At 35.0% G+C, this 72089-nt stretch overlaps 2 protein-coding genes, 1 long non-coding RNA gene and 2 pseudogenes across 3 annotated transcripts; all 5 read right to left on the reverse strand.

Annotated features, from left to right (window-relative positions):
• Nucleotides 1-5895: 5895 nt before the first annotated feature.
• On the reverse strand, nucleotides 5896-6427 carry LOC148568684 (uncharacterized; annotated as a pseudogene).
• Nucleotides 6428-9645: 3218 nt separating this feature from the next.
• LOC148568685 (uncharacterized) lies at nucleotides 9646-10917 on the reverse strand (annotated as a pseudogene).
• A 9464-nt stretch (nucleotides 10918-20381) lies between these two features.
• On the reverse strand, nucleotides 20382-27164 carry PHT4;2 (phosphate transporter 4;2). The gene is made up of 8 exons (XM_016343008.3): nucleotides 26457-27164; nucleotides 25598-25824; nucleotides 23002-23350; nucleotides 22850-22894; nucleotides 22266-22412; nucleotides 21654-21791; nucleotides 21154-21187; nucleotides 20382-21047 (listed from the first exon to the last, which is right to left on the reverse strand). The coding sequence occupies exons 1-8, from the start codon at nucleotides 26901-26903 to the stop codon at nucleotides 20878-20880; spliced, it is 1557 nt and encodes a 518-aa protein (XP_016198494.1). The 5' UTR covers nucleotides 26904-27164; the 3' UTR covers nucleotides 20382-20877.
• A 3457-nt stretch (nucleotides 27165-30621) lies between these two features.
• LOC107639498 (glutamyl-tRNA(Gln) amidotransferase subunit B, chloroplastic/mitochondrial-like) lies at nucleotides 30622-33068 on the reverse strand (the record flags this gene model as incomplete). The annotated part of the gene is made up of 7 exons (XM_088484745.1): nucleotides 30622-30856; nucleotides 31591-31681; nucleotides 31900-31968; nucleotides 32061-32104; nucleotides 32228-32322; nucleotides 32803-32861; nucleotides 32979-33068. Coding segments are annotated over 6 exons (366 nt in total), but the record flags the coding sequence as incomplete, so codon positions are not given.
• A 35-nt stretch (nucleotides 33069-33103) lies between these two features.
• LOC148568686 (uncharacterized) lies at nucleotides 33104-34402 on the reverse strand. Its single transcript, XR_015881193.1, has 4 exons — nucleotides 34211-34402; nucleotides 33626-33719; nucleotides 33423-33506; nucleotides 33104-33327 (listed from the first exon to the last, which is right to left on the reverse strand). It is a non-coding gene; the product is annotated as an uncharacterized LOC148568686 (long non-coding RNA).
• Nucleotides 34403-72089: the final 37687 nt, after the last annotated feature.

Consider the following 72089-nt stretch of genomic DNA (forward strand, 5'->3'; position numbering starts at 1 on the left):
TCTTTCTTCCCTTTCTTTCTCTTTTTTCTCTTTCTTTCTCAACCTTCTCTCATTCTATATCCCTCTTCTCTCTCCTCCATATTTTCTCCAAAATAAGAGAGAGAAGGAGGGAGAGAGAAAAGAGGGAAAAAGAGGGGAGAATGAGAGATAGAAAAAAGAGAGAGGAGGAGGAGAATGAGAGAGAGAAAGAGAGAGAAGAGAAGGGGAGAAAGAGCGCAAAAGAGAGAGAGGAAGAGAGAGAAGGAGAGAAAGTGAGAGAGACAGAGAGAAAGAGAGAGAGAGAGAGAGAGGAGGGGAAGTGGAGAGGAGATAGAGGGAGAGAGAGAGACAGAGAGGAAGAGGGATATGGGAGAGAGAATGAGAGAAAGGGATAGAGGGAGAAAAAGGAGAGAGAAAGAAAGGGGAGGGGGAGAAAGAGGGACAAGGGAGAGAGAGAGAAGGAGGGGAAGAGAGAGGAAGATAAGAAGAGAGAGGGGGGAGAGAGAGAAAAGGAAAAGGGGGGAGAGAGAGAGGAAGGCAAAGAGCAAGGAAGGGGAGAAAGATGGGAGAGAGAGAGAGAAGATGAAGAGTGAGAGGGAAAGAGAGAGATAAAAGGAGAGAAGGAGAGAGAGAGAGAGAAAGGAGGGAAAGAGAGGCAGAGAAGAGGAGAAAGAGAGGATGAGGGGAAGAAAAGAGAAAAAATGGGAGAGAAGGGAGAGAGAGAGGGAGAGAATGAGAGAGAAGGAGAGAATGAGAGAGAGGGAGGGAGAGAGAGAAGGGAATAAAGAGAATATAAAATCTAATTTTATAAATATTAAGAGAGAGAGAGAGCGAGAGAGAGAGAGAGAGGAGGGGGAGAGGTAAGGAGAAGAGGGAGAGAGAGAGAGGAAGAAGGATAGGGGAGAGAGAGAATGAGAGAAAGGGATAGAGAGGGAGAAAAGGGAGAGAGAGAGAGAGAGAGGGAGAGGGAGAGGGAGAGAGGAGGGTGGAGAGAGCGAAAGATAGAGAGGGGAGGGGAGAAAGAGGGGAAGGAGGAGAGAGAGTGAAAAGGAAAAGAGAGAGAGGAGGGAGAGAGAGAAAGGAGGGGAAGAGAGGGAGAGAAAAAAGAGAGAGGAAGAGGGGAAGGAGAGAGAGAGGAGTGGGAGAGAGAGAGAGAGAGAGAGAGAGAGGGAGAAGGGAAGGAGAGAGAGAGCATGGTGAGAGAGAAGGAGATGGAGAGAGAGAGAGAGAGATAAAGAGAGAGAGAGAGAGAAGGGGGAGAGAGAAAATATAAAAACTAATTTTATATATGTTAAAAGTTTAAACTAGTTTTAGCCTATAAACCAGTTTAAACTGGTTTTTTCAATTAAAACTGGTTTTATTTTTATGAACTGGTTTAAACTGGTGCACTGTATTGTAAACTGGTTTAAAACCAGTTTCTTATTTGACAAAGTAGTTTGGTTCAGTTTCTAAACCATTTAAAATGGTTTAGTGCAGTTTTAGTTCAGTTTATGAAAAAACTGAACCATGAACACCCCTAGCAGCAGTGAACCTTAAAATCAAAATCAAGAAAAAATTAAAATGAAGAAAAAATTAAAAAATAATAATAGAAATGAACCAAGAACATAGTTGAGCAAGCGCGAAACAAAACGAGAACTCTGGACAGCTCCTACGGCGGCGCAATAGCTCAGCGACGGTGTCAGCTACTCTAACAGCAACGTGTAGCTCGCCGACAAGCTCTTTCGACGAAGATGGTCGTGGCTCTGGCAACGAGCCCCAGTAGCGACGGCAGTAGCGCTACCCTTCTCTCTGCTTCTTCGTCTCTCTCTCCCTTCCTCTCTAGCTCGATGGCGGCGACGGCCTCCCCTTGCTCCGTCGGCGCTGTTGTCTTCTCCTTCTCTCTCTCTTGCGCGTCACTCTCCCCCCCCCCTTTTTGGCTCTCTTTTCTGCGACGGCGACGGCGAATGGCGGTCCTCCCTCTGCCGGCGCCGTCCTCCCCATTCCTCTTCTTATTCTCTTCTTCTTCTCCCCTCAATCCCTCGTCCCCTGCTCCCTCTCTTCTGTATTTCTTGTGTGAGAGTTAGTGGGTGGGAATATTTGAAATTAGGGTTAGGGTTAGAGTTAAGTTTGGAAAATTAGGATTAGGGATAGTGTAAAAATTTTAAAAAAATTAAAAAGTAGAGTAATAATTGAAATCAAATATAATTTATTTAAATTATTTTAAAAATATAATATTTATTTGTAAACTTACTAATTAGTTTTAAGTTTTGAATAATTTTTTTAATTTAAAATTAAAAGTATGTTATTTAATTTTTTTTATTTATAAAATGAGATCCAAAATTTTAATATTTAAATTAAATTATATAAAATTCTCATTAATTTTAATTATTAAAATTTTTAAATCTTAAATATATGAAATGCCTAAAATCATAAAAAATATATAAAAATCTTAATTAATTTAAACTCAAATGATCAAAACCTGATTTAGTTACAAAATAGTCCTTGAATTTTGTAACAAACAAATAATTTGTTACAAATAATTTGAATTTTGTGACAAATTTTTTATTATAAGACAATTGAAGTTTTTGAAACAAATGGATATTGACGGGGAAAAATGTTGATAACGACTTTCACAAAAATGAATGCGTTGTAAACATAGTTCTAAATCGACAATTAAACCTCAATCAAATTAAAATTGTTTGTCACTTAAGCAAACCCAATAAAATTAACCGAAGTATTTAAATCTCAAGTCGCCTCTCAAGGAATTGCAGGGAAGTGTAGTTATTATTGGTTAGGGAAAAGTATATTTTTTTGGGTTTTGAAATAAGGAACAAGAAATGTAAATAACAAGGAAATAAAATAACAACTAAGAAAAGTCCTAACAAGGATTGATAATTGGAATTCCTATCCCCATTATCATAGTCACTTGTGATGATAATTGCCTTTTTGCTCTCACTTAGTCAACCTCTAACAATTGAAGGTAAGTCAAGTGAGCAATTCAACTTGAGTTCACAAGTCCTAATCAAAGACTAGAGTTAGTGAAGCTCAAGCCAACTAACAACTTTCAATCACCAACCAACAAGAGAGTTTTGATAACTCAAGAGTCCCCAAATTATTCAATCCAAGATAAGAACATGAAAGGCTAATTTAAAATCCAACCAAGCATTTTATCAAACACTTGGTGGGCACGAGATAAAAGTATAGAAAAATAATAGAGAATGTAAAATCTAAAACCAACAATTGCAAGTATTAATGATAACAAATAAAGGAGGAAGCAATAAACATAAAATACCTCAAATTGCATTAAATAAGAAATTCAATCTAACATGAAGAGTTCATAAACTAAATTGGAGAATAAATAAATCAACAACAGAAGATAGATAAACTAAAGTACTAGAACAAATAAGAGTAGAAGAAAACTAAATTAGAGCAAGGTAGAATTCTGAAATTAAGAAGAATAAAAGTAAAAACCCTAAGACCTAGAGAGAGTCTCTCTAGAAAACTACATCTAAAACCTAAAGTTGTGTGAATGAGTGTGAATGAGTGATTCCCCTTCCAGCTCCACTCTGCAGCCTCTAATCTTCACTTTCGGGCTTGGACTTGGGCAAAAAATTAAACAGCCCAAAAATCGCCCCCAACGTCTTTTGTTTAATGCAGCACGTGACGCTCTGTCACGTGTACGCGTCGCTCGTCTCCTGCACCAGTCACGCGTACGCGTCGCTGCCAGCTTCTCAAAACTCCACTTTCTTGTGTTCCTTCTACTTTTGCATGCTTTCTTTCCGTCATCTAAGTCATTCCTGCCCTATAAAACCTGAAAATACTGAACACACATATCACGGCATCGAATGGTAATAAGAGAAGATTAAAATTAGCAAATTAAAGGCCAAAGAAGCATAGTTTCAATCAAAGCACAGAATTTGGAAGGAAAATGTTAAACATGCAATTTATATGCATAAGTGTGAGAATAATGGATAAAATAAGCTCAATTCAAGACAAAATAAACCGTAAAATAGCGGTTTATCAATCTCCCCACACTTAAATATTAGCATATCCTCATGCTAAGTTCAAGAGAAACTACAAGAGTGAAGAGGGATGGTAGGACTTATTTAAATGCAACCTATCTATATGAATGCAACTAAATGCAAAATGCTTTTACTACTATATATATGTGTGTGTGTGTGTGTGTGTGTGTGTGTGTGTGTGTGTGTGTGTGTGTGTGTGTGTGTGTGTGTGTGTGTGTGTGTGTGTGTGTGTGTGTGTGTGTGTGTGTGTGTGTGTGTGTGGTCATATATATGTATATATATAAGCATATATGTGGTCAAAGTGAGTCAAATTTCCAAGAAGTCATATATGCACAATCAAGGGTTAAATAAATCACATCAAACACATTCACAGTTGAATTGAGTTACTTAAAAGAATTCACAAACTTGCAAGACAAGCAATGATCAAATATGGATATATGGAAATGAGCAATTGAACACTTACTGGATGTGTATATGCACTCTAATCACTCAAGTGTTTGGAGTTAAACCACTCAAATCTCCTCTAATCATGCTTTCAAAAACTTTGTTCTTCATCTAACCAATCAATAATTATCTAGTTTACAAATGCAAATATCATAAGGGCTTTCCAAGGTTGTAATGGGGCTAAGGTAAGGGTGAGGATATATGTATGGCCAAGTGAGCTATCATATGAATCTTTGACTAACCTAAGTTCTCACCTAATGCATACACACACTCTATACAATTCTAAAGTCAAGCTTAGCCACCCAAAATCTCACTTTTGCATATTTTTTACACACTCATGTATCAATTCTAATTCCATCACATATGCATTGATTTTCTTATTGAACTTAACAATTTTCTGTTTTTCCTTTTCTTTATATATATATATATATATATATATATATATATATATATATATATATATATATATGAACATAATACATCAATGCATATGGTTTCTATACTTTCACATGAGTATACACCCAAATTCTCAATATTTGTCAATAAAAACAAAACACATTCTCATCAACCAAAGTTCTCACTTTTCCCACACTTATTTGACACACACTCACTATCTTAAGCTAACCAAAGATTCAAATAGGACAATTAATTGTTTTTTCGCTTTAAGGCTAGTGATGTGGTAATATAAAGAACAAAAGGGGGTTAAAATGCTCAAAGTGGCAAACAAAGGCAAATGAAATGGTAGGCTATTTGGGATAAGTGAGCTATAATCAAATAATGGCCTCAATCACATAAATGCATGAATATACACTAAATAATGGATATATAGAATGGAACAAACCAAAGATTGCAATCATAGAGAAGAAAGCACACAAGAATAAAAATTATGGTTAAATAATGTAACCATATAATTAGGCTCAAAATCTCACAGGTTGTGTGTTCTTAGCTCAAAAAATCATATTCTAAACTATATATATATATACATCATGCAAGTTTCAAAAAGTTTCAACTCAAATCAATGTGAATCTTAATGCCCTTTTTAAGAAAAAGATATATTCCTTGAAAATTTCATCAAATTGACCAACATTTATTATATATATACTAAATGAAATGTTGTGATTATGAAAAGTTAAAAATTTTTAGTTCACTCCCTATTTTTAATCAAACCAAATTCTCATATGCAAAAGGGTAAACTAAGCTCAATAATCCGCATTTTTCCAAATCACAACTACTAAACTAAAAGTGCAATTCAAACTAAAAGTCTAAGATATATACAAGCCAAAGTACAAAATACAACAAAGTAAAAATAAACAAAAGTACAATAAAGTAAAAATGTGCAAATACTAAAAAAAATAAAACAAAATAGAGCAAAATAGAACAAAATCCTGAAATGGTTCACCAAAATATAGACTCCGCCGATGATGGCAACTTCCCCACACTTAAATGCTAGCATCGTCCTCGATGCTCTCAATCAAGCTGGGTGAGAAGTATCGTCGTCCACTGGTCCACTATCAGCTGCAGGTGTCTGTGTCTCTGTCAGATGCTCAGGCTGAGTCGCCTCATGCTGTGCAACCTCATGCTGATCCTCTTGTTGCGCCTCCTCCTCCTGGTCCTCCTCCTCCTCCTCAGCGTGCTCCGAGGGTGTGTCAGGCTCAGAGGAAATATCAGTACGCCCAGTAGTCATAATCAGCTTCAGATGGGATGCGACGCTCCGACTGCGCATAGCGTCGCTGATTGTGGTGCTCCATCTGATCAATGAGCTCGAAAAGACGCTGCACGAGTTGGTAAACTGGCTGAGAAGTAGATGACGGTACGGCTGATGTAGGCAGTGCTGAAGGTACTGAAGGTGCTGCTGAGGATGTGGCCGCCTCAGTGGGAGTAGTAGTAGGTGGTCTGTGGCCTAGAGGTCCGAACTGCTTGCCGTGTGGGATGACCTTCTTGCGATCGGCAATTGGTGGTCTCTCATCCTGGGGCTCCCAGGGTACCTAAGCTCGAATAGCCATCTGAGTGATCAAGAACGAAAATGCCAAGGTGCCTCTGATATGGACTCTAGACATATACTTCCTGATGAGTCTTGGAAGGTATAGGTCCTTCCCTTTCATGACACACCAGATAAGAAGGATCATAGCTGCTGGCACCTCTAACTCGTGAGTACTAGGCATAACATCATTACTCAGTATCTGTTGCCACAACTTAGCCTCATCATTAAGATAATCGACCTTGATACCCAATAGAGTCTCCTTCGACGTTCCCATAGCCCACGGAACATAAGGATGAATGGCTATAGTATGCCGGACGGCATCCCAATCAAAGCTCATAAATCAAATAGCTTCCTCGGCCTTCTAAAAACCATCTGTATCATCTGTTTTAGGCCGGAAGTGGAGGATATCCTGTATTGCCTCTTCTGTGACTAAGATCTGCATGCCCCTAAGCTACACTGCATCAAGGGTTGTCCTATAATAGTTGGAATAGAATTCACGGACCCATGATGCATTCACATCCGCCAGATCTCTATCCAGAAATACCCAACCTCTCTGTTCAATCTGATGTTCAGTGTACTTCCTCAAATCGGTTGGTATTTTGAGCTTCCTTTCCAAGTAGAGGTTCCGTTTTTCCACAAATGCTGAAAACCGGAGTTCACAGTAACGGTTGACAAATTTAATTGATTCATTAGCAGGCACAAGTTGATCAACTTTTTCTTGATCAGAAAATTTCTTTTCACACCAAAATTCATCCCATAAAACAACGGATGACTGGCCTCTCTTCCTCTTACCGGAGCTGGCCTTAGCCTTGCCTTTCTCTTTCCTATCGGACATCCTGAAAAATAGAATTTTCAGGGTACAGATTATCGAATCAAAGCATAGAAATAGAAAGGCGAACAATATGTAAGCAAAACAACAGAAGATAGGCAACAGAAGAGTTAAAGCTCAAACATGAAATGAGTCAGAAAGAGATAAATCCTTGGAATGAAAAAAAGGTAGGATTCAAAGAAATCAATCAGAAATCACAATCCAAGAATCTTTACAATAAAATTCAGAATGCTTGTTTGTTAAGAAACAACAAGTATCATGCCTTGAAAGAAATTAAAAGAGTTAGTTTGAAAAGGGTGAAAACTAAAAAGAAAAGTGGGAAAGTCAATTTAGTTAAAAGTTAGAGAAGTGGGTTAAAATTAGTGGCATGGTAATGTAGTTCCTAACTAAAATAAGTTCAAAAGGTTTAAGAACAAGCAACCTCACATCCATGCATACAATGCAAGTCATTGATGATGAAACATGTAATGAAAAAAGTACAAAAGGAATTGGAATCATCAACAATGCATTTCAAATAAAAAGAGAACCAAAAGGAACGGAAATGCTAACCCATCACCTCTTGAATTGGCTTTGGTTTAAACCAAATAAATCACAAGTCAAAAGTACTAAAGTCAATTCATGAGTGGAAGTTAAGAGTAAAAAAGTTTTCAGAAAAAATTTGAACAGCATTCCGGCAGTAAAAAGGACGTTCCCGGGTTAAACAAGTAGTAAAAAGGACGTTTCTGGATAAACAAACAGCAGCAAAACAACTCATATGAATTCCAATATATGTCAATTAGCATGAAGAACAAGGAGATTCATATGACGCAGGCATCATTAAGCAAAATAAAACAGCTCAGATCAGCATAGCAGCAAATTGGCTATTTCCCAAACTCAATCAATCAATTTAGATTTCCTATGAATTCATTGACAATTAAAAACACCAAAACCATATATAAATTAATAGGGAGTAAGCAAATGAGCCAACAAGACATCAATAAGCAATTAATCCATAACCAATTAAGCACATGTAGCATGCTTTCTTGAACAATGAACAAAATAATGGCTTAAACCATGGCACCAAATCAGCAAAAATGCTCAAAAAGAATAAATTCAGTCAGCCTTCTTTCATTGGATTCAGCAATCAATCATAAGTAAGGAATATGAATTCAAACAATTAAGCATCACTGAATCAAAAAATGAAGACCAAATTGGAACAAAACAACAGCATCAACAAATCAATTAAGCACAGGGATAAATCATCAGCACAAACAAAGAAGAATTAACCATTCCCAAACAGCAGCAGTAAACAAAACAAGACCTAAATCCACTATCCAATCCAGATTATCTAACAACCTAAGCAACTAACATGCATTTCTAATCTAACTAAACTAAACAGAAATTAAACTAAGCTAACTAAAATACTTAAACATGATAGTAAAAATAAGAAAAGAAATGCAGAGAACGAAGGCAGGGGAACCTGGGAGAAGCAGAAGCAGAAGTGGTAGAGGAAGGGAAATGAGGGGTGGAGCAAAGTAATGCCGGCCCAGAGGTGGCGGCTACACAGCGGCGCAGTGGCTGGCCTTGGCGATTGAGGTAGAGCAGGGGAGTTGAGCAGATAGAGGTGAGAGAAGAAAGGAGAAGAAAGAGAGAAGGAGGAGAGAAAGGGTGGTCGGCAGCGGCTCAGGGTCACCGGAATGGTGGCTGGTGGTTGCTGGAAGTGGTGGTTATGGAAGGTACTGGGGGAGAAAGAAACGTTGGAGGGAATAAGAGAAAGGGCACACGAATGGGTTAGGGTTCTCGCGTCAAGGGTTAATGAATTCAAACCCACGCGTACGCGTGGGTCACCCTTGAGTGTGAAAGAGAAAAATAAGCATCGACGCATACGCATCGTAGACGTGAACGCGTGAATGGGGAGAAAGAAAGGTGATGCGTACGCGTGGCAATAAATTGTGCTAAACGCACAGTTTTGGCACACTTTTCGCACAACTCTCTGTTCAATTTGTACTGGGGCAACATTTACATACGACGCGTGCGCGTCGGGCACGCCCACGGATGGGAGGCCAGAAATGCAAATGACGCGTACGCGTCTGGGTTGAATTGTGCCTCTAGCACACCACCCGCACGATTCCATCACAACTCTCTGTTCGTTGGATGGGAGAGCAAAATTGGCATCGACGCTCACGCGTGGCCCACGCGCACGCGTGTGTTGCTTTTTTTTTTAATGAACTAACAAGCTACCAAAATAAATCCAAATATTATTAAACTAGTAAAACCACAACTTAAACTAAATAATTCTAACTAAAAATAAAAATTCAATTTATTACCAACATAAATAAAAGATAAAATTGGAAGAGTTTACCATGGTGGGGTGTCTCCCACCTAGCACTTTTGGTTAAAGTCCTTAAGTTTGACATTTGGTGAGCTCCTTGTCATGGTGGCTTGTGCTTGAACTCATCTTGAAACTCCCACCAACACTTAGACTTCCAATAAGCTTCAACATTCCCAAGTGAAGTCACTAAGCCTTGATGAAGTTCCTCACAAGCTTTGAGCTCCCAAAGTGGATCCTCATGTATGCCGAGATTTCAAATCTTGTTTCTACACCCGTCTTCAAGTTGATCATCATGATTCCATCCGGGTGACAAGCAATCCAAATTCTCTATGAGGTACCAAACTCTTCTCTTAGACCCAACCAAATTATTACTAGTCCAACCCTTGCATCTAGCTCTTGAAATCTCAAACTTGATGAGCCTTGATTTGCAATTCCAACCACTAAACATCCTTTTCTTACGCTTCATTCCACAAAGCCTCCTAAGTTGGCCATCTGTCTCAAGAATACTATACTCAAGTGGGATAGTAAAGCGAATAGAGATAAGTTTTACCCACTCAAATGAAGGAGTAGTCGGCAACCTAGGTAGAGAAGTCTCCAATGTTCTTGACAAAGCATATTCAACTCCCGTCCAACCTTGCCAAAGGACTTTCGCTTCCACATCATTCTCAGACTCAATCAGAGAAGGGCCTTCATATTCAAGGAGTTCATTTGCGGATGTAGATTCATCACTAGGAAGACTTGATTCATGATCATCATCACTAAGGGAACTTGCTTCTTGATCTATCTCATCCAATTCTTCATAGGGAATATGCCATGGAGGTTGTGCACTAGCCTCCTTGACATTAAGTTCAAGCTTCTTGGAGGAATACTCTACAACTCTAGATTCCCATGGAGGTTCGGCATCTCCTAAGTCTTCAACCACTTCTTCCTCTTCAACTATTACGGCTTCCTCCACTTGTTCCAATACAAAGTCACGTTCCTCATTGTCCACCGGAGTTTCTAGTGTCTCCTTCATGCTACACTCTTCTATTGATTCTCCACATGTAGCCATGGGAGTACTTTGAGTGTCCAAACATTGGGAAGCTAATTGACTTACTACCTCAGTCAAGGCAGCCGTGAATTCTAGTACCTCCCTTTGCATCTCTCTTTGCCCTTGAAGAAGAACACCAAGAGTGTCATCCATTGGAGATTAATGTAGATATGAGGGTTCATTGCTTGGGAGAAAAGGTTCATGATATGAGGGTGGTTCATCATAATAAGGATGTAGCGGTTCAACACTCTCCATCTTTTCCACTTGTTGCATAACACTCTTCAGTTCCTTGTTCTCACATGGGTCGAACTTTTGATGGATGGTTGCTTGAAGTCGATCCATTGCTTTCTTGAGACGATCCTTTGACTCTTGTTCCGCTTGGCTAACATAATTAGGATCATATGTCTCTTGGATTGATGGATATGGACATGGTGTATATGGAGGTGGTGGTTCTTGGGAGTAATTGGGTTGGAATTGGGGTGGCTCTATGTATGGTTCATATGGCTCATAAGCTGGTTGGTATGATGGATATGGGTTAGGGTCATATGGAAGTGTTTGGTAAGATGAGGCTTGTGAGTATGGTGGTTCAAAGCTATGTTGAGGAGGGGGTTCATAGGCATATGGTGGGGCTTGTTGGTAACTACAAGGGGGTCCACCATAGTTATTGGATTGACATGCATCCTGGAATGGCTCTTGCTTATAGTAAATTGGAGGTGGTTGTTGCCAATAGGGTTGATCAAATCCTTGTGGCTCCTCCCATCTTTGATTGTCCCATCCTTGATGCATGTTCTCATTGTAGCTTCCATTCCCTACAACATAATTGTAACCAAACTCATAGCCAAAGGGGTGAAAATTCATAATAACAAGTGAAAATAAAAGCAAAAACTAATAAGAAATAATGAAAATAAACTCCTAAAACTAGAAACAACTACAAAGAAACAAAAAAGTAAATTTATTCACAATATTCACAATAACCAATAATAAGGCACACATTTGCAATTTCCCCGCCAACAGTGCCAAAAATTTGATGGGGGAAAAATGTCGGTAACAAATTTCACAAAAATGAACGCGTTGTAAGCATAGTTCTAAACCGACAATTAAACCTCAATCAAATTAAAATTGTTTGTCACTTAAGCAAACCCAATAAAATTAACCGAAGTATTTAAACCACGGGTCTTCTCTCAAGGAATTGCAGGAAAGTGTAGTTATTATTGGTTAGGGGAAAGTATATTTTTTTGGACTTTGAAATAAGGAACAAGTAATGTAAATAATAAGGAAATAAAATAACAACTAAGAAAAGTCCTAACAAGGATTGATAATTGGAATTCCTATCCCCATTATCATAGTCACTTATGATGGTAATTGTCTTTTTGCTCTCACTTAGTCAACCTCTAACAATTGAAGATAACTCAAGTGAGAAATTCAACTTGAGTTCATAAATCCTAATCAAAGACTAGAAGTTAGTGAAGCACAAGCCAACTAGCAACTTTCAATCACCAACCAACAAGAGAGTTTTGATAACTCAAGAGTCCCCAAATTATTCAATCCAAGCTAAGAACATGAAAGGCTAATTTAAAATTCAACCAAGCATTTTATCAAACAATTGGTGGGCACGAGATAAAAGCATAGAAAAATAATAGAGAATGTAAAATCTAAAACCAACAATTGCAAGCATCAATGATAACAAATAAAGGAGGAAGCAATAAACATGAAATACCTCAAATTACATTAAATAAGAAATTCAATCTAACATGAAGAGTTCATAAACTAAATTGGAGAATAAATAAATCAACAAGAGAAGATAGATAAACTAAAGTACTAGAACAAATAAGAGTAGAAGAAAACTAAATTAGAGCAAGGTAGAATTCTGAAATTGAGAAGAATAAAAGTAAAAACCCTAAGACCTAGAGAGAGGAGAGAGCCTCTTTCTCTAGAAAACTACATCTAAAACCTAAAGTTATTTGAATGAGTGTGAATGAGTGATTCCCCTTCCAGCTCCACTCTGCAGCCTCTAATCTTCACTTTCGGGCTTGGACTTGGGCCAAAAATTAAACAGCCCAAAAATCGCCCCCAGCATCTTCTTTTTAATGCAGCATGTGACGCTCTGTCACGCGTACGCGTCATCCACGCGTACGCGTCACTGCCAGCTTCTCAAAACTCCACTTTCTTGTGTTCCTTCCACTTTTGCATGTTTCCTTTCTGTCCTCTAAGCCATTCCTGCCCTATAAAACCTAAAAACACTGAACACACATATCACGGTATCGAATGGTAATAAGAGAAGATTAAAATTAGCAAATTTAAGGCCAAAGAAGCATGGTTTCAATCAAAGCACAGAATTTGGAAGGAAAATGTAAAACATGCAATTTATATACATAAGTGTGAGAATAATGGATAAAATAAGCTCAATTCAAGACAAAATAAACCGTAAAATAGCAGTTTATCAGATATTTTGTTACAATATAATTGTATTTTTTTTGTAGTGACAAAACGTGCTGCTTCTGCCGCCAATGACGACAAGCGCAGAGAAGGCGCATGATTGAGTGCGAGACGGTGACAAGACAGAGCGACAACAACCTTGAGTGCGAGACCGGAGACAGTGAGAGACCGAAGACGAGAGAACTTGAGATTGAGAGAGTAAAGTGGGCATGGATTGGGGGCTTCAAGCACACAACACAGACAGAGGAGAAAGGCGAGACGCGACTTGTGAGTACACAATATGGTGGTTCCGATGAGAGGCGCGGTGACGGAGGCGAGAGTGTGGTGGCAGTGAATCGAGGAGACAGAGAAAGAGAGCTGTGGTGGCTATCATTTTGGAAGGTGAGGTGAGAGTGAGAGAGCTAGGAGTGGGTTCAGAAAGTGAGAAATGAGTAACTATATTTTTTTTAACGTCAAATGACGTCGTTTTGGGGTGGAGTTTTTTTAGTTCTAATTATGTACCATGACTAATTTTTAAAAAAAATATATAACAATCCTAATTCATTAAAATCGTGACCATAGACTCTTTTAATTTTAGGTCACTCTTTAAAATTGTAACCATAAATTCCTTTATGTCACTCCCAAAATCTTGACTATAGATCTCTTTAGGTCACTTTTTTGTAAAACTTTGACCATAGATCCTTTTAAGTCACTCTTTAAAATCGTGAGTCATCCTCCAAAACAGTGACTATAAACTCATTTTAGGTCATCCTTTTATAAAACTATGATCATAGACCCTTTTAGGTCACTCTCCAAAACCGTGACCGTAGATCCCTTTTAAGTCACCCTTTTGTAAAACTGTGACCATAGACCATTTTAGATCACTTTTCAAAACTGTGACCACAGACCCCTTTAGATCACCCACCAAAACTGTGACCATAGACCCTTTTAGGTCACTTTTCAAAACCGTGACCATAGATCCCTTTAGGCCACCCCAGAAACCACTACCATAGACTCTTCTAGCTAGGTCATTCTTTTGTAAAACTGTGACTATAAACCCTTTTAAGTCACTCTTCAAAATCGTGACCGTAGATCCCTTTTGGTCACCCTCCAAAATCGTGACCATAGACTCTTTTAAGTCACCCTTTTTTGAAAAAAACGTGACTATAGAATCTTTTAGGTCACTCTTCAAAATTATGACCATATATCTCCTTTGGTCACCCTCCAAAAACTGTGACCATAGATCTTTTTAGGTTACTCTTCAAAATCATGAACATAGACCCCTTTTAGGTCACCTTTCTTTGAAAAATCGTGACTAGAGACCCTTTTAGGTCACTCTTTAAAACCATGATTATAGATCCCTTTAGGTCATCCTCTAAAACCATGACCATAGGTACCTTTTGGCCAACCTGTTTTTAAAATTCGTGACCATAGGTACTTTTAGACCATAAATTTTAAAAAAGCCGTGACAAAAAAAAATTTTTTAGGTCACGACCAAAAACCATAACCATAGAGGGCCTAGAGTCACAATTTATTACCGTGACTAAAAAACCACAGTCATAGATCAAAAATGTTGTAGAGACATGAGACATGTTTAAAAAATTTGTTGGCTACTATGAAGAATGAGAGGTATGTTTATAATAAGCACAACAATTTTGTACATATTGAATGTGTCATATTTTTATAAATCATTGGATTTTATTAAATGTAAATAAAAAAACTACTATAAAAGAATAGTATTAATAGACTGTAATAAATATAGAATACACTAGACATTACTAGTACATAAATAAATAAGTATCTTTTAATATACAATATTTAAATGACAAACATAATTTTTTATCTTTAAATAATAAATATAAAACCATAAATCTTTTTTATTTATGAGATCAATTATCATGTAATAAAATTTTTAGAATATTAAAAAATTATATTAAAATAATATTCCAAACTACAACATACAAATATAAAATAATTAAATTTTATTTTATTATTTGAAAAATAATTAAATTGTTATATTAAAATTTATTAACTAATTATCTTGTTAAAATATTATTTTATAATATAAATTTTTATTAAAATATTTATAAAATATAATTTATTTAAAATATCATATATAATACATAGAGTTCTCAAGTTCAGAGGCCTCGCCGCTTTCAAGCCCCACCGTCAACAACCATCTCGAGTTTAGAAGTTGTTGGAAGTATCAATTGTTGCCTTCGACGTCGTCCCTAGCACCTAATATTAGGGGTGTGCAAAAAAACTGGTTTCACTGAACTGAATTGAAACTGAACTGAAACCATAGTTTTTATGAAAACAGTTTATTAAAAACCAGTTTTTATGGCTCAGTTTAGTTTTAAACCAAATTAAAATTGGTTTTATTTAAACTCTAAAATTAGTTTTTACATACTCTTTCTCTCTCTCCCCCCTTCCTCTCTCTCTCCTCTTTCTCCCCTCCTCTCTCCCTTCTCTTTCTCTTTCCCCTTTCTTCCTTCTCTCCCTTCTCTATCTCTCTCCCTCCTCTTTTTCTTCCTCCTTTTCTCTCTCTCTCTCTTTCTCTCTCTCTCTCTCTCTCTCCCCTTTCTCTCTCTCATTTTCCTCTCTCTTTCTCTCCCTCTCCCTTTTTGTCTCTTTCTTTTCTCTTTCTCTCTCTCCTCCTCCTCTTTTTCCCTCTCATCTCTCTCTCTCCCTCCTTTCCATCTCTTTTCCCTTTTCTTTCTCTCTCTCTCTCCTCTCCCTCCCCTCCCATCTCTCTCATTTTCCCTCTTTCTCCCCCTTCCTTCCTCTCTCTTTCTCTCTCTCTCTCTCTCTCTCTCTCTCTCTCTCTCTCCCCCTCCTTTTCCTCGCTCTCCCCTTTCCTTTCTTTCTCTCTCTCCTCTCCCTCCTCTCTCTCTCTCTCCCTCTTTCTTCCTCTCTCTCTCTCTCTCTCCTTCTCCTCTTTCTTTCCCTCCTCTCTCTCTCTCTATTTCCTCTCGCTCTCTCCCTCTCTTTTTTCTCCCCTCTCCCTCGCTCCCCCTCCCTTCCCCTTCTCTCTCTCTCTCTCTCTCCCCTTTTGTTTCTCCCTCTCCTCTCCCTACTCTCTCTCCCTCCCTTCTCTATTCTTCTTTCTCTCTCTCTCTCTTTTTCCTTTTTTTTCTTTTTCTCTCCTATTTCTCTCTCTCCCCCTTTCCTTCTTTTTCTCTCCTCTTTTCTCTATTTCTTCTCCCTCCTCTCTCTCTTTCTCCTCTTTCTTCCCTTTCTTTCTCTCTTTTCTCTTTCTCTCTCAATCTTCTCTCACTCTATATCCCTCCTCTCTCTCTCCCCCTATTTTCTCTAAAATAAGAGAGAGAAGGAGAAAGAGAGAAAAACAGAAAAAAGAGGGAAGAAGGAGAGATAGGAAAAAGAGAGAGAGGAGGAAGAGGAGAGAGAGAAAGAGAGAGAAGGGAGGGGGAGAAAGAGTGCAAGAGAGAGAGAGGAAGAGAGAGAAGGAGAGAAAGTGAGAGAGAAAGAGAGAGGGAGAGAGAGAGGAGGGGAAGAGGGAAGGAGAAAGAGGGAGAGAGTGAGAGAAAGGGATAGAGGGAGAAAAGGGAGAGAGAAAGAAAGGAGAAGGGGAGAAAAAGGGGCAGGGGAGAGAGAGAGGAAGATAAGAAGAGAGAGGGGAAGGGAGAAAAGAAAAAGGGGGAGAGAGAGGGGAAGACAAAGAGAGGGAAAGGGGGAGAGAAGAGGAAGAGTGAGAGGGGAAGGAGAGAGAGAAAGGGAGAGAAGAGAGAGAGGGAGAGAAGAGGAGAAAGAGAGGAAGAGGGGAAGAAAAGAGAAAAAGAGAGAGCAGAGAGAGAGATAAAGAGAGAAGAGGGAGAAGGAGAGAGAGAGGATAAGAAAGAGAATGTAAAATCTAATTTTATATATGTTAAGAGAGAGAGAGATGGAGGGAGAGAAAGAGAGAGTGGAGGGGGAGAGGAAAGGAGAAAAGGGGGAGAGAGAGAGAGAGAGAGAGGAGAGAAAGAATGAGAGAAAGGGATAGAGAGGGAGAAAAGGGAGAGAGAGAGAGAGGGAGGGAGAGAGGAGGGGGAGAGAGAGAGAAAGACAAAGAGAGGGGAGGGAAGAAAGAGGGGAAGGGGGAGAAAGAGAGAGAGAGAGAGAGAGAAAAGGAAAAGAGAGAGAGGATGGAGAGAGGGAGAGAAGAAGAGAGAGAGAGGAAGAGGAGAAGGAGAGAGAGAGAGAGCAGGGAGAGGGGGAGAGAGAAAGAGAGAAAGAGGGGGGGGAGAGAGGGAGAGGGGGAGAAAGAGAGAGAGGGGGAAGAGAGAGGGGGAGAAAGAGAGAGATGCGGGAGAGAGAGAAGGAGAGAAAAGGAGAGAGAGAGAGAGAGGAGGGGAGAGAGAAAATGTAAAAACTAATTTTATATATGTTAAAAGTTAAAACTAATTTTACCCTATAAACCAGTTTAAATTGGTTTTTTCTATTAAAAAATTTTATTTTTATGAACTGGTTTAAACTGGTGCACTGTATTGTAAACTAGTTTAAAACAAGTTTCTTATTTGACAAAGTAGTTTGGTTCAGTTTCTAAACCATTTAAAATGGTTTCAGTTTCAGTTCAGTTTATGAAAAAACTGAATCATGAACACCCCTACCTACTATCCACTCCAATCCATGCCGTCACATATTCCTCTAGATGCATCTCTAACTCAGGCTCTAGTGTCGCCTCCTTCGTCATCCCATCCATTCTTTGTTTGGCGACAGCGGGCCTTCTTTTTGTCACCGCTGTCTCCTCCTTCCTTCCTCTTTTTTCTTTCTTTTTTTTTCTCTTTTCTTCTCTCTCTGTTTTGATTTTAAAATATGTTTATGATATTGTTGTTGTTCTTGTTATAATTGTTGTTGGTAGTGGTGGATTGCAAGGAGGGATGATAACAGAGGTATGGTGGTAGGGGTGAGAGGTGGAGTTGGATTAGGAGGTAAGAGGTAGGGGCTGTAAAGAGTAGTGTTGGCTGTGGATGGGGGAGTGTGAAAGGATAAACTTAGAATGTAAAATTTTGAATGAGAACATTTTAGAAAAGTAATATTATTAAAGTTTTAGTCTCTGTCCCCAAAATTTTAGTTCCCTATATCTCCACTTTTTGAAGGTAGTGAAAGAACTTAAATTTTGTGTCTCGAAATTAAAATTTTAATTCTAATCTCTGTCCACCAAACACAACACTGAATCTCAATCTCCCAATTTTAGTCCCAATACCCTATACCAAATGTTACCTAACTTTCTTTGTCTATGTTGTATTTTGTATCGATGGACCATTAACAAATGGTGTCAATTTACAAAAATCTTACACTCTTATTAGAAAATTAACGTTCACATCATCTTTTCATTAGATCCTATAGCAAAATGATTCATGCTCAAATTACTTCTATTGGTGCTAACGAACTGTATCTCAATAGTATATATCCTCCTTTTCCATGTAAAGGTCTCAAATTTGAGACTCACCTATTGTAATCTGACAAAAAATAATATTTTCACTAGTTCTTTTTGTGAAATGTGTTTATAAAACATTAATAAAAAAATTAGATCTTACATTAAAATTTTAAAATAAATCTTAAACAAATCTTTAACTTATTTTTTCTTAAAATATTGAAGATAGTAATTATCTAAGCCAGGCAACAACCAACATAGTCCATTATTTAATATAGGCTAGTGTTCATATCCTGACCCAAAGATAAAAGCCAGGATCCAAATAAACAAATCCAATTACACAAGAAGTCCAAAAAGCCCAACAGATCCACCAAGATTGTGTTGGTTAGACACGTGGGTCAGATCGCCTGATCTGCTCGAGACATCGGTTTCACAACCCACGCCCGACCTAACTTGCATGACAAGTAATACCATGTCAAACACCATAACAGAGGTTATCCACAGCTCAGTTACCACCACAACGTGAGATAACTTCCTAGATATTAAGGAAGAAACTATCCACCATCACAAGGTGGAAAGATACATGAGTGATGGTCAAATCATTACCTACCTCTATAAATACTCTATCAAATTCAGGTATTTCTCAATCCCAATCCACTTAAACCTATCTTAAATCCTTACTAACTTAAACATCTGGGTCCGTTGTAGGTACCCCATCACCATCCACTCAAAAACATCGGACAACTTCACTCCTCTAATGAATAAATTGAAATTTCATTCAAAGGAGTCTGAACCTCACGTCTAGATCCAAACTACATTATTTTAAGATATTTTCTCAGAACAGCTAGTAATATAATATCATATGAAAACTTGAATATATTTATATTTAATTATTTATGTAGCTGAATTTCATACACAATTGTTTAACCCTAAACAACTCGTGATCTTCTCAATTCTGTGAGATTCCATATCACTTTTTCCGAACTACGAACATGGAACCACACTGCCTTGCAAATTTGAGTCTCCATGAAAACAATATCTCCTAGTAGCCATGCTCACATTCTTTTTGGTCTTCGACTCTTAGGTTCTAAAATAATTTTCTTTGAGAATTGAACCAAATCAATTCAAGTTATGTTTCTTACAGATTTTTTAATTATTGAGTTAGAATTGATTTTATGTCAATTATTTTATATAAAAAGAAGTGGCCCAACAAATATTTATAATACGCATAAATTTTAAATGCAATTTTTATAAATGCTAATATAATAAAAAAATAAAAAATACTTTGTACACATAAAAAATTAGTTACCAAATATATATATATATATAAGAAAATTTAGTTCAAGTCCTTCCAAATCTTCTTATTTATTTAAATTCCATTTTGATTGTTTTCTTTAATGTTTTTTTTTTTTTAATAAAGGTAGGATTTAGAGAAGTGAAATACATTATGGATGTTAACATGGTACGTCTAATTACCTATCATCCAAGAAGTTTCAACACGAATGAGATGGTGGTGAGACCGTGGGAGAGAATGGCAAAATGGCAGTTACATCTTTGAAAATTTGAGTTGTTCTAGAACAAAATAACATTATTTTGCATTGGTAAAGACTTGCAGTATTTTGAATATTAAAAAATATTCCAATTTTAAGACTGAGGGTAAGTAACATAATGATCAAGTAGTAGCGATGGTAATCAACTTGAGTTGGAGATCACTCGTCCGATAGTATCGAAAATTTGAATCCCACTTTATGTATGCAATAACTTATTGGCTAACAACAGACCATTAAATAGAACTTAGATACATACGAATTAGTCTTTGATCTATCGAACTAAAAAATACTGTGCACAACCAAAAAGTAGTAGGGATGGTCCGATCATAAATCTTAGGTTAAACTCCATTGTCGTGGATGTAACAAAATTAAGTTGGCACATCAATTTGATATACACTTGACGCAATCCCAATGGTAACAGGGAACTGAATTTTAGTTTAAGTATTTCAGTGTAACACGTAAAATTATGCATCAAAATAGTAAATAGATTATTCATCGCATATTTTCTCGTAATCTATACAAGAACGTAAACTATATTATTGATACACACCAACCATATTCATCCTATCACTTTCTAAACAACCTAAAACTATATACACATTATCCACACACACGTCACAATTTTTGGTTCATTTAAAAAATTTATGAAAATATAAAGAAGAAACCTACACTTTATTCGTTTCATTTTAGAACTACTAAATACGTGACGAATCTCATTTTAAGATAATAAACTATATAAATAAAAAAATGATCTTCATTCATTTCTTTCTCCTAGTAGATCACCCCCCAATTTTGAAACCAATGATTTTCTCCTTCGGCTTTTATCGGGATGCAAAGATGTGGAAAATTTCCCCACAAAACGTGCCGTTATTAAATGCTGTCACGTTCATGAGAATTTGAACTTGGAAATCTTCTAAGATTCAGATTCTCAAATGTGAAAACATTTCAGAATGAATAAGAAACTCACAAAACTTGGTCGCCTGTAGCAAAAAGATTCCAAAAAATGGTTGTGACAAAATAAAGAGCTGCTGTTAAAGTTAAGAAAGCCTGAAATGAACCCAGCCACTGTACAAAATAACCGGTTCCAATTGTGCTTATGATAGCTGCTAAAGTCCCAGCTGAATTTGATATTCCTGTAGTAATAAATTATTATAAGCAAAAAGAAAATGTTAAAATAAAATGAAAAAAAAAGTATTCCCTATAAATATAATACATTATTTGATTAAATAAATCCATTACCATGTAGTATTCCTGCATACTGAGGAGCAATATCCTGACCATATACAAATGTGAAAATTGTGAGGTTCTGGTGTAACCAATGTAACTTGTAATTTGGGTAATGTTATGGCAAAAACATTCATGCAGTTATTTTTATGTGAAGTTGATAGTTGAAAACTGTTAAATGATTTAACAAGTTTAGAATTTGATTAAATTGTCATCAAACCGATATAACTATCAACTTCACGGGAACACAACTGTACGTGAATCTTCACTTAATGTTATATGAAGAGAGCATTTACTACACATCATGACAATATACTCTCGTTCACTATTATATGGGATTAACACCCAAACCAAATGGAACTTACACCGCATGGAACGATGGATATAAGGACTATGTCAACATCGTGTTAACACAAACATTGCGTACAGATAACATCTCTCTTCTAAGTTTGCATCAAATATGATAAGTATGCTTTTCTTAAAGGGTATGTTGAAATTTTGAGAGTTGAACTTACTTGTATATTTAGCATAAAGCCGGCCTGGCTGAAAGAACTCAAGCTCAGAGCCGCAGTCATGAGAGTGGCAGCAGTTGTTGGTGAATTGGCATAATATAGGCACAGTAAGGTCACTGCTGGCCCAATGAATCCAATGGTCTGTAAGTAACAAAAAGTATTCATGGTTCAAAGTTCAAACTCGGGCTAATGGTGCACATTCATGCCCTTAGATAATATAATACTTCAGATATATATTAGTACTAAAAATCAACATGAATGAGGAAATAGTCTTGTTGGTTAATAATATGAATTTGAACCCCCAAACACTTACTTAAGCAGACGAATGAGTTGGTTACTCGACCAACTCAAGTTAGTTCACGATGTACTTTATTGATTTAGGGGTAGATTGATATTTACTTCCACACTATAGAGGCGAACTCGCTTTAAATGTGCTTATCGGACTTTTCCCCTTCCCTCCAAAATTCCGACTCGTAAATGCACCATTATTGTTTCAAAGTGAACATATATATTTTCCTTTCAATTTTTGTTTTCACAGCTAGGTAATAGGCATAGCAATTCAAATGGTCAGAAACATCCTTTGGCATGATGGTGCCGATGAAAAAGGTAAATTACCTGCATGACCTTCCTGACAAATGTTGTGGGGTACCCTTTGTTGATTAAGGAGTCTGATATAGAACCAGCAAGATAGCCTGAAATGGCCATTGTTGCCCATGGAACTGCACTAAACCAAGCTGCTTGCTTCAAATTCACATTATATACCTGCAGAAATTATAAATAAGAAAAAGAGTCATTATTGAAAGTTCCATGCTTCATTTGTCTATATAAATTACTTCTGCTCAAGTTCAATCCAACACTCAAAAAGGGAACTAAACAAAACCAAAAAAAAGGGGGGGAGAAAGAAATATTCAATTGCAGTGTTCATGTGACCTTCAAAGTTGCTAACTAAACAAGAATACAACCAAGCACCTGAGTTGACTTTGTTATTGTAGATAAATAATGTCAACTTTAGGCAGAATTAAATTAATTTGACATGCTCAGAACATGGCATACTTAGTGCGATGAGTAAACAAGAAGGATCTATAGCTACTTAATTCATAAGTAATCTCCATTTGATTATTCAAACAACATAAGAAGCAGAATAAAAAAACCCTTTCATTAATATAACTATGTCAAGATCAAATTGAGAAAGTACTTACGCTTTTGAAATAAACTGGCATCCATGAGAGAAGAACAAAGTAGCCCTGCAAATTAAGCAACGGTTTAAAACAATCAGCAATGTTATTCGAAATCGAGTTCATAATAGCAAGCGAATCTTGATTCTTATCATCCAAAGGCAAGTAGAACTCACCCAATTGTTAGTTGCATTGGCAAATATGATAGCCCATGATGGTAATTTCGATAGTAGAAGGCGTAGTGGAGGAAACTGGCTGCTTTTCTTGGGAGAAGCTGCTTTTCCAGCTTGTATCAATCTTAGCTCTGATATGCTGATGAAATTACTTTCTTGAGGATCATCTGTAACTCGATACGCCCATGTTGTCGCCCAGAGCAACCCAAGAGAGGAGAATAAGATAAAAGGACCGGAGATTCCGATAGTGGACAACATAATTGGTGTGAGCAACAAGCCTATGACATTGCCAAGATGAAATCCAGCCATTGAAATTCCAACTGCACTCGCCCTCTCATTACTTGGGAACCAACTAAAATATATATGAAGATAAAGATCAGAATTGACTTTTCAGAGAACTAAGCTTTGCATGCATTCCCAACAACAATAAGAGAAGCTATGTTTCGTCGATATTCACCACGGGAACAACTAACTCTTGTCCTATTGGATTAGGTCGATTACATGGATTACAAAGTAAATCACCACTTTAATCCTTGAAAAACTGAAATGCTAATAAGCAATAAGAGCTAACTAAGCTCATGGTTTCTTAAAGATGTAATTCGTTTGACAAATTACCCCAAACTCACATAAGAAAATAAGCAATGCCAACGGAAATAAAATCAAGATGACATTTTGGGGGAAATGTGTTAAACTGAGTATATCTTTCAGGTACCACAAGCTTGTTTAGTTCTTTTATAAGCTAATTGTGTGTTTCAATCTTTCAAATTCTGAATTTGTGGTTTATTCTAAATATGATAATAAAGTAAAACAGTTTTACATGTACATTCCGTTACGTCATGTTCGTAAAAATAACTCTCTTTTACATTGATCGCGTAAATGGTCACCCGAAAAAACAGATAAAATCAGACAACTATGTGAAATGTTTTACACTGCATCAACTAGGGATGGCAATGCCACCTGAACTCGCGGGTAGCCACCCTGTCCCTACCCGCTGGGGCGGGTAATTACCCATCCCGCACTGGGGCAGGTTTTTAGCGGGGCGGATTCTTGAGAGGGGAGGGGCGGGGCGGGGTCGGGTTTAGGTAATATCCGCCCCTACCCTGCGGGACGGATTTTTAGTGGGGCGGGTTCTTGAGAGAGGCGGGGCGGGGTCGGGTTTAAGTAATACCCGCCTCGCTATATATATAATATATATGATTTTAATGTATAATATGTATAATATATGTAAAATAATTAGTAAATGATTAATAATATTGTATCATATTTAATTTTTTACTTTAATTTATGTTATATATGTGATAATAGTTATATAAATTTTGAAATTTAATTTTATTTATTGGATTTTAATAATTGTAGGGGCGGATAGGGGCGGAGCGGGTACTGGCAGGGGCGGGTTAGGGTTCAATGTTTTACTACCCGCGGGTAGAAGCGGGGCAGGGTCGGGTAGAGAAAAACCCGCTCCTACCCGCCCCGTTGCCACCCCTAGTAAAGGCTTGGTTTGGTAAAGCTTTTACTTTTTGAAAGTAACTTATGAAAGCTGTCTTTTAAAAGACAACTTTTTAAAAGCCGCAACGCGTTTGGTAAAATCACGTTAAAAACAGCTTTTAATAAGCACAAGCACTGCAATTGTGTTTGGTAAAACAGCTTTTAAAAATTAAAAAAATTATAATAAACATATTTATAACGAAGAATAATTTTTTTTTCAAATTTTAGAGACCAATAATTTAAATATTTATTTGATTTACTCTCTATATTAATATAAATAGAGTTATCATTAGTCAATAATAAAACTTGTATGTAATCCAATGTTAGTACTGATACGTCTATTACTATATATTGACTCACTTTTACAAATCACAGAAACTGGGACACATATCTCAAGTAAAATTATATATCTATATTTACATATGTATATATATGTTGTTATTATAATTTTGACTAATGTTCATGAAGTTGGTGTACGAAAATTTTATGATTGGTTTTCATAAATCAGGTCTCCTTCACGTTTTAAAGAACAGAGAAAAACAAACATCTACTAAAAAATACAAAAACAACGCACAAAATAATATAAATATATAGAAGTTCATGCCTAATACATGATAGAGATGTATTTGTGTTGAAATTGTGAAGATTAGATTGAAAAATAAAAAATATATGAAGATTGTGTTAGAATTTGTGAAGGTTAGGTTGAGAAATTAGAAATATATGACTATTTCAATGGCAATATAACGGCGGAAAATATGTGTGGGAAAATAAATGAAATTTGGTGTTAATAATTAATAATGATAATTTTGAATATTTATTATATTAGATTTTTTTTTTAATTTTGATAAGCACAAACCAACTTTAAAAAGCACCCATAACTTTTAAAAGCCGCAAACACAAGTACTTGACCTTTTTAATTTACCCAAAATGAGGTACTTGTGTTTTTAAAAAGCACAAGCACCTCTTCAAAAAGCTTTACCAAACCCAACCTAAGTAATACCTAATCGTCCAAGAACAAGAATGGTTTGAAAAACTCGAGCACTTCATTTCCCTAGTGTTAAATAAAGGCATAACTACAATGCCTACATGTTCAATACAAGTTTTGAGGAATCACCTTGACATGAGAGTGCTCATGGATGGAAGTGCCACTCCTTCAGCTAGGCCGAAGAAGGCGCGAATTGCCAATAAGCTTGTTGTGGAGTGGTTGGCTGCCAAAGGGGTAAGAAGAGTTGCCAGAGACCACAAAAGAACACCCCATGCCAGCACCCTTTTCCCTCCATACCTGTCCACCAAAGCTCCTCCAACCACAGAGGAGAATATGTATCCCCACAAGAATGATGACTGGTAATTGCATACATAAGGCATCAATCTTCATGTTAGTGAATAATCCACCAAAACCAAAACAAAAACATCTTAGATTGCTTGGAAAGAAATTACTTATGTTCAAGAAAATATTTCAATTTTTTTCCCTAAAGAAGTAGAATCTGTATATATGTTAATAATAAATATAGATGATATGATTCCTTTTCAAATATAAAAGTATTTTCTTTTGCAGTCCAAGATTACATTTATATGATAGCTCTGTATGCCTGCTTTGTCCTCATGTTCACTAAATCATGATCAGAATTCAGAACCAAACCAAATAAATAAAAAAAGGAAGTCAGATTTGACTTTAAAAGAAATCATTTATATTGTACCTACAAAATAAAATGAAATAATTTTTTGTTTAAAAAATTATCATCAGTATCCAAGAAATATAAATTAATAATAAAGATACATTATATGATATGATTTGATTCCTTTTTCAAATAAACAAATATTTTCTTTTTGCAGTCCTAGGATGGCTTTTTGTGCCTGCTTTTGTCCTCTGATTCATGAATCATCATCATCAAAATTTCTTTCTTTTTGGATTCATCTGAGTTGGTGTATATTTTATAAACATAAAATATTATTTCGGGAAACAAAATATGTACCTGAACAATGCCAAGAAAAGAACTTGACCATCCATATTTTGAAGCAAGAGGAACAACCGCCACAGACATAACAACCCTGTCAGCATTACAAAGACACATAACACATGCCACCAAACTCACCACCTTAAACCTCTCTGGTATCCTAACACCTTCTTCTTTGGCTCTTTTTCCAATGAACATGCCTCCATCTATTCCCTCTGCAGTGCACCTCACATTGGTACTGGTACTCCTCCACTGTTGATGTTCTTGTTCTTTCCTTTTCTTGCTCTCCAAATTCTCTGTTCTTCTCCATCCTTTCAGTGCCAAAGATGGGATTTTGGATTCAAATCCCAACTTGGTCCTTCTAAAACTCAAATGGGGTGCCAAGGAACAAGAAGAAGATGGAGAAAAATGGAACCTCCTTGTGGCGGACATAGATGAAGGAGCTAAATTTATGTTAGCAGCCATTCTTGAAGGGAAAATGAAAATAGAGAATGGTTCCAAAGAGAAGTGAGTTACAGTTTTACAAAGTCATTTAATTTGGAAAAATATGTGAAATCATAATGGAAGAAAGAGATTGTTTGTAGGGAACACGGTTGTAATGATTTGCAAAGTATAATAAAAGGGTTAGGTTGGTGGGGAATGAGTATAGTGCATTTGCACAACAACCCCCCAAGAATTGCAAGTGAAGAAAGAAAAGAAAGAAAAATTTATGTTAATAGTTAATATTGTTTTGGTTTTGGTTTTGGTTTAATATAGTATGGGGGTTGGTGAGAAAATGAAAGAGGTTGAGATAGTGAGGGTTGGTGCAATTTTGTAAGCCAAGTGTGGAAGGGTAGTTTGGGACTTTCCAGTATGGAAGTAAGTACACACTTGACGTGGCACCACGTGTGCGGGAGGGGTTCTATCTAATGCCATTGTTGACGAGTATTTGAATTTTTTAAATTTTAAATTTTATTTTAAAAAATAAAATATAATTTTTTATTATTTATTATAGAACAAAAAAAATATAAAAAAAATATTTTAAAAATAAAAGATTATATTTTATATTCTAAAATAAAAATTTAAAATTTAGAATATCTAAATTCGTTGACAAAAGTAATGTTCGGTAGAGGTTAGGAAATAGTACAAAAATTATTTAATTTAATTTTATTTAATATATATTTTATTTATTTTAACAATAATTTTAAAATAAAAGATAAAAAATAAATATATTAAATAAATATCAAAATAATAAGTTATGATTTCCCATTATTTCTAAATATTTTTCGTTAAGAAATATTCCATTTTTTATGCTTCATAAATGTGATTTTATTCATTAAATTTAAAAAAAATAAAAATAAAAGATAAATAAATAACGTGAAAGAGGAAAAGTATGTTTTCTGTAAAATAAATAATCTTTTTCCGTATCATGGAATTAATCTTTTACTTATTCAAAAAAGATTGATTAAAGTTTTATAAGTAGAAAAGTTTGTAATTATGAGATTTAGTTTCCAATTAAATTTTTTAATTAATGGCGGTTAATGCACTTTTATTTATTCAAAAAATATATAATGATAATAAATATGAAAATAGTTAAAATATTATTTATTTTATATTCTAATTAAAATATTTTTGTGTTCAAATTTTAAAAATATAAAAAATCATTTTTGTATAAATATAATATATCTAGTGGCAGATGAAAGATGAAGTAATTGTATATTTGGAACTAATATAAATCAAAATAATTACCTTTTAGGGTAAAAAAGTAAATAATTTAATAATTTAAAATTTAAATTACTTTTTTGGTAGAAACTCATTAGAAAGTTCTTTAGCATAACAATAATTTACCAAAATTTATTATTTTTCAAACTTTATTAATATAAGACTTAATCTCAAATACAATTAATCTAAAAATATTAAATAGCTTTGACTTTTCTATTAAAATGTGTATTATATTGAATAATTACATGTCAAATATTTCTTACTAATATAGTATATAATTATATTATCATATAAAAATTGTTACACTAAATTTATATTGTCAGAGTAAAAGGAATATATAAGTTTTTATCTAAATTAATTTCATTGAATTAAACTCACTCACACACACACTCTCTCTCTCTCTCTCTCTCTATATATATATATATATATATATATATATATATATATATATATATGTGTGTGTGTATTTATGTATGTGTATATATGTGTGTGACTGTGTGTAACATTGTTATGAATCCATAAATAGTAATCAAGAGTCTCATTAGACTTGATTATGAATAAATTTGTAGGTTGTGTGTGGAAAAAGAAAGAAGCTGTAAAATTCCTACGTTTCTATAATTAAATAATAAAAAAAAAAAACTAGTCTTATAACTGATCAAATGAGTTGAAACGACAAAAAAGAAAAATAATATACTAGTATAGTAGTATGAAAGCATAATTTATATTGTTCCAGTTGACTTGAGACTTTTGGCACCACCAACTTGGTCTTCTTGTAAGATGGACTAACTTTCCAATTCCATGCTTCAAAATCTAATTAAGTTCCAACAACCACAAAGATATCACTAATTAAAATGGTAGAAGTGGTACACTATAATTCTATGTTCACAAGAAATTAATTATATAGAAAGACAGATACGCTTCGTAAACCAACAAACAATCCATTAATCCAAGTTACATCCCACTGACTAACCCCAACCTTTAGCTGCCTAGCAAAGCCACTCGTGATATCGGGTGGAATTTTTTCGTACATAAATACTATTTTATCTTTTTAAAATAATTGTTGGGCTGGTAGAATCTTATGGAACACTATTTTAATAAATATCATTATCATGTTAAATAATAATTTTATATGCCAAAAAAAATGTTCAATAATAATTTTCAAAAGAATCATTCATTTAAAAAAAGTGTTGTATAGTGTGGTACTAAGTTATACTATAGGAAATTTATCATATGTTCACCGACAAACACCGAAACATGATATTCAGTAGTAGAAAACTGTTGCCAATTTTGCTTTTGTCATTTAGTAAATATTGTAATTGTTGAGTTTGGAAACTTAAAATGGCGATGAAATATTATTAAAATATAAATTAAGAAATTATTAAAATATTATTAAGTATTTAAATTATTTTTAATTAGTTGTTTGATGTTATTATTAGTGTGTAAAAAGAAAATTTAATTTTTTATTGGGCCAATTAATAGAAGTCCGTTTTGGTTTCTAAACAAATTTAAGTCCATTACCAATTGTTTATTTCAAATGGCTAAACCTTGTAAAGATAGTAAGAAACAAGTGGCCCAAAATCTTGAAGGAACTCATTCGGTGATCACAAGGCAACCTCTTCAAGTTACCAAAAGCCTAATATGTGACTTTATTTCTTGGTTACTGAAAATGAGAATTCAATTGAGTTTAATGTAATTGAAGGCTTCTACTGAAAGCTTCTTTTCTTCTCTTTCTTCTCTCTTGTTTCGATCAAATCAATCTTTCATTCAAAGAAGAAGAAAGAAGAAAAATAGAAGACACAGAAGGTTAAATTTGAAGAAATACAAAAGGATTTTTGCCAAATCAAAGCAAGAAAAAAGGTTATAGTCCAGTTGCTAAGCTCCCTTGGTCAAAGCTCAACAAAAATCTGTTTTTTCATTTGTGCATCACCGAGGATCAAGAAAAAAGCACCAAGGTCTCATGCATGGAAGAGGAAACCATGGAGAATGTGAAGCCACCTTGGGTCAGAAGCTTATCAAGGATCAAAATTAATTCTTGGGGTTAAAGTCACACTACAAGATTTTTGTTTATTTGTAGCAGTTTTTTTTTTCCTTATTTATGGAGGTTTATAACCCCCACCAAATGGTTTGTGGGAGTTCCCAAAACTCCCAAAATTTGAGGTGCCACAAGGTCTTTTGTGGGAGTTTTTAAAAACCTCCACAATCTATTTAGTGGAGGTTTTGTATGTGTTTAGTGAAAGTTTTATATTAGACTTTTGTGACAATTTTAAATCACTTTTGTGGTAGTTTAAAACCCCCACAAATTGATTTTTTAATTTAACAAAAAAAAAATTATTTTGTGAGATTTTCAAACCTCCACAAACCCTGTAATTATTTATTTATTTATTTTTAATTTTAAATCATTCATTAATCTCATCTCATTTACATACTCTCAAATTAAAAATTTATTTTTTAATATCATAAATAATAAACACACTCAAAGATAAGTCTTAAACACCAATTCGGTTCAAGAATTTCATAAAATCACCACAAAACAAGATAATCCAACTAAATTCAATACACAATTATAAGCTTCAAAGTTAAGCCAACCCAACTAAACAAGATAATGAAGTACTAATCAATTTCACACTGCCATCTATATGATTCCTGTGATTCACTGTCCCTCTAATCTCCTTCAAGGCTTGTGCCTTTTCTTCTGCTTCATGCTCCAATCTTTTGTACTGTAAACAGAACAAAAACCAACTCACATTGTTAATCATAAGCTGAGTTGATAGGAAAAGGATACAAGGTCAATCTTGAAGTGCATACAACTTTTAAGGTTGAATTATAGAAATTTTATATGGTCTTGAGACTGTCTGAGACTTAAGACTCAAAAAAATATAATAAAATTTTATTCTAAAGCTATTATTTTAATAATTTAAAAAAGAAACTCTCACAACACCCTGACAATACTGCTAACCACATTGCAATTTATATTGATAAGAAATGAGATCTAAAATTCTAGCACACATATAGAGAAAGAAATAAATATATAGATTAACTTGCTAAAGAGAAAATGACGGAAAATTTTAATTTTCATTTTGTTGATATGCTTCCTAGGACCTTAGGAGTATTATTGAAAATGATTGTAGAGAAATTCCCATACCCCAAATGATTATAGCTTAGTTTTCTCTTCTAATGAGCTTAAGTCCCGTTTTAATTTAAAAAATCGTAAATAATAATAGTAATAAAGAAAATTGCATCAATTTAATACTTAAACTATGCACATGATATCAAATTAATACTGATATTCAAATATTCATTTTTTTTAAATATTTTAATATTATTGCTGCACGGCTTCTTTTCTTAGATTGTGAGTCTAGCTGCACACATTACATATAAATAGAATTAATAAACGAGAAAAGAAACATATATGTATATATTCCACAAATATTTCATACATCTAAGGTCTAACCTTGACTTTCTTGAGGAGTTCAGGATCAATATCAATATTATATTCATCAACCATGTAATCTATCATATTCACTGACATTTTCTCATGGGACCTGAAAGTAATGTTAATTCAAAAGGATAAATTCTCAACCAACACATAGTTGCAGGTCTAGAAAGTCAATTTAACTCCTTAAATAGAAATAAACAAACCCAGAAAATATATTCTTTAGATAATTTCATCACCTGATTTGTGGATAATAGCATCAAAATAGAGCACCAATATCACACTATTTTTAATTGAATTTCAATGATGCATGATTCTACAACTAACCTGAACCAAGTCTTTTTCCTCTATAATTCCCTTAACAGTTCCTCCCTTGGATAATAGCTCAAATAGTATCTGCAAATGCATGAACAAATTGTATGAACAAAGTACGATGGAAGCTTAGAACTTAGCTAGGCACCACTCGTTAGTGACGAACCAAGCTATACCTCCTTGCCAATCTTGCCACTGATGACTCCATCTTTAATGGACACTATCAACTCAGACAGCTCATCAGGTGTAAGCTTTATTTCATTTATGCTCAACTTTTAGTTTTTCATCAAGGCATGAATAGAAGAAATAGAAAACAATGACACTATAGAAAGAGACACATTACTGTTGTAATTCAGGAGCTTCTCAATGAGGTCAACATGCATCATAAGCATACGCCTACAACAACAACGAGCCAGCTCCAAAGCATCCAGCGCATCTCTGCAATCCGTGATGTTAAGGTAACCATATTAGACCTAACTAATCAACTAAAATGCCATCAGCAGTTAAGGAAAACTGAAAAAGCAATACCAGATTTTACATATTGAACATAGGCAACTACATGTTGAATTGAAAAGGTTAAAATAATGTACAACAATCAAATAGCTTCTGAATAGACCATGACTAATCAGGATTTGTTTACCATCCATCCTAAACCATTGACTACTCATACTACCGTTTTGCCAAGCATGTTAGATCCAGTAAATTAATAACTAATTAGATAGACAAACAAGTGAAAAAATCAATCTTTCTATCTAACTCGGCTATGAATAACATAGCTATACAAAATCAATAACAGGATTATAAGATGTAACATATGTATAATAAAGGCAGTCGCAACAGTAATAAAATATATAGGGTATAAACCCTAACCGAGGAAAACTAGGAATTGAAAGTATGAAGAAAGAGGGCAAAACTGACCCTTCAGAGTAATTTGACTGAAGAAGGTCCAAATATGCATCCCCATTTGTTTCCGATAACCTATAAACAAAAATTGAGCACCAATTATCCAAAGACTTATTAAATAAACCCTGAAACCGTGAAAAAGAGAGAACAATAGTGTGTTGAAATGCAAGGAAAAAGAGAAAATCATCTTTCCACAGGTGAAGCAATGGACTGGGATAATCATTTTGCTCCTTCTCTGCACACTCTGGAAGCTTCTCTAAGAGGCAGCGTTCTGTTTCAACTTAAAATTAAATCATCAACTTAAAAGTAAAATTTCCCATGAATAATTAAAAGATGCAAGAACGGTAAGAAATTGGTCAAAATCAAGCAAAAAATGTCATTTTACCTCATCTAAAACTATGAAAGCCCTAGCCCTAGAAGATTTTCTTCAAACCTTACCTCTTTGCTAGGGAAGCAAATATTGAAGAAGCCACACAAAGTCCAACCATAAAAGCGGATGATAAAACTCCATCCTCAACATTATTCAAGTTAAAATCCCCTCTACACACAAAATTATTTTATCAATAACTACTAAATTGCTAAAAATTTTATGTTCTACATGTTAAAAAAAAATCAATAAATAGGTTCTTACTCACTTTACTTACTTTACTTGTTTCCCTTGCTAACAGAGGTGGCGATTCAGGCTCTCTTATAAAGGAGAGAACGACAAAAGATAATATCTGAAGGGAGTAACAAAATGTCTCATTCTTTTTTTTTTTTTCTATTAATCAATAGGTCATTAATAAAGTAAGGAAACATCATTATGCAACATTTGCTTCAAATCTTTCTTAGTCCCTACCTCAATCAAAATTTTGTGTCACTTCATCAAAGCTGGTGACTTATTCCTCCATCAGATTCTCTATATACAATGAATTCTTGGAATTATCCTTCTTCTGCAACAATTTGAACCAAGCGACAATAAGAATACAGAGTTGAATAAAAAATAGAATTAAGTTTTTAACAGATTTTTAGCAGAAAAAGAAGCAATCAATCAGCTTTATATTATCATTCCATAATGAAATTGCATCAACAAAATTAAATTAACAAAGGTGAAAGCATATTTAGTTATTTACAAGATCAAACGGAGAGAGTAATAAATCTCCAATAGCGTAAATCAGAGAAAATAAAATCTATCCATAGAAAATGAAAGAAAAACTAAAAAAGAACCTTGAACTTTTCTGAGGATATCATTGAACACTTTCTGAGTTAACAAGGACAACAACCAAGGATATCAATGAATAATCGCAAAAGTAACAAAAGCCGAATCTAAAATCAGAGAAGTAATCAATCAAACCAGATCAGAGAAGTAATCGGAAAGATTCCAAGAAGAACGAAAAGAGAGAGAGACAGAGACAGAGAGTGAGAGGGAAATCTCAAACGTTACCGCGTCGCGACCAGAGCAGACGATGCGTCGACAGAGGAGACAACGGGAAAAGAGATTAACGAAGCATGTGGTGGCGGTGGCGGTGGCAGTGGCGATGGCGGCAAGGAGACGAATGGATGTGGTGGTGATGGCGGTGGCGATGGAGGCGGCGATGGTTGCGAGTTTTAGGGTTTCGACGAGATCTCTCTCACACGAAGTGTGTGCCAGTTTGTAAATGAGAATTTGGATAGAATTGATTTTGCAAACTTGATTTTGATGAAAAGTAAGTTTGTGTTAAAGTGATTTATGTTTGGCAATCTTTATATTAAAATGGATTATAGTAAAATAAATATTGTTTGGATTATGCTACTCAAAATCATTTTTAAAAAAAAAATTACTAAAAGAGACATCAATTTAAATAATTTTTATATTATCCTATCATTTTACTTTAGATATTTGAATAGATCTTAGTAATTCATTTTATAATAAAATATTTATCATATAAATAAACATTATTATTTTATAATAATAAAATAATATCTATCTTTGAAAAAAAAATAAATACAATAAAAAATAAAATTATAAAAAAGAATACGTACTATACATTCTATAATGTCAATCAAAAAAAATGTTCTATAATCTTTTTAGTACATTATTACTCTTTAATTTATATCATTTTGGAATATATATTTTTATTTTTTATGATTTTTGTTACTTATAATTAGTATATAATAAAAACTAAAATAAAATACAGTAAAAAATACAATAAAAACAAAAAAAGAAAACAAATTTCATATCAAACATAGTATATAATAATTACAACCAACAACATGTATCATATGAACAAAAAAATTACAATAAGAAGTAAATAAAATTTATATGAATAAAATAAAATAAAAAAACAAAAAATTTTATACACAACATAAATATAGTACGATAAAGGATAGAAAAAAAATTTATATAAACAAAAAATAATAAAAATATCATAAAAATTAATAAAAATAAGAATTTATATCAACAATAGTTGTCATATGAATAAAAAAGTACAATAAAAAAATAATAGAACACTAAAAAAATAATATCAAAATACTAAAAAAATGATATAAAAAATATTTATCGTATAAATAAAAAAATACAATAAAAAATATAAAAATCAAAATATGAAAGAGAGTACTAAAAATGATAAAAAAAATTAAATTTTTTACCTTGGTAGTGATCGAAACAAATCTAAAAAATTTTGATAAAAAAAAAATTCAAAACAAAGAATACACAACAACTGAACGAAGAACTACTATGAAAGTCATGGTTACTTGCATCTTTTTATAGAAGAGAATGGAGGGTAGGGTTGGTAGAAAAGGAATAAATTTTTCACTTAATTCCTCCAACAGTAATTAACTTTCTCAACGTGAACGCAGAAGCTAGAAATTTTAGCTTCACGTAAACGTACGTTCAGAGGTGAAAGTACTTCTGGGTTCAGAGTTCTAACAAATTGCCAAACATAAAAATAGGACGTTCAAGACACTTCTCTCTTCTCTAACGTGAACCCCAAACACACCCGAAGCCTCTTTCACGTTCTAGCTCTGAGGGTTTGTTTGGAGTGGGGTTGAGAATTTTAATTATGTGTAATAGTTGGGGGAGTTTTAATAATTATGCAAGGGAGTTTTTATAATTTGCCACAAATAAAATATTTTGTGTAGGTTTTCAAAAACTCCTACTAGAAAACCTTCACTAAATATTAAAAAATTTGTAGTGTCAAGATCAATTGCCAAGATTGAAGAAAATAAAAAAAGGTTGAGAGGTACATGCAAACAGATTCGGTTTCTCTCTCTCTTCTCAATTTGAACTGCTGCTGCTCTAAGGTTGGAGAAGAAGTTGCTGGGTTGGTTAAACCGATTTCAACCTTGGAAACTTCCCCTTCTATATTAAGGGTGAATGACCAAGGGTTGAGATCAAGGAGAGTAAGTAAAAAAGCACAAAGTTCTCATAGCTACCCAAAAGCTACCTGAGTTCTTCTCCTTCAATGATGTTCATTTAGTTTTTTTTTTCTTAGTTTTGTTTGTCTGAGTCTCATGGTAAAAGGTAAACATGGTCAGGTTTGTAAGAAAAAGTCAATGAGAGATAAAAGGCAATGAGCAAAATTAGAGAAAAAGTCATAGATGTCTCAGAATTTCTTTGTACATCTTTCTGTTGTAAGTATGATCCTGTGGGATTTCCTTACAAGTTGGGTTAGCACTTTACTATTGAAAGCTTGGTTTGAGTCCAAGTCAAATTCAGATTGGGGTTAGAATCTGGATTTATCCCAGATAGGATTGTAGATCCTAGGAAAGAATTGGTGTTTGTAATCTTGAAAAGGATAGTGAAATTCTATCATTGTTGTAATGGAGACTGGATGTAAACTACATTGTACCTAGTAGCTGAACCAGGATATATCTGGTGTCAATTCTTCTTTTCTACTTCTTTTCAGTTTCTGGATCTCAGGAGACAAAATGAAAAATATCTCTCAACTTGTTACAAGACAAAATTAAAATGTCTCTCAACTAGTTATGAGACAAAAGTGAAAATATCTCCTGAAGTCAGTTGAAAAAATAAAAGTAATACTCTGAAAAAAGGAAGCTAAGATTCAACCCCCTCTCTTAGCCACTAATTACCATCAATTGGTATCAGAGCTTCGTCTCAAAAAGATCAAGCTTTGCAGTTTGGAGGAAAGATCCTGATGGCAAACAATAGGGGTTCAAATTTGGTGGCCTATACTCTGGCTGAAGAGCAATCAAGCAACAGACCACATTCTTCAATGGGAAGAACTACAACTACTGGAAAGAAAGAATGAAGATTTTTGTTCAATTTGTAGATTATAGACTTTGGAAGATAATTCTAAAAGGCCCACAATTTTCAACCACAACAGGAACTGATGGTGTGGTTATTCCCAAGGCTGAGGCTGATTGGAATGACGATGTCAGGAAGAAAATAGAGCTCAACACTAAAGTTGTCAACCTGCTTAATTGTGTTGTCAGTTTTGAGGAATATCGACGGGTATCAAGATGCACAACAACAAAGAAAATCTGAGACAAACTACAAGTTACTCATGAAGGCACAACCCAAGTCAAAAGATCCAGAATAGACATGCTAAACAGAGAATACAAAATATTCTCAATGAAGGAAGGAGAAACAATTGATGAAATGTTTGAAAGATTCAACGTTATCATCACTGGCTTGGATGCTATGGGAATCAAACATTCAAAATCTGTGCTTGTGAGGAAGATATTGAGATGTCCCACTAAAGAGTGGAAAACCAAGGCTATAGTAATAGCTGAGAGTAGTGGCATTGATGAAATGGCTTATGATGATCTGAGAGGAAACTTACTTGCTTTTGAAAATACTTATTTAAAAAAAGATACAAAAAAGAAAGAAGTTGCTCTCAAATCTGTCACTGAATCTCTGGATGATAAATTCAGCGATAACTTATCAGAGGATGATTTTGTTTTGTTTGTTAAAAAATTCAGGAGGATGATGAAGTAGAAGGAAAGAAACAAAGGAGGCAGCTCAAGAAAACCTAAGAAGGATTTAAGCAAAATCATCTGTCACAACTGCAGAGAAGCTGGTCACTACAAGTTTGACTGTCCAAAACTGAAGAAAGATGACAAGCCAAAAAGGAAAAAGAAGAAGGGACTCATGACATCTTGGGAAGACTTGGAAAATGTAACAACCCAGTTTTCGGGTACACAAGATCTTTTCTGAAGATACGGAGTTTTCCGGAAGATCAGTGAAGGGAACATCTCTGACATATCATCAAGCACATCAACTATATCATCATTACGTCATCAATAAGCAAGAACCTCTTTTGAGATAAGTTTGACGACACAATCGCGAAGAACCTAGTTTTTGAACCGTATCGGTTAGGACCTTTTGGTTCTGGTTTTCGTAATTAGTCTTAGTTTGAAGAACCGGACTTGATTCATGAGAGAAGAAATATAGTAATATGATATTATTATTATTATATTAATATTAGAGATGCTTGAATAATATTATAGTATTACTTTATCTGTTTTAGTTAAAAATAGGAGATCGGTTTAACCGAGTTCACAGTCTACTGGTGCAGGTTAACACCAGCACTCTCTGATGATTTTAGCAATGCTAATGCCTCATCATATACCTTCTATTCTCATGTTAATCATGTTACTAGTGTCATTTATACTAGTAGCTCAGTATTAATCTCTAGAAGTGTTGTTAAGTGCATGTTCTAATACATCTAGTTTTAATAATTATACACCTGAGATATTTTTCAACCACCTCCCTAACTAGCCAATCATCATCAAGCACAACTTTCCTTAGCCCCCAAGACACTCCAAGGCTGGTCATTTGCTCCCTTTTTCCGAAAATGACAAGAGAGAAAAGAGAGAAACTTTCATGACACTTATATCTTCAAAGCTTGATTTCTTCTAAACTAAAACTCAAATCAAAACTCCACTCCGACCAAAATGATCATTTCTTCTTTTTCTATATAACCATGTAACATATCAAGGCTGAAAATAAGGTGAGATGGCTGTCTTCCTCCCTCTTCAATTTGGTTTTCAAGGAAAACCATGCTAAACATGTGTTTTCTTGATGTTCTTCCTTAGATCTCTTGCTTAGCTTGACTTGTGAGCCAAGAATCTTCCATTCCCAACATGTTTAAGGTGAGGAATCCTTTCCTAACATGTTGATTAAGGTTTGGTCAGTTGAGATTTTATGGATTCAAAGTTGTTCTTGATGTGTTTTAGGAGAAAAAAGTGCAAAAAGAACACCTAAAAGCATAACTGGATTTGAGGCAGCAAATCAAAGTAGGGTTTGGTAAAATTAATCTTGATTAATTATATTTTATTTGTGTGATTATGATATGATTTGGCTGTGCTTGAAATTGAAGGTTTATATGAGTGATTCTTGTTGAAATTTTGATGAAAATTTGATGAAATTCAAGCTATGAATTTGTGTTCTTGGAGTTGCTGGAAACCAAAATCCTAACCCTCAAATTGAGGTTCAAATTGTGTTAAAATCAAGTGAAGACGGGGTTTTAGTGGCTGGAAATTTATTATGAATTATGGTAAAAATCGGTTATTGAAAAGATTGAAAAACGGGTGAAAACAAAGAAAGAATCTGAAAAATTTACGAAGAACACTTTGAGTGTAGTGAAGAACAATGAAGAACACCTTTTTGATCCATAAAAGGGCAAGGAAGTAAATATTTTGGTGTTTGAAAGGTTATTTTGTAATTTCCAAAAGTTATGGTGGTTAAAGTAGAAATATTAAAAATTACGAGTGGTAAAAAGTAAATTTTAAATGTTAAAAGGTAAAAAGGGGTAATTTTCAAAAACATATTAATAAAATAATAAATAATAATAAAATATTAAATAATAATATTTAATCAAAAATAATATTTTAATAAAAATAATAAAATAATGTGAAAAAGACAGTTTTTCGTAAAAGCTTTACAAAAAGATAACTTTAAACTCAGAATCTCATAATTATCTTCATAAAATACTTAGAGAGTGGTAATAACATACTAGTGAGGCAAAGATAAAGGAAAGATAAAAAGTTAAAGAAAAGATGAAAATCGAAGAAAAAGTCTGTAAAGTTTTAATGACAGAAACAAACAGAGATTAGTAAACAAACTAGGAGCAACATTGTTAGTATTTGAGTTGCACCTAGGGTTAGGTATAATATGAAAAGTTAAACTATTTCAGTATAGACTTAATAGACCTATACTTAGGACAGACTAACTATTCATACCGAAAATTTACATAAGCTTTAAATACATACGTTAAACAGGAAAATCAAAGCAGAGATAAAGAGAAAAGAGTAATATAGATACAAAAAAAAGAGTAACCAGAGCAGAGTAAAGAGATAAAGAGAAAAGAGTAAACAGAGCAGAGTAAAGAGACAAAGAAAAAAGAGTAATCAGAGCAGAGTAAAGAGACAAAGTGAAAAGAGTAATATGATAAAGAGATTAGAGAACAAGCAGAGGGCCTGTTGAAAGGTCATTTGTTGCATTAAAGCAACTCCAAAGATATTTGTATGTTCATCTGCTGCATTGAGGTAGTTAGATAGATGGTGGTGCAGCCACTGAGAACGCTTTCCTGGGATACTTATCTATAATGCTATTCTGTAAGACAAGGTTGCTTACAGAGGTATCAAGATACACACAGTTAAAGAGTACTCCTGTAAGACAGAGGTTGCTTACAGTGAGTGTGTTGGGCGTATATCGGCTAATAAGTGCCGCCCTGCAAGACAAATGTTGTTTGTAGTTGATACCCTGCAAGACAAAGGATGCTTGCTATGGGTATTGCCAACATGAAAGCCTTATCCAAACAAAAGTTGCTGGGTAACGTCGGGAGCGGGTTAGTAACCGACAGATGAGCTCATTACCTGCACTAGGTCTAAACATGCATCATACTTGGTTGTGCATTTTCTCTGTTATGATTGGTGTACGAATGTATGCTTTCTTTGTTTGTATTCTATTCTCTATGTCTATGTTATATTTTCTTGTATTCTTCTGTTTGTGTTCTGTTTTCTATTTTCTCTATTTATGTGTATCTTTTTTTTTTGTTTCTTTATATTTTGCTATTTGTCTGCTAAATGACACAAAATTAATGAACTTAACTAATAACCCCGGCCCTACTAAGAACTCCCCAGTTCTTACCCCTTCTCTCTCCCTCCCCCCTTCAGATGGAAGCATGAGTACCCTTCCGTAGTTCTTGATGACCGTTCGCAAAGAGGATTCTGCTCTAGGTAGTTTTCTGAGTCTAGGGTGAATCTCGTTCTCTATTTACATGTATACTGTGAGACCAGCCAATACCTGCACCTCGTTTGTATGTGCATTTTAACCTAAATCCTGTGTACGAGACTCCTGTTATGTGGCTACTAGACGGAGTATCAGTGAGACGTCATATGGCAATGTATGATCGTGCAGAGGAGTAGTAGACGATCTTCCACCTTTTGATTACATTCGACCTGACTCGAGTTTTGAAGACTTAGAACATACTTTCCCTCGCTTTAGTAGTTTAGAGGGACTAGGTGAGCATAGAGTCTAGGCTAGCCTGGGTGCCAGCTTAGGAACTTCTTGAACAGGTCAGGGCTTGGGATGTTGTCTGTATATATATGCATATAATTATTATCTAGATATATCTAGGGGTGTTCTAACTAAAGGTCTATACTCTAATAAAGACGGGATAACTGAACGCTATTAAATGCTTGAGATGTTTATAAGTGTAGTTGATTATAACTGCTTTATTTGTTATTATTTTTGAACTGGTAATGAATGATTCTGTTTATCAATTCCGAATGTTAGATTAAATATTTTAAAAAAAATACCTCGCAAAATAACTACACTTTTAACAACGAATCAGGCTCATATAATAAATAATAGATAATAATTAGGAAGACAAGTTGGTAGCGTTCAGTTTTTATAACTACACCTCAAATTCATTTGTTAACATTTGTTAACAAACAATATATTGTTTGTTTAACATTATCGTCTCTCTCTCTCTCTCTCTCTCTCTCTCTCTCTCTCTCTCTCTCTCTCTCTCTCTCTCTCTCTCTTCGCGGTTTTGCTTCTCTCTTTCTCTGGCTTTGGCGACAGCGATGAGAACCGGCGCAGGGAGCAGCACGGCGCGACGATCCTCCTTCCTCGCTTCTTACTTTGTTCCGTCACTCTCTCCCTCTGTTCTCCGTTTCCCCCTCAAGCTCCCCCTGTTCCCTTTCTTTCCTTTCTGCGTATGTGTGTGTAGTTTGTGAAATTAGGGTATCAATTAGGAAATTTGTGATTTTAAGTTAAATTAGGAAAAAATATATACGAGTAATATAACAATTTTACAAAATATTCATGATAGAATAACAATTTAGAACTCAAATATAATACTATAAAGATTACTTTCAAAACGCATAAGATTTTATCTATCAATCTATTAACGAGCTCACATAATTATTTCTAATTTAAATTATAAATTAAACATACTAATCACATTTTATAAAATACGGTTAAACTCGAAATATCAATTACCTAAATTAAATTATATGACCTTTCATTATTTTTCCATCATAACTATAATTTCAATTTATATAAAATAACTAATTAAAATAAAAGTTGTATATAAATATTAGTTGACTTAAACCTAAAGTATTTACAAAAATCCATTTAATCATTCCTAATAAATTAATCTCTAAGAAATCAATTTAATAAAATAAACCATAATTTATTCATAATAAAAATTACTTAAATTAAATTATATAATACTTTCATTACTAAATTTTTACTTTCAAATCATATGAAATAACCAATTATAAAAATTACACAAAAATATTAATTAACATAACTCCAAATATTAATAAAACTAATTTAATTACTCTTAATTGATTAATTTATAAAATAAGATATCAAATTAATAAAATAAGTCATAACTTTTTTAGAATAAAAATTATTTAAATTAAATTGTACAATTCTTTCTTATTTTTCAATTACTAAAATTAGACAAAATATTTCATTATAATAAAATTCCTTAAGAATATTAATTGATTAAAGATAAAATTATCCCCGAATCTATTTAATTAATTCTAATAAAATAATTTCTAAAATTATAAAGTTTAAACTTAATAGGATAAAATCACAATTTATTTGTATTCAGATTTTAAAGAATGTGGGATGTTACGAATTTATCTTATTAAGTATAAAATTTATAATTTTAGAAATTTTATATTAGAAATAATAAAATATATTTGGAGATAAATTCATTTTAAATCAATTAATATTCTTAAGTAATTTTATTATAATTAAATATCTTGTATAATTTTAGTAATTGAAAAATAAGAAAGAATTTTACAATTTAATTTAAGTAACTTTTATTATGAAAAAGTTATGATTTATTTTATTAATTTGAACTCTTATTTTATAAACTAATCTATTAAGAGTAATTAAATTAGTTTTATTAATATTCGGAGTTAAGTTAATTAATATTCTAATGTTATTTTTATAATTGGTAATTTCATATGATTTGAAAATAAAATTTAGTAATGGAAGTATCATATAATTTAATTTAGGTAATTGTTATTTTGGGTTGAATTTTATAAAATGTGACTAGTATGTTCATTTTATAATTTAAATTAAAAATAATTATTAGAGTTCATTGATAAACTAACAAATAAAATTCTATGTATTTCAAAAGTAATTTTCATAATATTATGTTTGAATCTTAAAATGTTATTCTATCTCGAATATTTTATAAAATTCATGTTATTTGTACATATTTTACTCTAACCCAGTCCTATATTTCTTATTTTATACGTACTGTTATTATCTAATACATATACTCCCTGACCAATCACGCACCCACACACGTACTTCACACTCGTTTATTAGTTATTGGGCCACGCTTATTGTTTCCTCACCACTCATTCACGGTTAAACTCCTACCACATACACAAAATACATATTACAGAAGAGAGAAGAAGGGGGAATTGGGGAAGAAGAGAGGAGAGGGAGAAGAGCGCGCCGCCTAGCTCACTGCCGTGGAGCCGTCGCCTTGAGCCTACCGTCGTCGAGATCGCCCTGTCACGAGCAAGAAGAGAGCGAGCCAGAGAAGAGGAAGAACGCTGAAGAACAGAGACTGATGGGAAGGAGGGTAACACCGTTGCTGTAGGGCAAGCCGCCGGAGCCACTACCGTCGCCTTCGTGCCTCTCCGTGGCGGCTGCTGCCGCCAAACCCATCGCCATCGCCGTTCCAGTTCCAATTATTTCATTTTCAATACCGTAACCCCTTTCACCCTTGTTCTGTTTTAAATTTTGTTTCTCTGCTACGTTCCTGTTTTACTCATGGTAGCATATATCTTTAATTTAGTTCAGCCCCTTTGCTTCACCTGTTTCTCTACTGCAATCATCTGGAATACTGGCATTGATGCTATTACGAATCTGTTAGAGTTGCTGTTGGTGAGTCCGATATTACTTCTTTAATTCTGGATTGATCTTTTCCTTGATTACGATCTATTTACACATTTTATTGTTACTACTATGCTTGTTCTGAGTCGATTACGGTATATACCTTGTTTTGAAATCCCATGGCAGTAATTGCTTTTAATTCCTATCCAATTTAGATCCTCTGTTTTGCTGCAACTAAGATTATGTGAGAGCTAACGCTGCTGATGTCCTGATTGTATCAAACACAAGGCTGCTGCTATCTCAGTTGAATTTGTTGAGTGGTTGGTAGTGGCCTAGCTAGCTGTTTCGTCGTAACTTCGCCTCCGGTTTCTTTTAATTGCGATATCGAAATAGGGGGTTTAACTTAAACGATTTTAATTTAAGAATGCCCGCAAAGTTTACTGGATAATTGTAAATAGGTTTAATTTTGGTGAATAATTGATTGATTATATGAAAGTTGAATTGTGATTGAATTTGTGATTGGAATTTTGATTGAATGCGTTGATTTTATGAGATTGATTATGCATGGACTATGAGTGGTTTGAAGAGAGATTGTTGTGAATTCTGTATTTTGATGGATTAAATTGAAATTGTTGATATTGAACTGGTTATTTGATTATTGTAATGGACTTAGTTGGTGAGTGATTGGAGTTGGATTTTTGAGAATATATTGTTATAATAATTGCTGATAAAAGGCTGGTGAAATGTTAAGGAAAACGGAACCCTAAGTCCTATTTTCAGAGGAGATCATGTCCAAATTTTTTATGAAAGTATAAGGACTTAATCAAAATGAATATTTAAGGCTTGTTCAATAATAATAACTTCAATGATTCTTTTGAGAAGAGATATTTGGTTTATGAGGTTGTTGGCAAGGACGTGGGTTTTGTTCCACTTGTATATTTACGATTATAAAAGAGAAAAGAGTAATCAGAGCAGAGTAAAGAGATACAGAGAAAAGAGTAACTAGAGCAGAGTAAAGAGATAAAGAGAAGAGAATAATATAACAAAGAGATATTTATTTGTATGATTGTTACTTGTAGCAACCCAGAGTTCTGTAGGGAATCTAATATACCTACAGCTATTTTCCGTTCTCCAGAGTAGAGCAGAGTATATATATTTTCCTACGAGTAGAAAGCAAAGGCTGTCTCAACAAAGCGGTTATTATTATATGCGCATTTATTAGGAACGGAAAATCGTATCCGGAAAATCGTGGACTCGTGACTGGATAAATGTCGGGATTGCGGGCAGCTAACTGACACATGAGTTCATGGCCTGTACTAGGACTAGACATTCATCATATGCATCTATGTGACATTGTTTAGGTGTGCATATTGTAATTGGTTTGCCTATGTGAATAATTCTGTTTAACTGCTAATTGCTAAACTTGATGTAATTGCTCTTGATTGTGTTTGAACCTCATTACTTGTGTTTGTAACTGATTGTTTGGCTTGTAGAAATTGGATGTTGATTGAGTTGTTTGGGCCTGAGGCCGTGGCTGGTACATTTGAGGTCTAGTTCTGTATAAAGTATCTAACTGGTTCAGCATAGACTTAATGAACCTATACTTGGAACAGTTTGATCATTCATACAGTCTAAGAAAACTTTTAAGAAGGTATTTTGGATAATTAACTAATACTTTTAATGAAGGTATTTGATTTTTGGATGTCTTGGTTTTCAAAAAGATTCATAAGGCGAGCGATGATTACTGCGGATGAAAATAGTTTTCTTTTAAATATCTCTGAACGAACTTAACTATTTGCATTTTATTCGTTACTTTTACGGCATTCTCGACCTCTACTGAGAACTTGTGGTTTGGTTCTCACCCCCAAATTTTTCACCCTTTCAGTGACAGGTTTGAAGACGCAATATGAAGCTGCAAGCGATTAGTAGGCTTTCTATGTGATTTTAATTGCTTTCATAGAGTCCCCTCGCTATTGTCCCTTGAGATTTTGTTACACAGAGGGGTAGATATGATATGTTGTATTCAAGTTTCTTTTGATTTCTTTTATATAACACTTATTATTAATAGTATTTATGTAATTATTATTTGTTGAAAATCTTTGAAACATGACTTTAATGAATAAAAACAAAATTTTTCGGTATTTTCTTAAAAAGTGAAACGTGATATCGACATAAAGACTCAGTAATTAAATAGTTAATACTAGAAAAGGTTACGTAATGTTCTTACTAGCAGAAATACCCTAACTTAAGCAAGGTATTTTACTAGACGGGACGTTACAATATGGTATCAGAGCAGTCCTTCCTGTAGAGTCTTGGGAGTGGACTGACTATACTTCACTGCATACTCTGAGTGTCTGTCATACTTTATGGCTTGTTCTGATGACAAGAGTTTATGTTTTGTATGCATGACTGTCTGATGATTAATGCTATTAGTTTACCATTGCATACCTCATGGTATCAACTTTGACCAACTTAATACTAATAATTTATGTATATGGAAACACTAATGAATTATCATAGACAAAGTAGAAATGATAGGTAACGCAAATCACGAGGTTTTGGAGAACGTTAGAAATTAAATTGTAGAGATTAGTTTCGTTTCGACGTATGATCTTTATTCGTGCTTGACGTTATCTCTTTTCTTATCAATTGCATTGAAATCTCTAGTTCTTGATCTCTTTCTTGGAATGTGTTTTGGATATTTTTCTGCCATATCTTGTCATTCATATATATCCTTACTTGATTATGTTCCTAATTGTTGTTTGAATCTTTAGGGAACATTTAACTTTGACACTGTTCATAAATCCTGTATTTCTTGATTTGATCTTGAATTCGTTTTAGCGCAACGCATAATCCTTGATTCCTGAACCATTCGAAATCTTAAGAGTTGCGATTTGTAGCAAGCTAGTTATTCGATTTGATTCTCCTGTTTCATGTTCTACAACTTATGCTTACCCTGCTTATATTATAACCATTGACTTTATACTCCTCTACAAGAATGATGAAAACTTTGATATTGTTTTGATGCAATATATCAATGCTAGTAGTTTCTCCTGAAATTCTTATTTTGAAATCTCTTTTGAAAATAGTTCTATTTTGATTCTTTTTCTGTTTAATTATGATTGTAACCATTCTTTGAATTCTGAATACGACAGCCTTTAATTTTATAAGTACTTTCCTACAAGAAATGAATAATTTCTTCATATAGTTAAAGCATGTTTCTTTCTAAAAGTACTACTTACTCATTATTTAATTTTACAAGAATACTTTACCTTATATTTTCTCATTTGAACATAATTTGATCCTTTTTCAATTCGAATATATATACCTGATTATGTACTTATGTATTCCTCAAACTTTCTGAAGTAGGATTTTTGCTTTCATTCCAGTTAATTTTCATTTAATAAACTTCACCCAATTTATTTAATTTGAATTTGATTGAGCATACCATAACATTTGTACTTTGTTTAGTTATTTTGAAAAATGTTGGATTTATATATTTTCTTTTGAAAAAGATAAACTAATGCCCTCTATTTCGAGTTGAAGTTGTTCTAAATTGTTGTACTATTTTTCCTAATAATGTTCATATCGAAACTCCTCGATTCAAAATTCTTTCTGAAGTTTTTGACTTAACTCTCCTTACGATACATTTCATTATTTATATACATCCTTGTTTGTTGATGATCTCACGTATTCCTTCAAATCCTTGCAAAATACCATCATTGTCCAACTGCGAACTTGAGTATTCTTCCGATTTCTCGCAAAAACCTTTCGTGCCGTTTGTTCTTCTCCTCTCAAGTTTAGTATTTCCTATGTGTTAGTTTTTAGGGATGTGATTTGTGCACGCAAAAAGAGAATTTGGTAAGTGTGCGAAGTTATAAGGAGTTATGGCGTTTTGAGGCGACCAGAGGAAGTGATCATGCTTTGTTAAGAGTTCTGAACGAATATTATGCCCATTTGGTTTTGGATTTTGAAATTTGGTTTGAGTCAAGTTATTTTTATCAACTTTTGCATCACCTAATATATTTTCTTCTATGTTTATATATATTTTTTTGAATAAATGAGCTCAACACAGTAATGTGGAGCGACAGACAAAGAACTCAGATAACAAAGCAACAAACAATATGAACAGAATTCTTGTTGTTATCTTCGGCATTGCCATCAACAACAGAAGGGATCCGCACTACGCCACTCTCTATAATTGGTCAAAGATTTGTGAAACACCTCTTGAACACCTGCTTCCTTGTTGTTAAATATCCGTCCGTTTCTCTCAAGCCAAACATTCCATATGACTGCAAAAAAACATATGAGCCACTTGTTGCGCTCCTCTTTCTTGCTAATGACACCCGTCCAACTCTCAAAGTGCTCTTTCAGTGAACCCGGAACAGACCACAACCTCCCAAATTCAGATAGTCATTCACACCACACCTGCCAGGTAAACTCACAACCAAGAAACAAGTTGTGAATATGTTCCACTAATTGCATATCTTGGACCCAAGTCTTAAAATCTTCTGAAGACGCTGTTAATCTGTTCTGATCTTTCCTCTCTTCAATCTGTATAACCTCACTAAAATCTCTCATGTAGCATATCGGGACTTGACATAACCCGGCTAAAAAGCTCAGTTCCTCCCACACAGCCAGTTTCTCCACTCTAGTATGAGCACCATATACTAAACAGAAAGCACAATTGAATTCATTTTTTGATAGGACTCCTTCAATACATAACCATCTCTCCCCTTTATAACAGTTATTCATTTTAAACAACAATTCATCCCACATTAATAATAGACCTCTGGATGAACCTTCCGACCCTACAAACTCCCACCCCACAGCATCACTCCCCCAAATATTAGCTATATCAAACTTAGTCACAATTTGCATTTTAGTTTCAACCAAACCTAACATATTCAGTTTTTGCTTTTTTTTAATTCTTTCACCATACTCGACTTTCCAACACCCCGCAACCCCCTAACATTCCAAGTGCTAAAAATCATTTTAAAATATTATTACACACCTTTTTCAATTTTTTGGCTCTTCATCTTCGTGCCTTCTCTTTCTGCTTTGCCAACCTCCTTTTTTGAGCTAGTGCTTCGTTCTGTTCTTGAAGAATGGCCATGATGTCTTCTTCGTCGTTGTACTGCACTGCTCCAGAATCAACCGCCAATTCTCACGTCTTCCTGTTTTCAAGCATCTGCTCCTCCCGTTCCAAATCTTTTATTTTACTGTTTCCCTGTTTTTCGGCGTCAGTATCCACCACACCCCCGGGCCCAGTACTGCATCCATCAAGTCCCGTACCACCGACTGTTATACAGTCACCCATGGCGTCTCTTCCATTCTTGACAATGCTTTGTTGAAGGTCCGTAGTACGACTAGTATCTATCCGGGTCACTACAGGTTTGTCCACGGCTTTCTCCCCTGGCCCACCATCCCTTGGAGATTGAAACCTCACTATCGGCATCACTAGTCGGCTCACCTCATCCGTCGTGCACTCCATGAGGGTGGTTTCCGTCGGGCGAAGCTCAAGCGCAACCTTCACCGTCGCAGGCCCGCAATCATACTCGCCTCCACGATCCCATCGCTGTTCCACGGTTCTGAGCTTTCCGTTGCCGACCGAATCAGGCATACTGTCCCGGATTTGATTCGCCTGATCCACCTAATTCTGTGTAGTGTCGCAAATCCCAGGAGTGGGTGAGAGCTCAACCCGACTTGGAGTGACCCGATCCGCATCCACCAACACCAGCCCACCACGTCCAGCATCTTCAATATGCAACAGGCTTCTATTTAAGCTAGTTGGGCTCAATCTACCTCTATTTGCACAATTTGCACAAAACACTCTATTGGGCCAGCCAACAAGCTTTTTTTGCTGTCCTGTTTCCCTCCAATAGTTACCTTTCTTTAGCCCATCAATGATGTAATCCCAAGTAATAGTATTTTCGGATTCAGCATCATTTATTAGCAAATCATTATATCCCCTCAAATCAGCACTTCCTTCTAAATTAGGATCATCCATTTCTTTTGATTTTTAAAATTGAATTGAATTGCAATAACTCCATTCATTCAATATGTTCTCAAAAATTACTACTCTACCCTCGTCCACTTCTTCTTTTCTTGGCACCGCCGTCATCAGCTCAACCACCGAATCCCTGCTTGCCACCGGCACTATGGTGCTCGAACTGCTAGCAACCAAATTCTCGCATGATTTTAGGGGACAAGAATTGTCTACCTCTCGAAGCTTACATTCCCGACCGTAACTCTCCTGCCCCACCTCTTTAACTAGGACGTCGAATCTACTAGTTCCAATTGTGATGTGAATCCACTCTTTAATTGTGTCCATAATACAAGTATCGATTTGTACCCGTCCCACACTGAACGACAGGCATGATTCCGTAGCTTCGTCGCACCCAATAACTTCTCCCCAATGGCTTCCTATTATCTTGAACGTCTCTGCTGACCACGTGTGCAGAGGGACCCCAAAGCACTCTAACCATACCCTTCAAGTTTCACTACGCTCCTCCTCATCCCATCTCCAGACGTTATGAAAAAGTTGAAGCAAGTTATTCATTTTGAACGTGTAGGCTTCTTCTGCACTCAAAACGCTGTCAAAGGTCATGAGTGCTTTGTAGGCTCCAAGTTCTCGTACTTATACAACCTGAGGGAAGTTCTTTCCAATTATAGTCTTCAAGGATCTATAGTCAATAGCCTTCGTAGTTCCGCCTATTAGACTCCTCTGTAGCCATTCAAGATTCTCCTTTGCCACAGGAACCTCCATCTTCTTTGTCCACTCATTGCCATGTGGATCTTCTTTTTTCCCTGCTTCTACCTGTCTCCTACGCTCTTCGATACTCTTCCCTGAAACTTTCAGACCCTCCTCATGTTGAGATTGATGATGAGCAATTTTTCGGCCATCGCCCTCCACTTCATGCCTCTTAACATTCTCCACTTCATTTGTTCGTCTATACCTCGCTTCTCCTACTGAAACAACCTTTCCTCGTAACCTCATTCTATTCATCTCCGCAATAGTTTTTGTGGCTTCACCCTTCGTTGTATACCAGATGAACGCAAAAATGTACATATTACCATTTTTTTGTTTTTGTGAAAGATAAATATCATTTATTCGGCCAGTCCAGTTGAACAAGTGGTACAGTTCCCTCTTTGATATGTCTTCAGGAAGATGATCTACAAAGATAAAGAACGATTCGTTTTCCAACCTACAGTACTCTTCTCGATTCCAAACCCTCGGATCTCTACGAAATTGCCTAATTCTACCCCTCCCTGTGTTTCCCACCCCCTCTCTCTCTCCCTCTCTCTCATCTCATCTCATCTCATCTCATCTCACATAACTGATCAGAGTTTTTAAAACTTCTTCTATGTTTATGTAATATGATTTTCTTGGTATCTTTAAAATATTCAAGAGGGGATGTGAATATAAATCTTTTCCCCATCTTATATCAATTTTCGAGAACAAAAATTTTGTAAGATAGATAGAATGTAACATCTCGCATTTTTAAAAATCTAAATATTGATAAATTGTGATTTTATCTTATTGAGTTTAAACTTTATAATTTTAGAAATTATTTTATTAGAAATAATGAAATATATTTGGAGATAAATTCATTTTGAATCAATTAATATTCTTAAGTAATTTTATTATAATTAAATATTTTGTATAATTTTAGTAATTGAAAAATAAAAAAGAATTGTACAATTTAATTTAAGTAATTTTTATTATGAAAAAATTATGACTTATTTTATTAAATTGAACTCTTATTTTATAAACTAATCTATTAAGAGTAATTAAATTAGTTTTATTAATATTTAAAGTTAAGTTAATTAATATTCTTATGTAATTTTTATAATTGGTAATTTCATATGATTTGAAAATAAAATTTAGTAATGGAAGTATCATATAATTTAATTTAGGTTATTGTTATTTTGGGTTGAATTTTATAAAATGTGACTAGTATGTTCATTTTATAATTTAAATTAAAAATAATTATTTGAGCTCATTGATAAATTAGTAAATAAAGTTCTGTGTTTCAAAAGAAATTTTCATAATATTATGGTTGAATCTTAAAATGTTATACTATCTTGAATATTTTATAAAATTCGTGATATTTGTACATATTTTACTCTAACCCAATCCTATATTTCTTATTTTATACGTATTGTTATTATCTAATACATATACTCTCTGACCTAGCACGCACCCACACACGTACTCCACACTCGTTCATTAGTTATTAGGCCACTCTTATTGTTTCCTCACCACTCATTCACGGTTAAACTCCTACCACATACACACAATACATATTACAGAAGAGAGAAGGGGGAATCGGGAAAGCAGAAGGGAAGGCGAGGGAGAAGAGCGCACCGCCCAGCTCACTGCCGTGGAGCTGTCGCCTTGAGCATGCCGTCGTCAAGATCGCCCTGTCACGAGCAAGAAGAGAGCGAGCCAGAGAAGAGGAAGAACGCTGAAGAACAGAGACTGATGGGAAGGAGGGTAACACCGTTGCTGTAGGGTAAGCCGTCGGAGCCACTACCGTCGCCTTCGTGCCTTTCCGTGGCTGCTACTGCCGCCAAACCCATCGCTATCGCCGTTCCGGTTCCAATTCTTTCATTTTCAAAACTGTAACCCCTTTCACCCTTGTTCTGTTTTAAATTTTGTTTCTCTGCTACGTTCCTGTTTTACTCATGGTAGCATATATCTTTAATTTAGTTCAGCCCCTTTGCTTCACCTGTTTCTCTACTGCAATCATCTGGAATACTGGCATTGATGCTATTACGAATCTGTTAAGAGTTGCTGTCGGTGAGTCCGATATTACTTCTTTAATTCTGGAGTGATCTTTTCCTTGATTACGATCTATTTACACATTTTATTATCACTACTATGCTTGTTCTGAGTCGATTATGGTACATACCTTGTTTTGAAATCCCCAGGGCAGTAATTGCTTTTAATTCCTATCCAATTTAGATCCTCTGTTTTGCTGCAACTAAGGTTATGTGAGAGCTAACGCTGCTGATGTCCTGATTGTGTTAAAACACAAGGTTGCTGCTATCTCAGTTGAATTTGTTGAGAGGTTGGTAGTGGCCTAGCTAGCTGTTTCGCCGTAACTTCGCCTCCGATTTCTTTTAATTGTGATATCGAAATAGGGGGTTTAACTTAAACGATTTTAATTTAAGAATGCCCGCAAAGTTTACTGGATAATTGCAAATAGGTTTAATTATGGTGAATAATTGAGTGATTATATGAATATTGAATTGTGATTGGAATATTGATTGAATGCGTTGATTTTATGAGATTGATTATGCGTGGACTATGAGTGGTTTGAAGAGAGATTATTGTGAATTCTGTATTTTGATGGATTAAATTGATATTGTTGCTGTTGAACTGGTTATTTGATTATTGTAACGAACTTAATTGGTGAGTGATTGGAGTTTGGTTTTAGAGAATATTTGGAAGGCTGAATCTTAAAATGTTGAAAATATGAGTTTTGAAATTAAACGGCAACTTTGAAGGTGAATAAGTAATTTAATAGTGATTGAAATGATAAGAGAGTAAGAGTTAACTAAACTATATTAAGTGTATTTGTTAAGATTTAATTTTGAAGGTTTCGTATTAACTAGAACATTAATTATAATATTTCAAAGTTAAATCGTTGGATCTGATTTTCTGCATTATTTTAAATGAAGTTAGAAACTTTAAAAATCTATAACTAATTCTGTAATGATCGGAATTGCATGGAATCAAGTCTGGATTAAGCTTTGGAATATACGGAGCTGGACTGGTGAATTTGAGACTTTTTCATTAAGTTTATGATTTATGGTGAATTTTTGAATTATGGATGTCAAATCTGATTTTTCTGCAAAATGCTTAACACAACAGCAGCTTGTTTCCTCTATTGGAAATTCTTCGTATTGAATTTTGAAATAAAATCAATTTTGAATGAAACTTTAGTCTTATCACTTTAATTTCATAAAAATTCAGAAATTTTGGAATTGTGGTTTTAAAGATATGGATTTTTGAAATAAGATGCATTATGCAGTTAAAATTAGATTTTGTTTTCTAAGTCAGTAACTTTGAGACTTTATAATTTTTTATTCTGAACTGATATTGAGATACAATTCATTGGAGGTGAAAGTTGAATATGTTTAGCATATATGATTTAAATTTCAGGGTTTTTCATTTTTTAATGAGTGAGTTATAGGACTTGGAAGAGGATATGTTCATTTGCTTTTTAAACAGAATTCTGCAGGAAACTACTGAACTTCCAAGTTACATAACTCCATTTAACTTGGATTTTATATTGAATTTCGAACATCACATGCTGCGCTGTTTTCTGGTTTTTAAGACACTGAACAGTCACAATTTTGCTTCTATTTGAGTAAGCGAAAAATTATGATTTTTGGTTTAATAGAAATCTTAATCCGATACCGTCGCGTGGACATAGAGCTTGTGCAATTCCGAGTTCATTTGGTATTTTAAAAACAAAATTGAGATTTGGCTGCCGATGTTGTTTTGGTGGCTACCTTGGCTATGGAATTTAAGAGATAGATTTTCTATACTATTATCAAATGTTTTTTAAAACATATTGTTATAACAATTGCTGATAAAAAACTGGTGAAATGTTGAGGAAAAGGAAATCCGTAAAGGTGGTTAAGTCCTATTTTCAGAGAAGATCATGTCCAAATTTTTTATGAAAGTATAAGGACTTAATCAAAATGAATATTTAAGGCTTGTTTAATGATAATAACTTCAATGATTCTTTTGAGAAGAGATATTTGGTTTGAGGTTGTTGGCAGAGACGTGGGTTTTGTCTCGCTTGCATATTTACGATTATAAAAGAGAAAAGAGTAATCAGAGTAAAGTAAAGAGATACAGAGAAAAGAGTAACCAAAGCATAGAATAATATAACAGAGATATTTGTTTGTATGATTATTGCTTGTAGCAACCCAAAGTTCTGTAGGGAATCTAATATACCTACAGCTATTTTCCGTTTCCCAGAACAGAGCAGAGTATATATATTTTCCTGCGAGTAGAAAGCAAAGGCTGTCTCAACAAAGTGGCTATTATTATATGCGCATTTATTAGGAACGGAAAATCGTGGACTCGTGACCGGATCAATGTCGGAATTGTGGACAGCTAACCGACACATGAACTCATGGCCTGTACTAGGACTAGACATTCATCATATACATCTATGTGACATTGGGTGTGCATATTGTAATTGATTTGTCTATGTGAATAATTCTGTTTAACTGCTAATTACTGTACTTGATGTAATTGCTCTTGATTGTGTCTGAACCTCGTTACTTGTGTTTGTAACTAATTGTTTGGATTGTAGAGATTAGATGTTGATTGAATTGTTTGGGCCTGAGGCTGTGGTTAGGATGTTTGAGGTCTAGTTCTGTATAAAGTATCTGACTGGTTCAGCATAGACTTAATGAACCCTTGGTACAGGTTAATCATTCATACAGTCTATGAAAATTTTTAAGATTTTTATAAAAAAAAAAGATATGGGTCTACGATTTTGGATAATTAACTGATACTTTTAAAACCACACGTTCTCAGTAGAGGTCGAGAATGTCGTGAAAGTAAAAAATAAAGCGCAAATAGTTAATTTTGTTCAGATATTTAAAAGAAACTATTTTCATTTCTAGTAATTAGCGCTCGCTTTATGAATCCTTTTGAAAAACCAACGGTCAAACATCCAAAATCAAATACCTTCTTTAAAAGTATCAGTTAACTATACAAAATTCTAAACCCATGTTTTTCTTTATAAAAATCTTAAAAGTTTCCTAAACTATATGAATGACCAATCTGTTCCAAGTATAGGTTCATTAAGTCTATGATGAACCAGTTTGATTTTTCGTATAGAACTAGACCTCAAAGATACCAGCCACAGCCTCAGGCCCAAACAACTCAATCAACATCCAATTACTACAATCCAAACAATCGGTTACAAACACAAGTAATGAGGTTCAAACACAATCAAGAGCAATTAAATCAAGTATAACAATTAGCAATTAAACAGAATTATTCACATAGGCAAACCAATTTCAATATGCACACTCAAACAATGTCACATAGATGCATATGATGAATGTCTAGTCTTAGTACAGGCCATGAGCTCATGTGTCGGTTAGCACACGCATTCCCGACATTTATCCGGTCACAAGTCCACGATTTCCCGGATACAATTTTCCGTTCAAATAAATGCACATATAATTATTAGCAGTTCTATTGAGACAACATCTGCTTTCTACTTGTAGGAAATATATACTCTTGGGAACGAAAAATTGCTCTTGGGTTGTCTCAGGGCAACAGAGAAATAAACAAACATCTATTGGGTTGCATTAAGCAACAAATAAATAAACAAACATCTCTTAGGTTGCCTCAAGCAACAAATAAATAAGCGAATATCTCTTGGGTTGCCTCAAGCAACAGATAAATAAACAAATATCTCTTTGTTATATTACTCTTTTTTCTGTATCTCTTTACTCTGCTCTAATATCTCTTTTCTCTGTATCTCTTTACTCTACTCTGATTACTCTTTTCTCAAAAGAATTGTTGAAGTTATCATCAAGCCTTAAATTTATTTTAATTAAATTCTTATACTTTTATAAAAATTTGGACATAATCTCTTCTAAAAATAGGACTTAACCACCCTTACGGATTCCCTCTTTCTCAACATTTCACCAACCTTTTATCAGCAATTGCCATAACAATATATTCTCAAAAACATTTGATAATAGTATAAAAATCAATTCTTGAATCTCATACCCAAGGTGGTCACCAAAACAATCATCGGCAGTCAAATTACAATCTTGTTTTTAAAATATTAAATGAACTCGGTATTGCACAAACTTTATATCCATACGACCGTCTTGGATTAAGCTTTTTATTAAATTAAAAATCATAATTTTTCGCTTACTCTAACTTCGGGAATAGAAAAAAAAATCGTGACTGCTCTGCATTGCTTAAAAACCAAAAAACAGCAACAGCATGTGATATTCAAAATTTAATATAAAATCCAAGTTAAATCCAATGGCCCTAAAAATTAATATGGTTCAACTTCACTCATCCAGGTTTCCTTTCCCGTTGATTCCAGGTCAATATCATTTTTTAATGAAGGAGTTATGTAACTTAGGAGTTGAGTAATTTTCTGCAGAATTCTATTTTAGAAATCATTGAACATAACCTTTTCCAAGTCCCATAACTCCCTTATTAAAACATAAAAAACCCTGAAATTTAAATCATATATGCTAAACATACTCAACTTTCACCTCCAATTGATTGCATTTCAATATCACTCTAGAATTAAAAATTATAAAGTCACAAAGTTACTGACTTAGAAAACAGAACCTGATTTTTACTGCATAAAGCATCTTATTTCAAAAATCCATATCTTTAAAACCGCAACTCCAACAATTCTGAGTTTTTATGAAATTAAAGTAAAAGGACTAGAGTTTCATTTAAAATTGGTTTCATTTCGAAATTCAAACGGGAGAATTTTCCGTAGATGAAACAAGTTGCTGTTGTGTTAAACATTCGGCAGAAAAATCAGATTTGACATCCACAATTCAAAAATTCACCATAAATCATAAGCTTAACAGTAAGGTTTCAAATTCACCACTCCAGCTCCTTATATTCCCAAGCTTAATCCAGACTTGGTCCCATACAATTCCAATCATCACAGAATTAGTTATAAATTTTCAAAGTTTCTACTTCGTTTAAAAGTAATAAAGAAAATCAGATTTTATAATTCAACTTTGAAAAATCATAACTAATTCTCCAGTTAATAGGAAACCTTCACAATTAAATCTTAACAATTATACTTGTTATACTTTACTTAGCTTTTAATCTTTTATCATTTCAATCACTATTGAGTTACCGGCTCACTTTCAAAATTTGCCGTTCAATTCAAAATTCAGATTTTCAACAAATTAGTTGTTCAAGTTTTCAAAATTTAACAGCAATTACTCATAATAATTTAACAGCATTCACAGCAATTATTTGTCTAACAATTCACAATCCATATAATCAATCAATATCACTAACTTAACAATCCCAATCACATTTCAGCGTCACAATTCAACATCCATATAATCAATCAATTACTCATAATAATTATCCAATAAACCTTATGGCATTCTTTAATTAAAATCATCTAAGTTAAACCCCTTACCTTAGATTTGTCGAACCCATAGGAATTAACCGCGATAATCCCCTTTCTTTATCCTTAATTTTCAGCAGCGGCAGCAACCCTCAATACAGCCAGAGCAGCGGCAGTAGCCTCAACTCCTTCGGGGCAGCAACAACAGCAATAGCCGCGCCAATTATGATTGTCCCAGAGATGAATTAGCAATGACTAGAGCAAAACACATGCTACTGTAATTAGGGCAGGGATATAGCAGAAGGATAAATTGACAACAGAGCATGGAAGAAAGTTACAGGTTTCAAAAATTGGAAAAACTGGAATTAGAACAAGGAGGATGTTCGTCAAATCGAGAAATAGTGGCAGCAGCTGAACGGTGGCAGAATGGTGACTCCACGGTGGCGTGCAACTCGCCGGCGGCTGTTGCAGTGGCGGAGGTCCCCCTTCTCCTCTCCCGTCGCGTCACTCCTTCTCTTTCTCCCCTGTTAAACAGCGACGGTGATGGCTAGGGCTTCTCCCAGCAGTGGCTCCTCCGACGACAACGGTTCCATCAACGGCAGCGGCAGTGATGATGGTTCTCCGCGAAGACAACGACGGAGCAGAAAGTGTCAGCGAAGACCTCACGACTTTGACCCGACGTGGTGTGCGACGGCGAAGAGAATGGGGAAGACTTCCCTCGCGACAAGCTGGATCCCTCACTCTCCTCCTCTTCTCCCTCGTTCCTCTCCTCTCTTCCCCTCGAGCTCCCCGTTTCCTTTCTTCCCTTTCTGATTGTAAATTTAAGGATTTAGGAATTGTGATATATATAACATAAGAATTTGGTATTTAATTCTTTTTTTTATTTTATCCTATCTTTGTAAACTAAAACTAAAACTACGTATTCGATCATATTTTGTAAATTTTTCATTAATCGACGAGAGAGTTATATAACTCCTTCACTTTCAATCATAAAAGTGATTAAAATTAAACTGCTCACTTTCAATCATAAAAGGAATTAAAATATTTATTTTTTAATAATATAAAAATTATTACCAAAATATTTTATTAATGGTATTTTAAAGATAATTAAAATGTTTAAAATAATTATAATTATAAATATTTTTTAAAAGATAAATGTTTAATAATAAATATAAGCATTTTAATATAAGCATTTTATTATTTTTAAAACATCTACACAGAGGATTAACATTACAATAGAAAAATATTTTATTAAGTATTTTGAGTAATTTATTATTTGTATAAAAGTCGTGGCTCATTCAGCCACGCGTCAGCCTCACATTCATTTGAGTTAAAAAAAAAATAAAATGTAGTAACGCTTCACGCGTTTCTCTATCATCTCAGCTTCCCCCTTTCTCTTCTCTCTTCTTTAGTTGACGCGCCCCTCTTCCGCCCACTACATCTCAAAAAAACCCCAAACTCCTTTCTTCCCTTGGTTCTCTTTCGATGGGGTTTGCTGTCCATCTGGGTCAGATCTCCTCTCTGGTGGTGGTTGATGTAGCTCTCTGGATTATGATGTATATGTGGTCGGGTGTGCTCTGCTTGTCTCTGCACTTTGGGTAGCTGGAGTTCAAAGCGCTGGGGTGGTGGTAGGTAAGGGTTTACAGAGATGAGATCCCATTTCTAGGAGTGAATTCTGAGAGATGAGATCCACAATCTGGTTTGTGTGTTGTTTTTCGTGGTCGCTACTTCTTCTTCATTTTTGTTGTTTCATTCAATTTAACGCCAAGGAAACTAACCTAATTTTGTTGGTTGCAGCTCAGGTCGTCAAAGTTGGAAATTGAAAAGGCGAGTTGAACATAGCCGATTAGCTGATTCGGGTAGGTAGCGTGGGTTGTTGTTCTGTTGTAGCTTATTCGTGCTTATTGTGTTACTTGAGTCGTGTATTAGGGCATAGAGCTTAATTTGTCGTGCTTATTCTGTTTCTCTGATTCTTTGGTTTTTTATCCTTTACAAGTGCTTTCGTTTTATTTAATTTAAGTTTTTTTGGATTGGTTGTGTCTGAGTGTCATATTGCATTTTCGATCCCAAAAGGAAGGATCTTTGGTTTTTTGGCTCAGATTTTAATATACATATTTATTATTACCAAAATGTAATTAGTCTGAGCAAAACATGAACCCAACTTGCTTAATTAAGAGGCCTTCTTAAAGTAAAAATATAATATGGGAGCTCACAAACTAGATACATTATGCATCCATCCGAAGGGCTATTTTTGGCAAACTAGACCCTTTTTAAGTGTGGTTCAACTCTTTCGTACCTCTTTTTTGATTTTTCAATCATATCTTTTGAAGTCATTTTAATCATAGATAAAGTTGGTATGGAATCTTGCATCATATTTGCCCTTTTATATTTGAAATTGATTAAGTCAAGAATCTAATTTCCTTTAACTTATGCTAAGCATATCCCAGGAAAAATATGACAACACAGTTAAAGAATGCACAAAAGCATTAGATCTGAATCCAGTGTACATTAAAGCTTTAGTAAGAAGAGGAGAAGCTCATGAAAAACTTGAACATTTTGAAGAAGCCATTGCTGGTAAGTTCAGATCTTATATTAGGGGTTATTATACTTTAAGCAGGACTTGAACTTTATTCTCTTTTGCACAGTAAGGGGGTAAGTGTAGTTTCTCAAACTGGAAAGGTGCCACTATTATGTGGTATTTGCCAACCTAGGGAAAGCCAGTAAGAGTATCATTAGGCATTCCTTATTGTTGGATCTTAATGAAGAAGTACATGTTTTGCATACTGATGCCATTCAGTTTTTTTTTTCCTTTTCGCATCATTGAGTTCATTCATACTATAATTTTTTCACTTTACTAATTTTAGTTATTTTTTTAAATATCAATTGACAGATATGAAAAAGATCTTAGAAATTGATCCCTCAAATGATCAAGCTAGGAAGGCCATCAGGCGACTTGAGCCGCTTGCTGCAGAAAAGCGGGAAACGATGAAAAGATGATTGGCAAGTTTCTGTTATCATATTTATCTTGGATTTCAATTATAGTTGCTATTGTATTATGTACTTTGCGTAGAATAGTGCATGGGCATTACTTCCATACATTACCTTGATCCTTCATGCATACATTTATAATTTGTTACCCAAATATGATGCTCTTTTCTTTATTTCTTCTTGCTGCTGCGAAACTACCATCAATGATGGAAAAACATCATGTCTTGGTTTCTGTGTATTTATTGGCACATTCATCTAGCTTTTTCGTCCATTCTTAAGATTTATTTGCAATCTTGTGGTTGAAATTGGTTAAGTCCATATGTTTGTTTAGTCAGATGAAACCCTTTTTGAAAGAAATTATTTTATCAAAGAAATTTATGGATGCCTTATTATGATATTTCTAAGCATGGGATATTTAGGTGATAGAAAGATATACTATTATTTTGAGTGATGTATGCAACTTTGGGTTTTCAGAGATTGCTTCGTTTTCACTTGTGTTGTTGGAGCTCTTGGTGGCTCTCTTTTTGGTTATGTTCTTGGTGTTTTAGGTCTCTTTCTTTTTCTCACCCTTATTTTCCTGTTTAATAGTTTTGTTTTTATTGAATCATCGTCTTTGAATTGCATCTTCTAATTTCTTTTTTTTTGTCACGCAAGGGGTCACCTTCAAGTGTTTATTTTTTTCGCCTCTCATTTTGGAATCGATTTTTATGTTAATTTTCTTTGGCCAAGGCACGTTTATTTCTCATGATAGTACAAACAACTTCAAACTGTATCATTTTCTTTCTTTGCAAAATATAGTTGCCAAATTAATCGTCAATGTTTCTTCACGAAATGATTTTGGTATTACTTAGACCGATAATGATAATAATACAACAACTCTATCTTTTTGTTCCAAATTGTATATACCTTTAAGGTGAATCATTTTGATCCTACTTATGTATGTGTAAATTATTTTTTGCTTGTTATTTTGTTGTTGTTTGTAATAAACTCTCTTTTGATTCAATGCGGTCTAGGAGTTGGAATGGCTCCGTCCCATCAGATTCTAGAGTTGAAAGGTACAATTTTTGGGGATTTCCTTTTTCCTTTCTTGATTTCACGCCTTGAGTGACTAGGATTTCTTATGCTTTCCTTAATATTAATATTGCAAGATAAATTAGGCTTTAAGATTTCAGACGTTCTTATTTATTTGAATTCTTCTGTATAATTTACTTTGACTTTTCTTTGCTAAAAGATTTAATCTCTAGAATAGAATTATTTTTCTGGTTGGATTAAAAAAAAAGAAAAATAATATTTTGGAATTTTGATCTTACTTGATGAATAATTTTGGATTAAATTGATTGATTTTTCATTTGTGATGTGTTAAATGTATATTTTTTGTTGGTGTCCTGCGTTTTTTTTTCATGCTTTGGTTTGCACTAGAGCTCTCAACTCTTATTATTCTAACTTAAATGATATACTTTTATGCATTTAATTTTAAAAATCTTCTATAGTAAAAAGTAAGAAATTCTATAAAGGTCAACCCAATGCACTTCTCTCTGTTTAATCTGTAACCATCAAAGATCTCATATTTGTCTTTTCATTGTCTCCTTTCATATCACTTACTTTTTTATCCTTTAATTTGTTATTATTATTAATTTTTTTAACCTTTGGTTTGTTTGTTTTTTTTTGTGTTAATTGGTAGATGGAAAATAGCAAGGCATTGTTGGAGATTGAGGTGAGTTTCATTATTTCTCAGTTTTGTGTTTTACTCAAAATTTTATTCTGCTTAGATGGGAGCAAATTTTTTATTTAGGAATTCTGCATCTCTCTGATTGTTTGATGTTATTGATTTTTGATATGGTGTTGTTGGTTGACTCGTGTGCAGTGAGATGATGGATCTTATGAGTTTAGTTTTTGAGTATTGTTTTTAAATTTTTTTTGAGACGTTGGTTTTGTTGTTGGATTTCTTTCTGTTGTGCTGGTTTTAGAGTTAAAACTTTCCCTTATGAGAAGAGAAGTGTCGCTATCCAGCGACAGCAACAGCAACTACTCCTCAATGGAAAGGAGATTAGGAATTTTGACGAGTTAAGAGCGATAGGTGAAAAAGGTGCCAGAATGGGCGTTTAACGTCGAAAAAGGTGCCAGTTCTGGCGTTTTACGCCAGAAAGTTTTAGGCTGACTTTAAACGCCAATTTAGGCCATCAAATCTCGGACAAAGTATGAACTATTATATAGTGATGGAAAGCCCAAGATGTCTACTTTCCAAAGCAATTGAGAGCGCGCCAATTGGACTTTTGTAGCTCAAAAAAATCTATTTCGCGTGTAGGAGGGTCAGAATCCAACAGCATATGCAGTCCTTTTTCAGCCTCTGAATCAGATTTTTGCTCAGGTCCCTCAATTTCAGCCAGAAAATACCTGAAATTACAGAAAAACACACAAACTCATAGTAAAGTCCAAAAATATGATTTTTGAATAAAAACTAATAAAATTATAATAAAAAGTAATTAAATCATATTAAAAACTATGTAAAAATAATGCCAAAAAGGATATAAATTATTCGCTCATCACAACACTAAACTTAAATTGTTGCTTGTCTCCAAGCAACTAAAAACAAAATAGGATAAAAAGAAGAGAATATACAATAAATTCCAAAATATCAATGAAGCTTAGTTCCAATTAGATGAGCGGAACTAGTAGCCTTTTTGCTTCTGATTAGTTTTGGCATCTAACTTTATCCTTTGAAGTTCAGAATGATTGGCATCCATAGGAACTCAGAATTCAGATAGTGTTATTGATTCTCATAGTTCAGTATGTTGATTCTTGAATACTGCTACTTTATGAGTCTTGGCCGTGACCCTAAGCATTTTGTTTTCCAGTATTACCACCAGATACATAAATGCCACAGACACATGACTGGGTGAACCTCTTCAGATTGTGACTCAGCTTTGCTAGAGTCCCCAGTTAGAGGTGTCCAGAGCTCTTAAGCACACTCTTTTGCTTTGGACCACGACTTTAACCACTCAGTCTCAAGCTTTTCACTTGGACCTTCATGCCACAAGCACATGGTTAGGGACAGCTTGATTTAGCCACTTAGGCTAGGATTTTTTTCCCTTTGGGCCCTCCTATCCATTAATGCTCAAAGCCTTGGATCCTTTTTACCCTTGCCTTTTAGTTTAAAGGATTACTGGCTTTTTCTGCTTGCTTGTCCTTTTTTTTTTCGCCAGCTTTGTGTTTTTCACTGCTTTTTCTTGCTTCAAGAATCAATTTTATGATTTTTCAGATTATCAATATTTCTCTTTTTCATTATTCTTTCAAGAGCCAACAATTTTAACATTCATAAACAACAAATTTAAAAATATGCACTGTTCAAGCATTCATTCAGAAAACAAAAGGTATTGCCACCACATCAAAATAATTAAACTAATTTCAAGATAAAATTCGAAATTCATGTACTTCTTGTTCTTTTGCAATTAAAAACATTTTTCATTTAAGAAAGGCGAAGGATTCATGGAATTATTCATAGCTTTACGACATAGACTCTAAACTTTATTGATCATGGGATAAAAATAAGACATAAAATAAACATAAAAGCAGACAAATAATAATAAAAGGAAGGAAATTAAAGACATAAAAATAAATGACTCTAATACTAATGCTTATGTGATTCTTAAAATAGGTTTCTAATAATAAAAGTTATCACAGAGTTAGGACTCAACAACCTTGATTTTGAGGGATAGGTGCTCCTTCAATCTGTGGGATGTCTGGCACTTCAAGGATCAGCTTCTGGCGCTTTAGTTCTTGTAACTCACGCCCATGCTTCTCTTATTCTCTGAGCAGTTTGCAGAGCATGCTGTTCTAATTTTGCTGCTCTTCTTTGAGTTGATCCATAGATTCTTGCAGCTTGTTGACAGATACTTCTAAGCGGGTCCAATAGTCAAATTGAGAAATTTCTGGGAGGAGCTCATGCGCCCTCCTCTTGATGAGGTTGTCTTGAACTTGAGGTCCATCTATCACCCTTTTGGTGATTGGGTGTTTGGTGCACGAAATTGTGATCATCAATGGCGCCAACAACTTGGTACGCACAATTGTAATCTCAACTCTTTGTCACAACTCCGCACAACTAACCAGCAGATGCACTGGGTCGTCCAAGTAATAAACCTTACGTGAGTAAGGGTCGATCCCACGGAGATTGTCAGCTTGAAACAAGCTATGGTCATCTTGTAAATCTCAGTCAGGTAGATTCAAATGGTTATTGAGAATTGATAATTAAAAGATGAATAAAATATAAAATAAAGATAGAGATACTTATGTAATTCATTGGTGAGAATTTCAGATAAGCGTATGAAGATGCTTTGTTCCTTCTGAACCTCTGCTTTCCTATTGCCTTCTTCCAATCATTCATACTCCCTTCCATGGCAAGCTTATGTTAGGTTTCACCGTTGTCAATGGCTACCTCTCGTCCTCTCAGTGAAAATGGTCCAAATACGCTGTCACCGCACGACTAATCAGCTGTTGGTTCTCGATCATGTTGGAATAGGATCCATTGATCCTTTTGCGTCTGTCACTACGCTCAACACTCGCGAGTTTGAAGCTCGTCGCAGTCATCTCTTCATAGATCCTACTCGGAATACCACAGACAATGTTTAGACTTTCCGGATCTCAGGAATGCTGCCAATTGATTCTAGCCTATACCACGAAGACTCTGATCTCATGGAATGGAAGGCTCGGTTGTCAGGCGAGGCAACCATGCGTCATGAACCAGAAGGCTAAGAGATACGCACTCAAGCTATTGCAAGTAGAACGGAAGTGGTTGTCAGGCACGCGTTCATATGTGAGAATGATGATGAGTGTCACAGATCATCACATTCGTCAGGTTGAAGAACGAGTGTATATCTTAGAGAAGAAATAGGCTTGAGTTGAATAGAAAAACAATAGTACTTTGCATTAATTCATGAGGAACAGCAGAGCTCCACACCTTAATCTATGGTGTGTAGAAACTCCACCGTTGAAAATACTTAAGAACAAAAGGTCTAGGCATGGCCGAATGGCCAGCCTCCCAAAGAGGGTTCAATCATCAAAACATGATTCAAAGATGATCAAAAGATGAATTGAAAGATTAAAATACAATAGCAAAAGGTCCTATTTATAGAAAACTAGTAGCCTAGGGCTATAGAAATAGGTAATTAATACAGAAATCTTCTTCCGGGCCCACTTGGTGTGTGCTTGGGCTGAGCATTGAAGCTTTCACATGTAGTGACTTTTTTTGGAGTTAAACGCCAGCTTTTGTGCCAGTTTGGGCGTTTAACTCTAGCTTTTATGCTAGTTCTGGCGTTTTGACGCCAGAATTTCTATGCTGACATGGAACGCCGGTTTGGGCCATCAAATCTTAGGCAAAGTATGAACTATTATATATATCTGGAAAGCACGGGATGTCTACTTTCCAACACAATTGAGAGCGTGCCAATTGGGCTTCTGTAGCTCCAAAAAATCCACTTCGAGTGCAGGGAGGTCAGAATCCAATAGCATCTGCAGTCCTTTTTCAGCCTCTGAATCAGATTTTTGCTCAGGTCCCTCAATTTTAGCCAGAAAATACCTGAAATCACAGAAAAACACACAAACTCATAGTAAAGTCTAGAAATGTGATTTTTATTTAAAAACTAATAAAAATATAATAAAAACTAACTAAAATATACTAAAAACATACTAAAAACAATGCCAAAAAGCGTATAAATTATCCGCTCATCACAACACCAAACTTAAATTGTTGCTTGTCCCCATGCAACTAAAAACAAAGTAGGATAAAAAGAAGAGAATATACAATGAATTCCAAAAACATCTATGAAGATCAGTCTTAATTAGATGAGCGGGGCTATTAGCTTTTTGCTTCCGAACAGTTTTGGCATCTCACTTTATCCCTTGAAGTTCAGAATGATTGGCATTTATAGGAACTCAGAATTCAGATAGTGTTATTGATTCTCCTAGTTAAGTATGTTGATTCTTGAACACAGTTACTTTATGAGTCTTTGCCGTGACCCTAAGCATTTTGTTTTTCAGTATTATCACCGGATACATAAATGCCACAGACACATAACTGGGTGAACCTTTTCAGATTGTGACTTAGCTTTGCTAGAGTCCCCAATTAGAGGTGTCCAGAGCTCTTAAGCACACTCTTTTTTCTTTGGACCACTATTTTAACCGCTCAGTCTCAAGCCTTTCACTTGACACCTTCACGCCACAAGCACATGGTTAGGGACAGCTTGGTTTAGCCGCTTAGGCCATGATTTTATTCCTGTGGGCCCTCCTATCCACTGATGCTCAAAGCCTTGGATCCTTTTTATTTTACCCTTGCATTTTGGTTTAAAGGGCTATTGGCTTTTTCTGCTTGTTTTTTTCTTTTTCTTTCTTTTTCTTTTCTTCTTTTTTTTTTCCGCATATATTTTTTTCTGCAAGCTTTTCACTGCTTTTTCTTGCTTCAAGAATCAATTTTATGATTTTTCAGATCATCAATAACATTTCTCCTTTTTCATTATTCTTTCAAGAGCCAACAATTTTAACATTTATAAACAACAAATTCAAAAATATGCACTGTTCAAGCATTCATTCAGAAAAACGAAAAGTATTGCCACCACATCAAAATAATTAAACTATTTTAAAATTCGAAATTCATGTACTTCTTTTTCTTTTTCAATTAAAAACATTTTTCATTTAAGAAAGGTGATGGATTCATAGGACATTCATAGCTTTAAGGCATAGACACTAAGACACTAATGATCATGTAATAAAGACACAAACATAGATATAACATAAAGCACAATTTTCGAAAAACAGAAAAATAAGAACAAGAAAATTAAAGAACGGGTCCACCTTAGTGATGGCGGCTTGTTCTTCCTCTTGAAGATCTTATGGAGTGCTTGAGCTCCTCAATGTCTCTTCCTTGCCTTTGTTGCTCCTCCCTCATGACTCTTTGGTCTTCTCTAATTTCATGGAGGAGGATAGAATGCTCTTGGTGCTCCACCCTTAGTTGTCCCATATTGGAACTCAATTCTCCTAGGGAGGTGTTAATTTGCTCCCAATAATTTTGTGGAGGAAAGTGCATCCCTTGAGGCATCTCAGGGATTTCATGATGAGGAATTTCCTCATGCTCTTGCCTATGAGTGGGATCTCTTGTTTGCTCCATCCTTTTCTTAGTGATGGGCTTGTCCTCATTAATGAGGATGTCTTCCTCTATGTCAATTCCAGCTGAATTGTAGAGGTGACAAATGAGATGAGGGAAGGCTAACCTTGCCAAAGTAGACGACTTGTCTGCCACCTTGTAGAGTTCTAGGGATATAACCTCATGAACTTCTACTTCCTCTCCAATCATGATGCTATGGATCATGATGGCCCGGTCTATAGTAACTTCAGACCGGTTGCTAGTGGGAATGATTGAGCATTGGATAAACTCCAACCATCCCCTAGCAACAGGCTTGAGGTCATGCCTTCTTAGTTGAACCGGCTTCCCTCTTGAATCTCTCTTCCATTGAGCGCCCTCTTCACAAATGTCTATGAGGACTTGGTCCAACCTTTGATCAAAGTTGACCCTTCTAGTGTAGGGATGTGCATCTCCTTGCATCATGGGCAAGTTGAATGTCAACCTTACATTTTCCGGACTGAAATCTAAGCATTTCCCCCGAACCATTGTAAGCCAATTTTTAGGGTCCGGGTTCATACTTTGATCATGGTTCTTGGTGATCCATGCATTGGCATAGAACTCTTGAACCATTAAAATCCTGACTTGTTGAATGGGGTTGGTGAGAATTTTCCAACCTCTTCTTCGAATCTCATATCGGATCTCCGGATATTTACCCTTTTTGAGCTTGAAAGGGACCTCGGGGATCACCTTTTTCTTGGCCATAACTTCATAGAAGTGGTCTTGATGCACCCTTGAGATGAATCTCTCCATCTCCCATGACTCGGAGGTGGAAGCTTTTGCCTTCCCTTTCCTCTTTCTAGAGGTTTCTCCGGCTTTTGGTGCCATAAATGGTTATGGAAAAATAAAAAGCAATGCTTTTACCACACCAAACTCAGAAGGTTTGCTCGCCCTCGAGCAAAAAAGAAAGAAAAGAGTAGAAGAAGAAAATTGAGGAGATAGAGGAGATTTTGTGGTTCGGTCAAAGGGGAGAAGTAGTATGTATGATGTGTGAAAATGAAGGAGTGAAGATGAGTTTATATAGGAGTGGAGAGAGGGGTAGGGTTCGGCCATGTATGGGTGGGTTTGGAAGGGAAAGTGGTTTGAATTTGAATGGTGAGGTAGGTGGGGTTTTATGATGGATGGATGTGGATTGGTGAAGAGATTATGGAGAAGAGGGTAGGATTTGATAGGTGAGGGGTATTTGGGGAAGAGGTATTGAGGTGATTGGTGGAGGGTATTTGGGGAAGGTTGTTATGGAGTGGTGTGAAGAAGAGAGAGAGAGATGAAGTAGGTGGGGATCCTGTGGGGTCTACAGATCCTGAGGTGTCAAGGATTTCTCATCCCTGCACCATGTGGCGTGTAAACGCCCCCTTGATTGCCAATCCTAGCGTTAAACGCCAGGTTGCTGCCCATTTTTGGCGTTAAACGCCAGCGCTGTGCCCATTTCTGGCGTTAAACGCCAGCTTTGTGCCCCTTACTGGTGTTTAAACGCCAGTAAGCTTTTCCTCCAGGGTGTGCTATTTTTAATACTGTTTTTCATTATGTTTTTGCTTTTTCAGTTGTTTTTGTGACTTCACATGATCATCAACCTACAGAAAACATAAAATAACAATGGAAAATAAATAGATATGATTAAATTGTGTTGCCTCCCAACAAGCGCTTCTTTAATGTCAATAGCTTGACAGTGGGCTCTCATGGAGCCTCACAGATACTCAGAGCATGATGATGGCCTCCTAACACCAAACTTAGAGTTTGAATGTGGGGGCTCTATTTGACTCTGCACTGAGAAAAGCTTTTCATGCTTCCTCTCCATGGTTACAGAGGGATATCCTTGAGCTTTAAACACAAGGGAGTCCTCATTCACTTGAAGGACCAATTCTCCTCTGTCAACATCAATCACAGCTTTTGCTGTGGCTAGGAAGGGTTTGCCAAGGATGATGAATTCATCCATACACTTCCCAGTGTCTAGGATTATGAAATCAGCAGGGATGTAGTGGCCTTCAACCTTTACCAAAACATCCTCTACAAGTCCATAAGCTTATTTCCTTGAATTGTCTGCCATCTCTAGTGAGATTCTTGCAGCTTGTACCTCACGGATCCCTAGCTTCTCCATCACAGAGAGTGGCATGAGGTTTATACTTGACCCTAGGTCACACAGAGCCTTCTCAAAGGTCATGGTGCCTATGGTACAAGGTATTGAGAACTTTCCAGGATCCTGTCTCTTCTGAGGTAATCTCTGCCTAGTCAAGTCATCCAGTTCTTTGGTGAGCAAGGGGGGTTCATCCTCCCAAGTCTCATTACCAAATAACTTGGGATTTTAACTTCATGATTGCTCCAAGGTACTTAGCAACTTGCTCTTCAGTAACATCTTCATCCTCTTCAGAGGAAAAATACTCATCAGAGCTCATGAATGGCAGAAGTAAATTTAATGGAATCTCTATGCTCTCTGTATGAGCCTCAGATTCCCATAGTTCCTCATTAGGGAACTCCTTGGAGGCCAGTGGACGTCCATTGAGGTCTTCCTTAGTAGAAATCATTGCCTCTTCCTCCTCTCCAAGTTCGGCCGAGTGGGTAATGTTGATGGCCTTGCACTCTCTTTTTCGATTCTCTTCTGTATTGCTTGGGAGAGTACTAGGAGGGAGTTCAGTAATTTTCTTACTCAGATGACCCACTTGTGCCTCCAAATTTCTAATGGAAGATCTTGTTTCAGTCATGAAACTTTGAGTGGTTTTAATTAGATCAGAGACTATGGTTGCTAAGTCAGAATGGCTCTGCTTAGAATTCTCTGTCTGTTGCTGAGAAGATGATGGAAAAGGCTTGCTATTGTTAAACCTATTTCTTCCACCATTACTGTTGTTGAAGCCTTGTTGAGGCCTCTGTTGGTCCTTCCATGAAAGATTTGGGTGATTTCTCCATGAAGGATTATAGGTGTTTCCATAGGGTTCTCCCATGTAATTCACCTCTTCCATTGCTGGGTTCTCAGGATCATAAGCTTCTTCTTCAGATGAAGCTTCTTTGGTACTGCCTGTTGCTGTTTGCATTCCAGACAGACTCTGAGAAATCATATTGACTTGCTGAGTCAATATTTTGTTTTGAGCCAATATGGCATTCAGAGTGTCAATCTCAAGAACTCCTTTCTTCTGATTCGTCCCATTATTCACAGGATTCCTTTCAGAAGTGTACATAAATTGGTTATTTGCAACCATTTCAATGAGTTCCTGAGCTTCTGCAGGCGTCTTCTTCAGATGAAGAGATCCTCCAGCAGAGCTGTCCAATGACATCTTGGACAGTTCAGACAGACCATCATAGAAGATACCTATGATGCTCCACTCTGAAAGCATGTCAGAAGGACACCTTCTGATCAATTGCTTATATCTTTCCCAAGCTTCATAGAGTGATTCACCTTCCTTCTGTCTAAAGGTTTGGACTTCCACTCTAAGCTTACTCAATTTTTGAGGTGGAAAGAACTTTGCCAAGAAGGCATTGACTAGCTTTTTCCAAGAGTTCAGGCTTTTCTTAGGTTGTGAATTCAACCATATCCTAGCTCTGTCTCTTACAGCAAAAGGGAAGAGCATAAGTCTGTAGACCTCAGGGTCAATCCCATTGGTCTTGACAGTGTCACAGATTTGCAAGAATTCAGCTAAGAACTGATGAGGATCTTCTAATGAAAGTCCATGAAACTTGCAATTCTGTTGCATTAGAGAAACTAATTGAGGCTTAAGCTCAAAGTTGTTTGCTCCAATGGCAG

This window comes from Arachis ipaensis, chromosome B4, assembly GCF_059453495.1.
Source record: "Arachis ipaensis isolate K30076 ecotype BB chromosome B4, ASM5945349v1, whole genome shotgun sequence".
Taxonomy (NCBI): Eukaryota; Viridiplantae; Streptophyta; class Magnoliopsida; order Fabales; family Fabaceae; genus Arachis; species Arachis ipaensis.